Source organism: Cryptomeria japonica, chromosome 3, assembly GCF_030272615.1.
Source record: "Cryptomeria japonica chromosome 3, Sugi_1.0, whole genome shotgun sequence".
Classification (NCBI taxonomy): domain Eukaryota; kingdom Viridiplantae; phylum Streptophyta; class Pinopsida; order Cupressales; family Cupressaceae; genus Cryptomeria; species Cryptomeria japonica.
In genome coordinates this window covers 84,063,255-84,135,343 of record NC_081407.1, presented here as the reverse complement: position 1 = coordinate 84,135,343, position 72,089 = coordinate 84,063,255, and positions in this window count along the sequence as shown.

Genomic DNA, 72,089 nt, shown 5'->3' with positions numbered 1-72,089 from the left:
CTCATATGATGTTGGGAGAATGTCGAGCCTTCCATCTTTGGGTGCCTCAGAGAGGTTTTCACCCTCAGATACATCCTTTCTTTTTACTTTTTTGGGGTCAGACAGCGCCATAGTGTGGTTTTCGCCATAAGACCCTTGGTTTGTTTTTATTTTTATATTTTTGTGACTGGAAGGTCTGACACCCTCACCAAAATATGCCATGCTATTGAGCTCTATAGTGTATCTCACTTTATGGTCCCCAGGGGGAAGATCATCTCAGATGCCAAGATAGTCAATAAAAGCTTCATCATTTTGGAATGTGTCAAGCTGTGCAGGTCCTTCATAATCCCAGTCAATGAGTTGGTGGTGGACAAGGGGAAGGCCTTTGATGTCTTCGAAGTTAGCGAGGCTAAGAGTGAAGATGTAGTTATATTCCGGTATGTCGAGGTAGTTATCGCGGTCATCTTTGGCACTCTCCTCATCAGTATCGATCATGAATGAATCCAAATTATCAACACTAATAGCACATTCTAGAATAGGTGTTCTCATTCTATGTGATTTCAACCTAGGACCTAGAGACAAGGACTGTGTGGAATCCTATGGAGTTGTTTCTTGACCAACTTTGAATTTCCTATTAAATTCCTCTTCCTCTGTTGGCTCACTTGGTTCTCTGAATGCCTCGGTGAGCTCATAGTCACAAGAGGATTTGTCTGAACCCCATTCCCATTCATTGGAGTCTGTGGAATAGCGATTTTCTTGTTGAATTTTGGCAGCTTTGATTTGTAATGCTTCTTTTGTCTTTTGAGTATGAACCTTGGTAGTCATGAAACCACGTCCTTTGGAGCATTCCTTTTTGAATGTCAATTCAGGTTGTAAAGGTTCAATGATGCCTTCCTTTCTTAACCCAAGAGGAATTTTTCCATCATACCCAAATTTTTGTAGAATCTTGAACCCTTTGCCATACTTCTCACAGGGTAAACTGATGTGATCTTGTGTATCATTTGCAAGGTCTTTGTAAAGCATTTTGTATAAGTCTTCCTCTTCTAGTTCACCCCTTTTTTGGAATATTGTAGGATCCCATTCAAGTGTAATGATAGATACCCACTTAGTAGGATGTGGTCATCCATATTCTTTTGGTGAATTCATGACTTGTTGTAAGTACATGGTCTGATTCAAAGTGTATTCACCCATGCCTTTGTCCTGGAATTTTCCCTTAAGTTCACCTTGTTTTGATGTCGAAGGTTTTAATGACTCAGGATCAATGTACACAGAAGAAGGAACAACTTCACGATTACTTGGAATGATCATCTCAGTTTTTGATCTCAAGTTATTGCAATATATGAATGGATTAGGATCACCATTAACTGTTATTGCAACTCTATTGTGAGGAAACTTAATGCATTGGCGATATATAGATGGGACTGCCTTCATTTCATGAATTCAAGGACGTCCTAGCAATATGTTGTATGTGAGATCTAGTTCTAGGACTTGACAAACCACATCCTTCGTAACTAGCCCAACTCTGAGAGGCAAGGTGACTGTGCCTTTGGATGAACACTCTTCATCATCATATGCCTTGATGGTGATTTTGTTTGTATAATTCACAGCTTTATCAGAATATCCCAATTGTTTAATAGTGCTCAATGTACAAATTTTTAGACCTACTCCTCCATCTATCAGGACTCGTTTTATGCGATGTTTGTGTATGAAGGCTTCAATGTGTAGTGGTGCATTATGTGGTTAGCTCACAAAGGTGTCATCGGCTTCTGTGAATGTAAGAGAGTGTGGGATGGAAAGGTATCCCACCATGGCTTGAAACTGGTCCATGTTCAGATCAGTAGGAACAACAGTGTCTCTCAAGATTTTGTCAAGAATAGCTTTATGTGCGGGGGATATGCGTAAAAGCTCAAGGATGGAAATAAGCGCAGGTGTTTTCCTTAACTGTTCTACAAGGTCATGCTCAGGCTTGGTTGATGAAGAAGTAGTGTTTTTAGCTAGAGCACCTTGCAAAGTGAATTTACCTCAACGAGTTGTGACATTACATTCAGAGGTAGGTTTGGAAGAAGATCCAACGCCTTTTAGGACAATCTTGGGTCTTTGGGTAGAATTCTCAGAGGTTTTGTCCTTGATGATAATGGTAGAGACATAATTGTCCATTGAAATGTGATTGATGGTTGAATCATAGTTATAAGATGCTCTGGTATAGTTGGTTTGGTCATCTGTGGCTTTAGCTTTTCCCTTGTCATGCTTTGGGAATGGTTCCTTAAACATTTCATGTTCTTGATTGGATGAGTGTCCTTCAATTTCAACGTCACCTCTATCAATGAGATCTTGTATGTTGTTCTTCAGTCGATGACAATTTCCTATCTTATGACCCTTTCTCTTATGAAATTCACAACATTCATCATCATTCCACCAATTTGGTTTCACCTTTGGCTCATATGGAGGAAAATCTGGAATTGTGATTACCTTGTTTGCCACTAGCTTTTTGAAAATTGACTCAAGTGGTTCTCCCAATGGAGTGTACTTCCTCCATGATTTGGAAGTTGTTTGAGTATTCACTTGATTGTTTGTAGAACTTGATCCCGAAAAAATGAATTTGGGTCGCACTATATTGGCATCTACAACACCATCTTTGACTGTGTTCTTGTTTTTATTCCAAAATCTTGGCTTATCTTTTCCTTTAAAGTCATCTTTGTTTTCCTTGAATATCTTAATGACTCCTTGTTCAATTAGGACCTTCTCTGTTGCTAAGCCTTTTTCAATGACGTCCTTGAAGGTAGACAAACAAGCTTTCCTTAGATCATAGCTAATGTCTTTGTTAACATTTTGGGTGAACATCTCTACCATTTGTTTTTGTGGAATTTCGCAAGAGCATCTGCTGGCTAGATTCCTCCATCTTTGTAAAAATTATGCAAAAGACTCTCCCTCTTTTTGCTTGGTGTTGCACAAAGTAGTGACTGATATGTCTATCTCTATGTTGTAGGAGAAATGTTGGATAAATGCCTCTGCTAAGTCACCCCATGACTTAATTCCAGGTGGAAGCTGGGAGAACCATTCCATAGCTTGATCGCCTAGGCTCTGTGGGAATAATCTCATCAAATATGTCTCTTCTGCTGCTACCTCAATGCAGGCTGTGAAAAATTGTCTTATGTGTGCCTTAAGATCCCCTTTTCCTGTATACTTATCAAACTTAGGCATCACAAAGTGTGTAGGAAAAGGAGGCATTGGAATGCTCTTGTCAAATGGATAAGGACATATGTCTCTCATTGTGTATGTTGGCTTCGGTGTATTTATGTCCTCCATTTTCTTTTGTAAGTCCCTGATTTGTTGCTCCAAATTGCTCTTAGGTGGAGATCAACTTCTTGGACCATATCCCATGATTGAGGCACCAATTGGAGGAGGAGCATGTTGCATATATGGATGATATTGATCATACACATGTTCATATGGAGGAGGTCTATAATGATGCTACGCATATAGACCACTTTGTATAGATTCATGTTGAGGAATGAAATATCTGCTTTGTCCATGTATACCATACTCTACAGGCATGTCATGTTCTAATGTGTCGCCCCCAAATTTTACATGGGGTTTCCTTGTGTCCAAATTTTGAGCATGCCTTTGAATATCCAATTGCTTTGGTGGTTGATCCTTAGCATTGGTATGTGATTGAGCATATTTTTCTGCATAAGACTTCCATAATGGTCTGCGAAGGTGAGTATCATATGCTTGGCCATGTGTGTATGGGACCTCTGGTTTTTGAAACAAAGATGATGGTGATTCAGGCACCATATGTGGTCCTCTATTGCCTCCACTATTAGGCCTCCTTTGATCCATGTTGGAGTGAGTTTGTTGCAAAGGTCGATTTTCCATTATTTGAGACATGTCAAAATCATGAGGTATCTTAGCTCCACTTTGTGCCATCACTTGTAGGAAGTATTGTCTATCCCTCCTCATTATTTCCTCCACCAATCGATTAAAATGAGGATTCATAATGCTGTCTTCCACTTCTGCTGAATGTACAAAAAAGTTGTCCATATTGTCATTGTGTGTATCATTGTTGTTTGTAGTGTCCATATTCTCAACATTTGGAATGTTTCTATAGGCATCCATGTCAGGTAATGTAGTATGATCAGAATTGAAAAAGATATCATTGTCATACTCATAGGAGCTCATGTTTGCAGATGCTTGAGCCTCTTTAGCTTCTCTCCTAGATTTTTGGGAACGAGTTTCAACCATGAACTAGGTATTGACAAAGATGTGTGAGACTAGATAAAAATGGAAAAGAGTATGGAAGACCAAGAGTTGGATGGAATGTAAATGAATTTGAGGTGTACTTACAATGTCCAAAATGTAAGACTAAGTATGTATGTAGTAGAGTGGGTGTGGCTTCCAAAGAGATTATAGTTTCTCTTGATGAGGTAAGTTGACCTTGACTCTAAGTAAGACCAAATGAGACCCAAAGATGATGGACCTTGATGAGGGACCACTTAGCAAAATGTTGTTGTATGTAGTGTGTTGACAAAGAAAGATGAGGACAAGCAAGTGACCTTTTGACTCAAGTTTAGACAAATGTGAATGTAATGTAAGGTGTAAAGCAATGATGGACTGTGTGAGACCCAAAGATAGGTTGAATGCTAAATGAAACCCTAGAGAAATAACCTAGGAAGCTCAAGAATTTTGAAACTAATTGTGTTTGTTTGCTGGACTGTAAAAGTTTTTCAATACTGAACACAAACGTGCCTATATATTGCATAGACACGATTTCCTGATGCGGACGTGGTTCTGTTTAACATAGATGCGTTTTTGAGATTTCGTCAATGCAATGTTGATTTTGAGAACACAGACACGTTTCTGCCCTTCACAGATGCGGTTATACGACACAAACGCTATTATGTTAGACATAGACGCATTTCTACAAAATTTGTGCAATTTTTTCCAATCTGTGAAGTTGTTTTGTTGTGACTAAATTTGACTATTTGATTATTTTTCGTGACAAGAGGACACAATGTTGATGAGGACTCAATGTTCGCAAGTGTCTAGACTCAAAAATATGACTCAAAGAAAGTGTGTTGTTTGATGTAAAAATGTTTTGCATACACTTGAAGACACAAAAGACACAATGTTTTGTTGTTTGGTCTTGAATGTTTGATTGTTCAAAATAAGTCAAGCACAATTCTTATGGCTGGCCAAGACAATAGTTGTTGATCCCACATGGGGTTTTACCCCCGAGGCCACGCTATTCAGAGCGAATACTTAGATGCTTGACCTCACTGGCTCCATCCTCGGCACTCACTTCTCAGGTCAGCCAAGCATCAGTCCCCATGAAAACTCCTCGTGGCAAACTTTGTATCTCTACTAAGAACTGTATGTGTGTGGGTCGCTACCAGAGGTCCGACCTCTTACCTCAACAACTAGAAGGATTTGGGATTCTAAAAAAAAAAGGTGCTAGTAAGGGCATCCGCTTGTGTGGCCATACATGTAGCACTTTCAGCTGTGTAAATACAGAAGGCTCCCAGTCGGTAGGGGTTACGCCCTACAAATGATCAAATAAATTTGATCAAATGGGTTTATGGGGAGACATAGTGTCAGTATGAACTAATCAGCACACATTATCCATAGTTTTCACCATGAGTACAGTTATTTATAGTGGTTCGAAAGAAGATGGCTTTTCTTTTGCTACCACTTGGGTCATTCTCTCCTCACTAGTAGTCCTAATGACCACACGGGGAGACAGGCCCTCTAAAGATTAAACAAAAAGAACCTATTGCTCAAGACACAAAAGACAATGGTTCAATTTTAGTGCACCAATTGAAGTGTTTGCTAATCTATGAAAACAAGACACACAATGAAAGATCAAAAACCATTGCCAGGGTCCTGCAACAAAGAGTTGTTAGTAATTTGGATTGTTTCAAATGATCACCCCTTCCTGCAAGCACACGAGTTAGGTAAATTTTAGATCCAGAAGACTTTGTAAACTAGGGGCCTTCAACAAAATGATTTTGCTTTCAAGACAAGCTGCACCAATTTTGTTAGCTAGATCTGAAGATGTTAGCTCAAAATAAACCAGATCTGAAAAACTGAATGACTAAAACTTGAATCAATAAAAATCCAAAATGCAAAATAAGTGTACACAAACGCGGTTACCATAAACACAAATGCAACTTCTGGACGTAGACGCTCCTGAAAAATCACATAGACGCGGGTTGGGAATGCAAACGCACGTTGTGGACACAGATGCGCTTGAAAAATCCCACAGACACGATTTTTGGAATCTGCAAAAAAAAAAAAAAAACTGTCAAGGGTGCAGACGCGATCCCAAATGTCGTAGACGTGGCAGAAAACCAAAAACGTGTTCTGAAAGTACGTAGATGTGAAAATATCGAAATGTTATCGGAAATGTTAGATCTGCAATTTCAAAACACCAAATCTGCAACAAGGAGGTTAAATGCAAAAGGGACAAGAGTCCCATCGGGCGTGCCAAAGTGTATATGGTGAAAATGGATAACAACAATGATAATATTGAAAGACTAAATGGATTCAACCACAAAACCCTAGCCTAACAACAGCAAAGATCCACCATAACATATGAAGATTACCTAAGACAATGCAAATCAAATGAAATCACAAAGATTATACCATCACATGTCCGATAGGGTTTGAATCTCCATTCTTCCTATCTCCATTGATCTTGCTTGATACATTTGCTCTTAGATTTTATGTGCACAAGAGCTCAACAAAGAATAGAATGTGGTTGCAAGTAGGATCGCATATGAAAAGTGTAGTGTAGTCAAGTGCATAATTGAATTTGTTAGGTAGTTAGGGTTTGATAATGAAGGAAGCATCTCCTTATATAGAAGACACTATATGAAAATGGCAGGATAAGATTGAGAGGTGTAAAAGGAGGTCGGCTATGATTAGAGGGTAGGTAAAGAAAATAATAAAATAATGAAAGGGGTAGGTAGTGTATGAATTAAGAGATGAATGACATGTGTCATGGGTAGAAAAAGGCTAATGACTTAATTAAATAAATAAAGATTTATTTAATTAATAGAAGAAGTGGGATCAATTAAATAAATAATATATTTATTTAATTTAGGAAAAGGATAATTTAAATAAATAAATAAATTTATTTAAATGAGAAATAAGGCTAGAAGAGGATAAATGAATTAATTAAATAAATAAAGATTTATTTAATTAATAGAAGAATTAGGCTAACGTAATTAAATAAATAAAATATTTATTTAAATAGACATAACAATTTTAGGTGTCTACACTATCAAATATAACTTTTTCAAAGAGAAGGTGGACGAAAATGAAATCAGACTTGTTTATGTGAAAACTAAAGAGAAGATTGCAAATATCTTCACTAAACCTTTGCCTAAGAAATCATTTGAGTACTTTATAGACAAATTGGGGGTTTTTGTCCCTCCGGTAGAGACCCGAGTGATGCTAATTGACATCAGTCCGGTATGCATTTATCAGAGCTATCATTCATTCTGGATTGATGTGTTGGTGCTACTACTCAGAGGGAGTAGTTAGCTGTGTGGTTTAGAGGATTTATGATTTTTCTTTTATGTTTATGTCAAATTTTTGGCATTGAAGTCAAAGGGGAGAGATATATGTGAAAAGCAGAGCTTAGTTGTAACATAAGTCAAAGGGGAGAGATCATAGCTTAATCAAGATATCTTTCATAGTGGGGGTATGGTCTATTGGTTCAGAACTTCATTGTCATAGAATTTTGGGGAGTTTGTTGGCTATCTTCCGTTAGGGGAGACTTGTTTGGCATTTCTTGGCACTTGGATTTTTTTCACATCTAGTGTTGCCATCAATGCCAAAGGGGGGATTGTTGCAAATTGGAGGAATTGATTATGTGTTACATTGATGTTTTGTCATTGATGGCAACACTGACTATTTTGGTTGTTTACCAGCTTCTGGTAGGTCCTGGTAGAGCGGTTGGATTATGATATTGATCCGGTATGCTTTGGTATGCCTTGGTTTGTGGAATTGGTTTGGATTTATCATTCATGCTCTTCAAATGCATATCACGATCAGTTGGTTCAGGATTTGTTGACTCAGAAGCTATCATTTTCTCTAGTAAGTGTTTTGGTCACCGATAAGGGTTTTATCGACAGAGCTTTGTTGAATATCTTTTGATGCATTTGATAAGTGTCTTTGATGTGGCTTCTAGATGGTTTTCAGGATGCTATTGGTTATCTTGTTTGTGTTCTTGATAATTGGTGGTGTTGGATTTGGTTTATGGTGACCTATTTTAGGTCCAGTCTTATTCTGCTAGGTTATGGATCGATTTATGTAATGTGTTCGTGGATGATCCCAATGCATTACCGGTTGAATTTACTGATTGGATTATATTATTTCATTCTTAGGCCAACTTGGTTTATCATTGGATTATAGGTTTATGTTATTGACTTATTGTATTATCTTTTAGGTGGCCGACCTAATTGTTTAGGTCCCAGGTTTATATAAATATGATGTAAGATCTCTTTGTAGATTATGGGTTATGGGTTATGGGATTATCCGATTATTTGTGTGAGAATATGGTAGTAATCATATGTGAGGCCCTACCCTGACCCATCCTAGCATTTCAGTGATTTTCATGTTGGAACTATTATTGATGCTTTATTTTTATGCATTATGGATATAGAACTTTATATGATCCCACGAATTGGGTAACATTGATATATTGATGCCTCATTTCTATGCATCGTGGATATAGAATTTTATATGATTCTAGAATAGGATAACATTGAGATGGTGTAGGTCATTATTTGATTTTCAGGACTTTATTATGATGATAGAAATATGATGCATATCTTATGAATGGATTAATTTTATGAGGATTATGATAACTACTTATGTGGAATTGCTTTGATATATGGTAAATTTATTTGTATGATGTCAATTATATGCAGAGTGATTGATTTGTATTCTTATTTATGTGTTTAATATTATATGAGGCTATTGGAAAGTACTAATGTGTAATAGAGATGCGCAAGAAAATTATCCATGTGACCATGGAAACATTATGGAGAATCAAGCCTAGGCCTATGTACATTCGTAAAACCAGGGGTTGTCTATTTGGAGAGACAACACCCCGTATGTATCGTATTTTATTCGTAAATATAAATGTTTGCATGTGTGTAAGTTGTATTTATTAAATTGTTTAAATCATTCAAGAGACAATTGCCATGTGTGTATTTGTGATGTGGAATTATTTTTGTAGTGTCATTTGACACATATGTTGTATGTTGTGTTGGCAATTGTCATGTCACCTTTTGAGAGATCTATTTTTGTTTAATTGATTTATTTCCAAATTATCCTTGAAGGTTCCAAGAAATCTAGGATAGTGAGCCATAAGGAGGGTCAACTCAAAAGTTGACCCATAGGTAAACTTTAGTTGGACTTTCTAAGGGTTAAACCAACTCCTAGAATCAGTTCTAGAGCATTTTTATTGGGCCTCATGGGGTACCTATGGGTGAAGGCCAGATTTGGTCATGTGTCTTTCCCCTAGGGCTTGTTTAACCACCCAAAAAAGTGGGTTTTCCTAGATGGCCGAATTTCATCTTCCCCATTCCATTCCTCTTCTTGAGGTGCCTTGGTTAGGGAGTGTGTAAGACCTAGGGAAGACCAACCAATGAGGGCCTCTCACTCTATCCAAGAGGTTGGAAAGAGTGGGAGAAGCCTTCTTAGGCAAGAGATTGAGACTTAGTGAGTAATCACCCACTCTCCATCTTTGGAGATCTTGCAATTTTGAAAGAAAACCAATTTTGGAATAGAATTTTTGGCTATGTGTTGTAGAAAAGATTTGTGGAATTGGGCTGCTCTTCTCCAAGCTATCCCTAGAATACCCTTGGCAGATTCAAGGTTAGTGTATTTTCTTACTTATATGTTTGTAAATTTGTTTGTAGGATTGCTTGAATGTAAATCTGGCTTTCTTTGTATTTCCTTTGTGAAAGTATTATGTGATCTTTCTCTTATTTGCTTTTATGCATTTTCTTATGTTTTGGGAGTATCCAAGGCCTTCTTACCCTTGAGAGGGTAGAATGCTCTTGGGGGTGGAAGGATTTTGACAACCTTAGAGTGAGAGGCTCTCATTATGAGAGTGATCTCAAGGGTTTGTTTATGTGACCCTTGCTGCATAGTTTTGTTTATTCATTCGGGGTCATAAGGGGAGAAAGTATGGCATGTATGCCTTGGGGGTCATAAGGATGTTGGGTTAAGATGATTTTTGTTGTGTTCTTGGTTGCCATGAGTTGGTTGTGATCTACTATCTTGCAGTTCTCCTCAAAGGTATTTGGTCCACTTCCACCCTTGTAAACATCATATTATGTGATGAAGTTTCAACCTAGGGATGGGAATGTGTTTGTTGAGTTTTTCCCATGCTTGTTTGTGTTTGCTTGAGTGTAACCCATCTAGGACTTGGTTCTCCAAGATTGGGGGTGGCTTCTAGTAAGCCTAGGCTGGGAGGTGAGCACCCCATGGTCACAACCTTAAGATTTGTATGCAGGTTGCTTGGAAAAGAAGAAAAAAAAAGAAAGCTAGGAGTTGCTAGATTTACTTTAGTTGCAGAAAGAAAGAAAAAAGAATAGAAAATGTAATATTATATTTTAGTTGCAAAAATGTGTTTATTTATTTAAGTCCTCATTTATTAGGAATGAGAGACTAGTTGGGTATTTCACCTATTTGTAGAGGATGACAAATTGTATTCAAAATATTCTTATGAGAAAAGTGTTTTGAATGAAATTTTGTAATGTATTATGCTACTATCTTTTAACTGAATTCTGTCATTTATCTGAAATCTATCTTTTATTTAAATTTGTCTTTTAACTGAATTTTGCCATCTATTTATCTCTGTAAATTATATAAAGGAAAAAAAAGAAATGCAGAAAGTGAAATGATAATGTTTTAAGTGTTTTTCTGTACTATTTAAATGCTGATGTTATTGTATATATTACTGTCATTTTTCTACTTCAAAAAAATGCAGAAAACTAAAGTAGACAAATGTAAATTTACTTTTCCCTATAGTTAACTATTAGAAGTTAAAAAGAAAAGAAATATTGTAGATAAACCTGTTAGTTTCAAAAGTCTGTTGTCATGTGTTTTAAAAGAAAATTTATATATGCACAGATTTAGAAAACTAGAAATTACAAATAGTTTTATGTCTAATTTTAATGCAGAAATGAACTTTTGAAATATTTAACAAGCTGTTAAATCTCACAGTCACAATATTATCAATGCTGCATAATAAAAATCTATTTAATCCAACTAGATGAATATTTGTATATATGTATAACTAGATCACATTTTGTATAAAGAAAAGAAAAGGAGAAATGAATGTGTATCTATTTTATGCTGTCATTAATTTTCTATTTCCTGCATGTTTCTTTTAAAAAAAAAGAGAGAAGAGATTCTAACCCTAGAGAATGAAAGATATATATATATATATTATTAAAAAAATAAAAAATAAAAAAACTTGTTTTGGGAGGGCCGAAGCCCTTACCCCTCCCCGGAAGGCATCGCAAGCCGCATCTACCATTGTGGGCATCCGCAGTGGGTGGCGTCAGCGCCACCACTGTGGGTACCCACAGTGGGCGGAGCCGCATCCACCGTTGTGGGCAACCACAGTGGGTGGCGTCGGTGCCACCACTGTGGGTGACCATAGTGGGGGGCATAGGGACCACCACTGTGGGTATCCATAGTGGATCCTCGTGGTCTCCTTCGCCCCCATGTAGACCCTAAAACCTCTGTCGCCCTACCTCCATTCGGCCACCGCCTCCATGGTCGACACCTCATGGTCGTCGTACTCTGAAACATACACAAAACACACACACACAAAAAAAAATAAAAAAAATAATAAACCCTAACCCAATTTTGGGTTAGGGTAAAAGCAATAAAGAATAGAGAGAATTTTTAGATAATAAAAAAAAATGCAACCCTAACCCAATTTCGGGTTAGGGTTAGCATTTAAATAATAAAAGTAAATCAGAAATGCAACCCTAGCCCATATTCGAGTTAGGGAAAAGAGAGAGATTTGAACTATAGTTTTTATTATAACTTTTAAATAAGGGTTTTTGGGTTATATATATATAAGAGGTTAAGCTGAAACCAAATTGATTTGATTTTATTAATAATATTAATGAACGGTTAAGTAGTAATTAAACCCCTTTCATTTTTAGCTGAAATTAAATTGGGGGGTTAATTTTATATAGTTCTGATATCGCAATTATTGATGTAATTTTATCAAGGATTATTAATAAGGATATTTCATAGATAATTTTTGTATTTAATTAAATGTGGACATCAAGACAAATTTAATTTGGGGGAAATTTGTAAATTAAAATTATTAATTATTTTATACGAATTTTTAGCCTATGAGGCCAATATTGACCAAATTATTAAATAGACAAAATTTGAAGGTTTAGGGGAAATTAAAATTGACTACAGTGTAAATTATATTTATTTGGCAAATAACATTTTTGAATTTGTAACCTTATTGGTTAGATTTAAATAATGAATTTGAATGCACCCAATTAATTCATTTTAAATTTAAGATAGCATTATCATTATTTTGGCCTGGATTGTTTTAATGCAATCAAGATGTTTAAATATCTCTCGACTATGATTTGCGGTAAATTAATCAGGCTGATTAAATTAATTAAATTGCGATGATCCTCTTAGGAAATAATTAGTCTTCCTTAAGTATTGTAGCCCTATTGATTGAGTTAATTATTCCAATCCTAGTAAACAATACTATCTACATCTTAGTTAAGACAAAACTTAATTGATTTCTTTATAAATGTAGATTATTGTATGAGTTTATGATGTTCAAAAAAAATTGTTGTTTTGGTTTTTGCCCAAAAGTTTGGGCATGACATCATATGCAGAGGTTTCTGTCGATCATAGGTGATCGAATTGGGTTTGTAAAAGAGGTTTAAGACCTCCGGTATTGAGCTTAACCATAATTGTACTCAAGCATAGGAGATGTTATTCTTCCAGTTCACTCTTCTTTCTAGATTGTAGTCTAAATTTCATTATATTCAGTGACGCTCCTTTAGTGATGAGCAGTGCTCTCTAGGTTGTTGGCCTGCTTGCATGTGCAGGCCCCTCTTTTTGTAATTACATACTTACTGCAGAAGTATTATTGGACTATGTGTAGGTTTGCCACCGTGATTTTTTTGTTTACCAAGTTTTCCATGTACAAATCTTGGTGTTATCTTTTGTTGTGGATGGTTGGTAAATGTTTTGTGGCATATATTTTTTCTTAACTGATATATTTGTTATTCTGCTCTTTGGTTTATATATTATTGTAATAAGGTTTTAATGCTTAAAGTTCTATAATCTTTTGACAACTGATTCACCCCCCCCTCAGTTGTCCACCGGTTATCTAAGTTGTCTAACAAATACTTTGCTTAGTAGTCACTAGGATTCTTTGAATAAGAGTGTTCCTTTAGATCTTAGAGGAGCATAGATACATGCCTATTTGTTTAATGCTCTTATGAACATTTTGGAGAACATTAAGAAAGGTTGGGATGATCATCTGCAATCCCTAAAGACCATTTTTATAAACAATTTTTAATTTATGTAGGTTATTGAGTATACCCTTGTACATAAATTTTGGCAGATACCTACCTTTGCATTGGGGTAAGTGCACAAAGATGGTGTGCAAAAAGGGGGGTATAAGTGCACATTTTTTTTTGAAATCAGGTGAACCTGACTGAAGATATGAAGATAATCAAAGAATAAATATTATAGTACTCTAAATCTAGTTTCAAAACTACTTAACTTTTTAAAAATTGGATAAGATTAAGGGGGTCAAATCCTTCATGCACGCAAAACAAACCCTAATTTTTTCTGAAAAACATAATATAGTGTTTGACATGCACATCAAAAAAGTCATAGTGATATTAATTATTTTGAAAAATACTTTGGCACAAAGATAGTTAAGAGTTAGCACTAGAATTTGTGTTTTTTTTTGTAATTTTTTGTTGAGTATTTTTTTTTATGATTTTTCAAATCGAGCACATCCTAAAAATTAGGTACCTGTTCATGCGCGAAGCATAACTTGCACTAAAATAATCGAAAATAATTTTTTTTTTTATTGTAAAGAATAAAGTGCATTACAATAATGTATAAAGTTTTTTAAATTTGGATAAGTAGATCAAAAGTTATTAAAAAAATGGTACACGTATGTCTTTGAGAACTATGGAGACACTGATAAAAGAAATTCAATGATACTATGTTATTATTTTTCAAATTTAAAAAAAAAAAATGGTTAGAAAGCTCAATAGATGGGTGAAAATGTGGTAGAAATTTTAGAAATACCCACTTGATGAAGTGTAAACCCGATGATGCCAAAGTTGAGAAACCAAGTTGATAAAAAAAAAGACGTCAAAAAGGAGGGAAATGGAGGGAAATCAAATTTCCAACCCGCAACTTTGTCATCCAGGCCTATTCACAAGCCTAAATATTCAAAAGCCCATATGGGCTCCCTGTACTATAAATAGCACATGCGGGGTGTCTTTCAAATAAGCAATGCATATGCAGTGTTAAAGCTAAAACAACGTGTATGTGCTTTTGCCTGTGTTTGAAATCTGGGTGTGTGCATACATATATATGTATATGTATAATATGTAAAATATGATAATTTGTGTGTATATATATATATAATATATACAATATATATAATATATACACACACATATGTGTGTATGTATGTGTATTTCCTTTTAATATATTATGTGTATTATATGTATGTGTATGTACGTATATTGATATATATATATATATTGTCTTTTGATATCTTACTGTATTGTATTGTATTGTATTCCTCTCTCTCCCACTCTCTCTCAGGACCCCACATAACACCTAATGACCTTTTCAGACCATGTATGATATATAAAGGGGTCCAATGGTGTCTTAAGGGGTCATATGGTGTTGTAACACATGTGTGGCTCAATTAGGACCCCACATGACCCCTAATGACATCATGTGACATGTCTTCCTTTCCCCCCATCTCCCTCCCTCCCTTTTCTCTCTCTCTCTCTCTCTCTCTCTCACTCTCTCTCTCTCTCTCTCTCTCTCTCTCTCTCTCCCTTCAGACCCCACATAACACAACATGACCCTTTAGGAGCATATGATGTCCTAAGGGGTCATATGGTGTCTCGAGGTGGCAAGATTAACAATTATTACAATATAAAAACAAGTGCCAATACTGCTTACAAAATTTGACACCTAAGGGGTCATACGGTGTCCTAAGGGGTTATAGGACACCATATGGCTCCTTAGAACACCATATGACCCATAACGACACCATATGGTGTCTTAAGGGGTAATATGGTGTCTTAAAGGGTGGTAGGACAAAATATGACCCCTAAGGACACATTACATGACCCATAATGACATCTAAGGGGTCATATGATGTCCTAAGGGGTCATAGGACACTGTATGACCCCACATAACACCACATGACCCTCTAGGAGCATATGACATCCTAATCGGTCATACGGTATCCTAAGGTGGCAAGATGAACCATTATTACAATATAAAAAGTAGTACCAATACTGTTTAAAAAAATAATAAACCAACATGCTCCCCCTCTCTCCATTCCTCCATACCCCTTCCCTCCCTCTCTTCTTCTCTCCCTCCCCACTCTTTCTCTCTCCCTACCCCCTTTATCTCCCTTACTTTATATTGTTGTATTACAATTAGGTCTACCATGTAGTTGTCACCATTTGGATGGATAGTAGACCTAATTATCCCAAGGTCCACAATTTGAGCAGTAGAGGCTATTCTTTCCTTTATATTCTCATCATTTGAATCAATGTACAAAACCCATTGTGCATCATCCCTCAACCAAACTCCTCCCATTGTTGGGATTTGGGAAATCTTTGGTAATGCACATTTTTTCTTTCCAATTTGTTCCACTTCAATTCTCAGAATACTAAGACCCACATGACAAAGTTGTTTCCAAGCTGATGGTCTAGCTAAGAGTCTCAAATAAATATTCTCACATTTTTACAGTCATGTCAAATTAATACTCACATTTTGCAGTCATGTCAAATAAATAAGTTTTTTAAATGATGCGTGTATAGATATTTTATTAATGATAATTAAAAATTAATCTCTCTCCCTCTCTCCCCCTTTTCCATCCTCTCTCTCTCTCCCTCTCTCCATTTTCCATCCTCTCTCTCACTCTCCCTCTTTCCCTTTTCCATCCTCTCTCTCGCACTCCCTCTCTCCCTTTTTCATCATCATCTCTCTCCCTTTTTCATCATCATCTCTCTCTCTCTCTCTCTCTCTCTCTCTCTCTCTCTCTCTCTCTCTCTCTCTCTCTCTCTCTCTCTCCCTCCCTCTCTCTCTCCCTCTCTCCTCCTCTCCCTCGATCTCCCTCTATCCCTCTCTCTCTCCCTCCCTCTCACTCTCTCCCTCTCTCCCCCACTCCCTCGCTCTCCCTCTCTCCCTTTTCCATCCTCTCTCACTCTCCCTCTCTCTCTTTTCCATCTTATCTCTCTCTCTCTCTCTCTCTCTCTCTCTCTCTCTCTCTCTCTCTCTCTCTCTCTCTTCCATTCTCTCTCTCCCTCTCTCCCTTTTCCATTCTCTCTCTCCCTCCCTCCCTCTCCTTTTCCATCTCTCTATCTCCCTCTCTCCCACTCTCCCTCACTCTCTCTCTCTCTCTCTCTCCCTCTCTCCCCCTCTCCCTCACTCTCCCTCCCTCTCCCTCTCTCTCTCTCTCCTTTTCTCCCCCTCTCCTTCCCTCCCTTTCTCCCCCAATCCCTCCCTCCCTTTTCTGCCCTCTCTCTCTCCCTCCCTCTCCCTCTCTCTCCCTCTCCCCCCCTCACCCTCCTTCTCTCTCTCTCTCTCCCTCTCCCCCTCTCCCTCTCCCTCTCCCTCCCTCCCTTTTCCTTCACATTTTTTTTACTACAAAAAGCACATATGGGGTACTAGGACTATTAGTTCGCTGGTCTGCTAAACATTTTTAATGCCTAATAGTGTGTACGAGGTCTTTATACGTTAAAAGTATGTACAAGGTGCCAGGAATATTAACGTTGGTCTAGAAGCATTTTTAGGGCCTAACAACGCCTATGGGGTTACTAAAAAGACTGTGTACGTGGTACTGGGACATATACTTTTAGTTGCCCAACCTCCTCAATGACCTTGAAAGAAGTTTTTGAGGTTGTTGAAGGCCCCATTGCAACTGTGTCTGCACTTCTATGATTGTTTTATACATAGAAGTAAGTGATTTTTTTATTATTTCATGATTTGAAATGATTGAATTGTTGTTCTTATTAGTTTTGTCAATCTTATTGTAATTGTTTAATAGTTTTGATTCAAAAAAATAATGATAATGCTCAAATTTATGGTTATTTGATTGTTTATGAAGTTTTGTTTACATATATGTAATATGATTGTTTATGAAGTTTTGTTTACATATATGTAATTATGTGACATAAGAACAATGGGACAAGAAGGTATGTCACCCTCAACATCTCAATTCGATTTACCGAACAAACATGATGCACCTAATGCAATTGAAGAAGAGACATTTGATTTACCATATGAACCTAATGCAGTTGAAGAAGAGACCACATTGAATAATTAATTAAATGATTAACATACACTTGCTCTATTTGATGAATTGAATGTACCCAATGCATAGAATGCACCGATGTTAACACCTCCTGGAACCATTCGTAGGAAACCAAAGTATCTAATTGACATTGATGAGAATATATTGAATCCAATGCCCGATAAAATGAATGAATGAACTTGTAGGGTGGGTGCAAGAAGTTAGGTCCCAATTTCATGGAATTGTGCGAGCAAAAGAGTTTTCCTCTATAAATGAGCACCCATTTTTTAAGAAATGAACAACCATTTAGCTCCGTGGCCCCGACCCATAAAAATAAAATGGGTGCTCGTGTAGGATCGGACCACCATAGAGAAATGGGTGCACGATTTTTAGAAATGGGCACACATTTCTAAAAATGGGTACACTTTTCAAAAAATGTGTACCCATTTCTTAAAATGGGTACACAATACTAAAAATGAGCATAAGTTTCTTAAAATGCTACAAATTTCAAAATGGGTGCCCGTTTTTTGAATTTTAAATAACGGGCACTTGTTTCATAAAAGATAGAGCGGGAAACACACCTATGCCTTAGTTTTGGCTTTGGGTTAGGCTTGGTGGGACCAAGCCTATTCTTGGACCTCGAAAACAATGGCTAAGGCACTGGAATACCAGATTTCTACCTTGCTGTAATTTTTTGAGCGTCTTCCTGATTATATTTTTTGATGAAATGAAAACCCATTAGATTTCTCACTCTCTTGATTTAAAAAATATAAATTTCATAGTGATATGACTATTTTTACTATTTTTGGATTATTTATTATTCAAAAGTGGTACCTAAATGTAAAATAGTGAGGTTCAGTAAAGCTTTAATAACTTTTGTTTTCAGTTTTTTTAAAAAATAAATTATATGACATCAATCTAAATACATTTATTTTGAATATTTAAATAAAAAAAATTAAAATATAAAATTTTCATCAAATTATGGTGGTCGTACACCAGATGTTTTGAAAATGTACTATATAGTCAATTAAAAATTAAAATAAATAAATATATTCAATAAAAAAAAAGAAAAATTATTCTCATCAATATTTGGTGTCATAGGTATCTTTTCCCAGAAGGATTTGTGAAAATTCATTTATTTATGTCAAAATATGGTGGCCGTACATGTGTGGTATGGTCCTGAAACAAACGTTTTGAAAAAGTGGTTTTTAAACATGCCTACTAAAAGGCAATTTCTACCATGTGGCTATTTAAATAAATTAAATATTTGAAAATTAGACTCTAAGCACTACATTTTCTATTATTGAAGTTTTTCAGATTCAATCTCTAAATGCCTCAAATTTTGACATCAATTGACAAAAAAATTGAAAAATAGGGAAAACAATTCCACTTTTTTCCCAAAAGTGGGGCTCAACTTCTTACAGCCACCCTATAGGAAAATGGTTAAAATAATATGGTAAAACTATTTTGAAAACTTAAATCAAACTACAAGATGTCAATTAATTGTTCAAATGATTAAAAATTTGAGTTTTAGAGAGAATGAAAATTCTAGGCCTAAGATCATTCGAAAGTAACAATGAAAGAACTATTGTGAGAAATCTATTTGATGTATATCAAGCTATTGGTTCAAAATCACGTACTAAATATTCTAATGTTACTCGACGTGTCATTAGATCAACCATAATGAGCAAGAAAATAAAAAAAGATCGTTTGATAAGAAAAACAAGTAAGTCAATAAATGTTAGTAGAACAACATTAAGTAAAGCATTACAAAGGTGAGAAAAAATAGAGGAACCTAACAATAATTCTCTTTAGGCATTCTTAGGTAGACTACCACACAAACACACAGTTGTTGTTGATGCACTAAGAACATTAATTAATTTTTTTTGGCATGACAACACAAGAGTTTTTCCCAACCAAAGAGATATTGTTAGAAGGTGAATCAGATATACAAATCGTGAGCCACATGCCAAACACTATTTGGATGTGAAAAGCGAAATTTTATGAAAGATTCCTTGAAAATTTTCCTCATAAGAATTTGTCAAAGATTTTTTGAAATGGAAAAACCTTTTTATATTAAGATTAATCATGTATGCACCACGTGTTGTTGTAGGATGCATATTGAATTTTCCATGCACTATGATATTTTTTGTACTTTGCACACTAATGATGTTTTGAAGGAATGCAATATACAAGCACCTCCTAAGTCAGAAATATATTTTATTTCAAGTGTGCTATGTAATAGACATGATGGTTGCATTTATTATAAGATGCCTTGTTTGGAAGGTTCTTGTGCTATATGTGGTGGTTTGCTACATTTACCAAGATGTGTACATTTGGAGAGCACACGTGAAATTGGTAGGAAACTAGTTTCTTTTGGAAAATACAAGATAGTCGCATATGGAGTTTTATTAGAAGAGATGTGAGTTGGTGAAAAATGATATATGTGTAGCTGAATTTATGAAAATGTTTCAAGAGAAACTAGTTTATGAGTACATAATGTATACACACAGATCGATGGTTAGATGATAAAATCAAGTTATGTAAGGACACATTTCCTCTTTGCACCATTGTCTATATTGTTGATTTTGCTGAAAATTATACACTACAACTTCAAAATGAAGTGCAATCTATGTATTATCATTCTACACAAGTTTCTATTTTTTTACACATAACATTCATGCATATAGATGATAGAACAGAGGAGGATATAAAGGTTGTAAGATAGTATCACTTCTACATAAGTGATGATCGTACTCATTCATAGGATTTTTTACATGGATTCTTTAAAGTTTTCTATGATAATTTAAAGGAAAGAAACATACAATACAATCGACACTTAATATGGTCAGATAACTACATCACACAATTCAAGAATGCAAGGATTTTTAATTAGTTGACAAGGATGCATATGACAAGTGGTGTACAACATTTTTGGAATTTCAGTGAGGTTGGACATGGTAAGGGAGATCACGATGGTGCAAGAGCATGTGTAAAAATAGCCCTAGCTAGAGAAGAATTGAAGTATGAAGGTGCTGTTGAGTTGATAGATGCAGAAACAATTGTGTGATGTTGTAACTCTATGATGGGTCTAGGTAATCCAAGCACGTCAATGGTTTGTAGATATTTTTGATTGATAACTGAATCTAACATTCAAAACTATCTATATTGTTGTATAGTTGTAGGATCGAGTGACATGCACTCATTTATGAGTTCAAATGCAAGTTCACTAGTAATTTATACAAGACAGATGGTATGTTTTTGCTCTTCATGCATGTATTTTTTGTGGGAAGAATGTGAATCAAAAGAGTGGGTTGACAAATGGTCTTGCAGATAGTTGTTCCCATTGATACATATCAAATTCCCAAAGCACTATAATTGAGTTAGATGGAGACATCAGTGGATTCAGGTGATTTTTTGAGTTAATTTTTTTGCAAGTAATCCTTTTGGTTCACTTTGTTGTATATCACACTTTATTTTTTGTATTAATTATCACTTTATAAAATGTAGGTCATGTGTATGCAGTTGTTGTAGAAAAGAACAATGAAGAAGGAACTGATTACTTTTTGTGTCGTCGTGTTGAGCCTAAAAGAAAATTGACAACCATAATCATTGATGGAGAGGGTATTGAGTACCCAATAGGGTTTGTTGTCATGACAAGAACATGGCTTAGGAGATACCCTATCAAGAATTTTGATGTTTGCTTGTTCGAGGACTTTGAAACACATAGACATATTCTTCATTTTTCTATCCTTGTTGTAGCAACAAATTTTCTTTTTGTGAAGTATCGTGGTAGACCTCATAACAAGATTTTATGGAAAGTTCACGAATCTGACCACGGGGCAATACTTGACACAATATGGGTTAGAGTTGATCCTGAAGGCTCACTTGATTGATTCTACAGTTCAGAGTAGAATGATTTTGATAATTTTGTATATCTCATCAGAAAATTGTTCTATATTTGTTTTTTGTATATATAAATACCCATGAGCTGATTTATACATGTTTAGGGGCATAATTTTCTATATTTAAATGGCCATGAGTTGATTTGTACATATTTAGATGCCAAATTTTATATATTAAAATGGCGATGAGCTGAACCAAACATATTTAAATGACAAATTTTGAATAAAAGCCCATGAGATGATTTGTAAGATATTTTTTGGTATATATAAATAGCCAAGAGCTGATTTATCCATATTTAAAGGCAAATTTTTGAATAATATGTGACAATGTTTTGTGACTATTTTTTGTGACTATGTTTTATGACTATTTTTTGAGTTTGTGTGATGTGATAAGGTCAATCATGAGCATTCTTGATTCTTGTATAATCATGGAGAATTATTTGAGTCATTATTGGGTCATGGGAGTCATAGATTGAGTCTAGATACAATTTGAGCAAAAATTGTCATTATTGTCAAAAAAGTTGTCAAGCAACTTCTACATCACGTCGGTAGGGTATCACTTGATGGACTTGTAAAGAATTGAGAGGGGGGGGGGGGTGAATCAGTGACACCAAAAACAATACTACTTTAAACACTGACCGATAGATATACTTAACAATTTTGCTAAACAATATGCATGTAATCCAAAATGATATAACATCACCCACAATAACTAAAACATCCACCATAACATGAGTTTGTACGTGGAAAACCCAAATAGGTAAAACCCATGGTGAGATGGGACTCACAAGTTAACTATATGGAGTAATAGATAACTGACCGTTAATGTCTACAAAAGGTTTCTTTGCTAGGAGTGGAACCTATTAAAGATCCCAAAGCTTAGTTAAAAGTTATACCCTGTAAAAGGTAGTACCGTGTAAGGAGTAACCTCAGTAGAGGATTTATGAATCCAAACTAATGGATCACCTGACTAGAGGATTTATACAATTAAGCTTGTTAGAGATTACTTGGTTAGGCGATTTGACTATTGCAGTGATTAGAAAACAACAGGTGGTGTGATCTAGTAGTAGCACAACTTTCTTGTATAGATCCTCTTCTACACACTCAACACTTCATTACCAACATACTCTGAAACTTAACACTTATTCCTTCACATCAAATCATCACATAACATATCTCCTTCACTCATATGAAATAATTCATTGTGATGTCAATATATAGACATTTAGAATTCATGTTAGCCTCTAGAAATCATATCACAATTTTCTAAGTGCAGTGTATCTGGTCAAACAATCATAACTCATCACAAATATACCACCAAACATTGTCAATAAGGATAACTCATCACGACTAGTGATAACTTGTCACATAATCAATGAATACCAGTTGGAACAAATAATACCGATCGGAGTTAAATATATAAACTATTTATCCTTTGATGCTTCTTTGATAATCTTTGTTCGATCTTCAGGTTGATGTTGAGTTATGTATATCCACTGGTTGTCTCCATGTATATACCGATTGTCACCATGTACCAGTTAGACATAAACCTCTAGTATACTAGATGTAATATAAACAACTTTGAATTCACACTGATAGACAATGTGAATATATGTGTATGTATGTGTTTCATTAATGACAACATATGATGAAGTTAATCATTAAAATCATCATCAAGACAACAATCTCCCCCTTTTTCATTGATGGCAACACTTAGAAAATTTTACAGTAATACCGCTAAGTGTGCTTACAAATTTTTTTTATACACATATACATATATTCCCCCTTACTACATACAACATACAAAATTTTCACAACACACATACATATTTCTACTCCCCCTTTGACAACAATGCCAAATTGAAAAGAAAAATACACACACATATATAGAGAGAGAAAAGTTTGTATCAAAATGTTTTACATATACAAAAACTTGGAAAATTGAATCAAGATTCATGCATTGCTAGCCTCAAAAAAATGTCACTAAAGTTTCTCTTCAATTGAGAAAAAGTATGTTCCCATGTCTCTAGCAAGTTCTCAGTGAACTCAAGTGTAGACATAATCTGAATATGGAACTCTTCCATTGAATCAAGTGTACATGTCTCTGGAATAGCCAAAATAGCTTATGCATTCTTGTAGGCTCTTTGGAGTATGTGCACTTGGGGTTTGAGTTGATTCTTCAATTCCTTCAGTGAACAGAGTCTTTTTGCCTTTTCAAGATCATAGGTATCTAACCTATTTTGTAAACCATCCACACATTTTCAAAAAGAAAAAATAGAATCTTAAAGTGGTACATATGCATTGTATATCTTCTCTAACTCTTGCTCTGTTTCAATTCGACTGTTATTGATATTAGAATAAAAGAATGAAACATTAGAAGTAGATGCAAGTAATATCCCTCCTATTTCTGTATCTTTTATTAATAAATCTTTATTAAGTGATAGAGCAATTTTTCCTGTATCAATCCCTTTCATAAGTTGCTCTCCATGTTTCTTCTTGTAACTCTTCTCAGCATAAGTTTGCACTGCTTCTTCTAGGGACTTAAGTTGGTCAGATGCATCAGCAACCAATTGACCAAGTTTGCTAATAGGAGTTGTCAGATTACTTGTAGCAGTTTTCGGTAGTAGACTTATCAAAATATCCACAACATTCTGAATGGTTTCTGCTTCAATTCTCTGTTCTTTAAGTCTCTTCTTCTGTTCCCTAGATTGCATGATAGTTGCAATCTTCATCATTTCAGATGCACTCATATTATCAACAATTATAGGCCCTGAGATGCCTAATGAATCATCATCATCTTCATCAGTCTATTGTATGACTAATGATTTTACTGATTTAGGAGATGTTACCTTAATAATCTTCTCTTTCTCTTGTTCCTTCTCCATTTCCTATTCAGAAATCTATGTATCAACTTTTTCATCGGATTCCTTCTGAGTGACCCATGAAACTGTAGCATCGTAAATTGTACGCACTTGCTAGGGTAGTACAATTTTACACCTAGTTTAGCACCCACCTTGGCGCATTTTGCATTTTGCATTGCATTTCACCTTTAGCACTTAATTAATCAAATTAATTAGGTCTAAGGTTCTATTTCATCATCTCCCACACCATAAAGCTGGGCCCTTTCATTAAAGTGTGCCCCTTTCATTTTATTCCTCCAATACATCATTTAATCAAAAACCCTAATTAGGTCCTATTTTGAACTTGGGGGCTTGATTTCGGGGGTCAAAACATCTTGAAATCAGCTGTAACTTTGGGATTCACTCTAAAATCATCATATCCGACGACCCTGAAAATTTGGTGAAAAGTTGTCAGGACCATGGCGCCCGACGTGCACACGGTCCCGGACATTTTTCTCGAAATTTTAGGAGCGCAATCCAATCATAAAATAAAGCTTAACCCCAAGAAATTGGTGGGAGATTCAATCTCTAAGTCGGCCTAAAGTTGAAATTAAGACCTAGGGTTTCATATATAAGAGCTCTCTTTCTTCACTTGAAAGGATCGGAATTTTGGTTTAAGGGACCTTCTATGCAGCGAAAGAGTAGATCTTTGAAGACTTCAACAACATTCAACATCCATCCATCAAGCATTCATCAATTTCATTCATCCATTTAGGGCTTTGAAGACATTGAAGAGCAATAGGGGATCACCGACTAAAGATTGGCTTGTACCCCTCCCTTGGGGTTGGGTATGATTTCATGTTGTTTTCATGTCTTTGCATAAGCCTCATTATATCATTTGTATTCATGCTTTAGATCACTTTGCATCTTGATTTGGAGCATTTACATTATCATTTACAAGCAATTAGGGTTTACTTTCTAGGTTGCTCTAGTTTGCTTACTTGCATTTTAGGATCTTGCACACACACAAGGTCTGCACACACACATTACTTTTACAATACAACTTGGCTATTCGTGGAGGTGGAAATCACCAAAGCGGGGGTTTGACTAAGGCAAAACCCTATATAGCTGCCCACCATCCCTTTTCAGATATAAGTGCAGATTTCTGGATTTGAAGGATGCCGCAAGTTGCAGATCCGACGGAAGCAGACTGAGACGGGACAACACGCCAAATTGCAGAGCATAAACCTAAGATAGGGGCATGGGGCACCCTAGTCCTAATAGGACAGGGGCATTGGGTGCCCTGGTCCCGCAGACAATAGTAGTTTTCAACACTTTTCGACAGCTTTCAGGTTGCCAAAAGGAGCAGTTTCAGGTGTAGAATCAGGTCAGTGGCGCATGCGCCCCCGTCCTGAACATTTCCACTCAGATTTTAACCCCAGGTACACATCTGCATTCTCCTTTTATCCTCGTGTCTACAAGTTTTCATCACTTAATCTCAATCTTGCAATTTTGTTACTAGTTCATACTTGCACTCTAGGGCTAGTAGTTGAACTTGCATCATTTTATCTATCATTTGCAACAAAGGAATAGAAATCCTAATAGGTAGCCCATGGCTCTCTCTTCCACAAAAAGAAGAAGCCAATTATGTGATACCTCTAGGCTCTTTCGTATTCCACAAGTGTGTGATTGAAAGTGAGATTAGGGCATGTTTGCTTAGTGTCACTTTTTCCCCTACACAGAAACCAGTGGGAGTTGAGGTTTCACTAGTTGTTCCTTTGCTCGTGGAATATCCACTCCTGGTTGAGTTGCCAGTTTCTCAACTTTAGTAACCTGTGAATCTGAAATTGCCAGTGGCTGCATATCTGGTGTAGTAATGTCTCTAGATAGATCTCTTGCATCCTAAATATCATCAAGAAGTATGACTCATTGGACAATAGTGTCATCCTTATTCTTGACAAGATAGACAACATCAGCTTGCATAATTTCTTCCTCATCCATTTCATGTCAATCAACAGTATCTTTCTCATCCTTAGAGGAATGAATAAGTCCTTTCATCCATTGGATATCCACTAATTAGCTTCAATCTTCTTGTCTTGAAAGAAAAATGGACTTTGTACTTATCAACCAATTCATTCAACTCATCCTTTGACAAATAAGAAAAATATTGCACAAATACATCATCTATGATTTCTTTTTCTTTCTTTATTGCTTCCTCCCATTTATTCAAAGGAATAGTATATAAGGAATTAGAGATATCCTTTTCAAGATCATGAGGTAATCTATTATAATGGCACAAATAATTGATTACTTGTTGAATAATTTGTTCCTTTTCATATTCATTGAATGAATCAAAATGATCTTTGACATTATCAAATCTGTTTCTTCCTAGAATGTCTTCATTGTTCTCTCAAAGTTAGTCTTAGGCTTGTAAGTTAAGACATCAAAAGGCACAATTTCCTTTGGCACTTCCTTCACTTGTTTGGCTACTTTACCCGTTGCTTTCATTTTCTTGGGTTTCTCCTTAGTATCAGTACCTTCAGATTCTGCTTGGAGAATCAGTTTCTGACCTCTTTTCTTTGATGGAGTCTCCTTCTTTGCATATACTCTAGGTTCTGGTCCTTTTTGGTTTGGACACTTCATGTCACTCTTGTACTTTTTATCACCGGAGGTGCTTGCTCAACCTTCTTCTTCTTACCTTTACCACTTATGGTTGGAACACTACTGGTTTTAGCTTTTACAGTTTGAACTTCAACTGCATCCAATTTTACCTTCTTTTTGTTCACTGGAGATGCCAATAGGTTATTGGCATAACCGATCAATAAGTCATAGTTGACCGCATAGCTCATGTCTTCCATTTCGTCTTCTCTAGGCTCATAGCCTCCATCAAATAGAAATCAGTGGTAAGTATGAAAATAATGTCCTTAGCGAAGTGTTTCACCATATCCTCAAGAAATCTTACTCTCTCATTTTCTTCTAAAATTCATTGAAATATTTATTCATGGCAGAAGAGAAGGTGTTCCTCACATCCTTGATGTTGTTCTTAAGCTTGGCAGATACCGGTAGATCCTTAGACCATTCAAGATCACCAATTCCTGGTAGGAAATTCTGAAATAAAAGAATAGACCGATCAACAACTGTCCAAATTTAAACTTTTGACTGCTATCCTTCTTGATAGACTTAAGATTGAACAATAATTGGCTCCTTATGGCCTCACATAAGTCATAATTACCATTTTCAGCTATCATCTTCTAAGCAGTATGCACTGTTGCATATGGAACACTATTCAATCTACTAGAATAGAATATTCGGTATCATGTAACCATAGCTTTCAATTTAATTGCTAGCTCCTTGATGTTATTAACAAAAAATGCATGCCCATTGGAGGTTGATCCAGTTAGAGTGTTTACTATCTCTTTTGAAATCTGCCTTAGCTTAGGTACTTCATCGGTTGAGTAAAAACTAGTTACAACTTGAATGGCTTCCTTGGTTATAGTATGATTCCTTTCTAAATACATGATTTCCCCATGAACATGACTCAGAATAATTCGGATATGTTCCTCTTCAATGTCTTTAAGAAAATATGTTGCATTATGAAAACCTTTCTCATAAACCCTAATATATTCTGGTTGAATCTTTCCATTTTCATTGCAAAGGGATTTCAACTAAGAATATATCGACAATGATCCTAAATCCTCTATTTTGCAATCAATGTTGCTAGACAAATATCCTTTCACTATGACACCACTAGGAACTTGTGATAAAGCATTACAAGACACAATTCATTCCACCTTTACAACTTCCATAGGTTCACATATGATCATCAATTTATCTATTGGTTTAGAAGATGATGTCGTTTTAGATAGAATAGATTCAAAGCGAGATTTTTCAAAGAAATACCATTTTCCATGCGCTGCCTCGTTTGTTGGTTGAATACTTAAGTGCACACCAGTTCAATCTTCACTAACCTTTAAATCAGCTTGATTACTCAAATCACGATACAAATTCGACTAAAATTAGCTAACAATCCTTTCTTTTCTCTGTAAGTGCTCAATTTTTTTTTCTTGAATGCATTAGGGTAAAAATAAAAAAGTGAAACTCGCTTTTATCCTTTTTACCTACTGCATTAAAATGCTCACCCGTTAGGGTTACAAACCCTAACTACACCACTTAATGATACATACAACATTGATAGATGTAAAACCGGTTGATAACTGATTGACAAAATGTTATCAAAATTTCATACATTCAAATTCTCTTACCACTCATTCATCTGAAGGGATCCAGAAGTAAATTTACCGTTATGCTCCCCTTAGTCATATTGAAAAGGATTAGTTCACCAATGCAGGATTCTCCACACTAGGTGAAGGATTAGTTTCTTCTCTAGGTAAATCCTCACTCTTCTTCTTCCATATTCGATTAATTTCTTCTATGGTTTCTTCAATATTGACCTTCTGCTTGCCTTTCTAATCTTTAGAAGGATTAACCAATTTTCTCTTTCTGGATTTTCAAAACTTTGCCATGTGTCCTAGTGTTTGACAATGATAGCAGGCCATTCTAGATGATCTCTAAGGTCTTGCATTACCTCTCCTAGTTCTTCTTTAGTAATTCATAGCCACATGACCAAAGTTGTTATAGATGGTGCAAATGACATTTGTTACCTTTTCCATCTCAAATGGACTAAACCGGTTGTCGTAGGGTCTTTTCCAGTTTATGTTACCCCAGTTAACATAATTTCTCATCCAATTACCATTTGGTCTTGGATGCATATGCAGTACTAGATTATTTTCTCTAAATCTGCATTCAACTGATCTATGTCCATACATTTTGCATGTGAAGCAATGAACATCAAATTTGTTGGACACATACCTAGCATTTGTATTATAGCTTGCATTTCCATTAGGTTTGTTTTTATAAACATTTGTAGTGTGATGAGATTTATGGCAAACAAAACAAATAGCTTTAAAGACCTTCTTACAGATAGACTTTTTAGCCTTAGGAGTAGATTTGTTCTTATGAGTGTTGCTCTTGGTACCAGAGGATTCTCCTTTTTCAGATGTTTGAAAACCAAGTCCAGAAGTATCACCATTCATCCTTTGTGATTGAATTTGTTCTTCTAGCAAGGTAGAACTTCTATTGAACTTTTTCAATTTCCCATTTCCTTCAGTGAGTTGTTTGGTGAGATCTTCATTATGATTTGATAGGTTCTCTCTCAGAGATGATGCTAATTCAAGATCTAGCTGTAAGTTCTCTTTTTCTTCTTTCTCTACATTCAAATGCTCATGCAAAGTAGCATTCTCTTGCTTGATCTTGACAATCTCATGATCTCTTTCCTTGATGAAATATTTAGCAGTTCTCCTAGCTTCCAGTTCCTGACTCGTGTGGATAGTAAGACCTTCTAGCTCTCTCCTCAGATTTAGCTTTTCATTGTTTAGTTTTTCAACTTCCTCGGCTAAAGAATCAATATTGGCCTCATCTGAAGAACTATTATTGGATATTTCTAACAATTGTTCAGTTAGCTCTCTCCTTTTGACTTGAGAAGCTTTTAGTTTGACCCTTAGGGTTTCAAGCTCATTTCTACTAGCCTCAAGCTCTCTAGCCATCTCAAAGTAGCTTATATCTCCCATGGTAGCTTTAGGGTTTCCTTTCAATTGATTAAGCTTTAAATAATTTAGGCTCTGATACCAATTGCTGGACTTGTAAAGAACTAAAAGGGGGGCATGAATTAGTGACACCAAATACAATACTACTTTAAACACTGACCAGTAGATATACTTAACAAGTTTGTTAAACAATATGCATGTAATCCAAAATGATATAACAACATCCACAATAAGTAAAAAACCCACCATAACACAAGTGTTTGTACATGGAAAACCCAAATAGGTAAAAACCACAGTGAGATGGGACTCACAAGTTTAGTATCTACAGTAATAGATAACTGACTGGTTAAGGTCTATACAAGGTTGGTCTTCTAGGAGTGAGTCTTGTTAAAGATCCCAAAGCTTAGTTAAAAGATATACCCTATAAAAGGTAGTACCCTATAAGGAGTAACCTCAGTAGAGGTTTTTGAATCCAAACTAATGGATCACTTGGTTATAGGATTTGTACAATGAAGCTTGTTAGAGATTACCCAGTTAGGGGATTTGACTGCTGTAGTGATTAGAAAACATTAGGTGGTGTGATCTAGTAGTAGCACAACTTGCTTGTATAGATCCTCTTCTACGCACTCAACACTTCATTACCAACATACTCTGCAACTTAACACTTCTTCCTTCGCATCAAATCATCACATAACATATTTCCTTCACTCGTACAAAATAATTCATTGTGATGTCAATATATAGACATTTAGATTTCATGTCAGCCTCTAGAAATCATATCATAATTTCCTAGGTGTAGTGTATCTGATCAAACAACCATAACTCATCACAAAAATACCACTAAATATTGTCAGTAAGGATAACTCATCATGACTAGTGATAACTCATCACATAATCAATGAATACTGATTGGAGTTAAACATATAAACCATTAATCCTTTGATGATCCTTTGATAATCTCTGCTAGATCTTTAGGTTGATACCGAGATGTATATCTACTGGTTGTCTCCATGTATATACCAGTTGTCACCATGTATCGGTTAGACATAAACCTCTAGTATACCGATTGTAATATAAACAACTTTGAATTCACATCGGTAGACAATGTGAACATATGTGTATGTATGTGTTTCATCAATGACAACATATGATGAAGCTAATCATTACAATTATCATCAAGCCAACACGGCTCTTAACATTTTGGTGCTTTTGGAGGCATGACAGGAGCATGCCTAGTGTAAACGTGTGCACCTAGATGCACTCGTGACGTTGGTTTGTGCACATAAAAGACAGAATCAATTCTAGCCTATCTTGCAACTTTGCATTGCATGCAACTGACATTTTTTGTAATAGGCAAAAAAATGCTACCAATTGAAAATGCCTTTGAGTCATTAGAAACTAAGATTGGCCATTGTAGATGAACCTCACATGACACTACAGGTTCAAACAGATCGATCATATGTATCCTGGATTGGGAGAAACAGTATGTCAAAGTTTAATAATTTTAAGAACTCATGGCACTTGAGAGATTGCGCTGGTAGGGTATGGCTCTCGATGATCTAGCACTTTGGGAGGCACGAAAGGAGAATTCCTAGCATAAACCTGCCCACCCAAATGTGCGTGTGATGTTGGTTTGTGCAGACGATGAATGAAATCAATTCTAGCCTATCTTGCAACTTTGCATTGCATGTAACTAACAATTTTCACAGTAGGCGAAAAAATGCTACCAATTGAAAATGGCTCCAAGTCGTCAGAAACTGAGATAGGACATTGTAGATGAGCCACATGTGACCCTACAGGTTCAAACAGATCAAACATATGTGTCTTGTATTGGGAGAAATAGTGCGTGAAAGTTTGACAACTTTTTGGACTCAAGGCATTTCAGAGATCGTGCCAGTAGGGTATGTCTCTCAACGTTTTGGCACTTTGGAAGGCATGACAGGAGTATGCCTTGAATAAACCTACCCACCTAGATGTACTCGTGATGTTGGTTTGTGCACACAATGAACATAATCAATTCTAGCCTATATTGCAACTTTGAAAACTTTGACAACTTTGACAACTCTAACAACTTTGACAACAACTAAGCAACTTTTACATATTTTATCCAAATGAGCCCAAACTTTTACAACTTTGACAACTTTGATAATAACTAAGCAACTTTGACAACAATTGAGCAACGTTTACATCTTTTATCCAAATGACCCCAAACATTCACAAATGGCTTCAAATGATCATTAATGGTCCTAGATTACCTTATTTAGATAAAGCAATGGTAAAACAAGATGACAACCAAAAATTGACCATTGCAAGCATGAGGGTGCTCTCGCACCACACACATTGACAAATATAAGTAAAATAAATCAAAAGAATCCACTGATCATTACAATGGATCAAATATGACCATTACCATTGAATTTCATTTTCATTGAAACAAAGAGTTTTGTAGGGCTAATTGAACATTTTAGAAAGTTCATCAAATCATATTCTACAATTGCAATGTTTTATATCATATATTTGTGTTGTTTATATTCATATTGTTGATTACTGTAAAGCAGAAAAATCGAACCCTAGTTGTTCTCCCCTCCCCAACTCCAAGGAGAGAGAAGGGAGGTCACTAGGGTTGATGGTTTTCACTTAGGAGGGACTTTACATTCAAAAGAGGGGTTGAAACCCACAAGATCCAATCCCACACAACGCAGGATTGGATTCTAAATGAGTTTCAAGGGTTAAGACATCAAGGATACCCTCTTTTGTAAAGAATATAGATAGGATGATTGAACTAGGAATGTATGTAGAAGCAAGAAAGATTCGCTTGTAAATAGAGATAGGGATATGGGATGAAGCTGCGGACCTCGAATTAGCAGTAAAATGTTGAGATGATGCTGTTTTGCAAATTTGAGCGAAAGTTGACAGGACGATGGCGCCCGGCGTGCACATGGTCCTCCGAAAAATCCGCGAAATGAAGGTGGATATGTTCGTCTCTGCACAAGGATTCTAGATCTTCAATTACAGCCACGTACCTGCAACCTACACATAGAAAAGAGAGGACGATTGGGGGGTTAGGGATTAGGGGTTTTCCTTTAGGTCAAACCCCGGTTTTGGAATTAACCAAGAAATGAGAATGCTGTAAATGTAAATGTTCGTAATGTAAACGAGTACTGATACCTTATTGTAAGAATGTTTGTATTCTTACATGCGAAGGTGTAATGTATGTAGTATGTTGTATGTTGTAAGTGATCTCCTCTTCAATGGTTGAATCCTTGTCTTGAATGCAACACTTAGCCTTGAATGGAGACTTAGAATGCTCAATTGCTTGAAGGAATGCTTGAATGCTTGAATGTTTGAATGTTTGAATGTTTGCCTAGCGCTTCTACCTCTTGCACTTGCTTATTTTCTTCCTTCCTTTCTAGGAGAGGAAAAGTAGTTTATATACTTGTCAATTAGGGTTGATAGACTGATTTTCCCGACCTTAGGCCGACTAGGAAACATTATTTCCCGAATTGCAAACTTCAAGACCCAATGCCCAAAAGGAGACCGGGCCCAAAATAGGGCCAGGGACCAGGGGGCTAGGCACCATGGTCCTAGGGGACTAGGGCGCTGGGTGCCATGGTCCCACCTCCCGGGATAGCAGGGTGCAAGGAGGGATCATGCCAAGGTGCAGAAAAATGCAGTTTTTGGTGTCACAAGCAGGTTTCGGGGTCTCGATTCAAGTTCAACATTGCGCCGCCATCGTGAAGACCCAAATGCAGTCAAAATTGCAAGTGTCACAATTTTAGGATGCTACATTTAGCCCCCACTTTAGCAGGAGTATAAGCGTACGCTGATACTTCCAGTAAAGTACAACGAAACAACATTGAAAAAAACTTTCACCACGTCAAGGAGGCAAGATACACCAAGCCCCCAATGGACTAAGGATCTTACGACTTCGATTGACAAAGTAAAAGGGAAGATCACGAGGGAGAACCATGACTATCAATAGTAAGGTTCACTCACTATGAGTCATGCAAGAAAGATCTCAAAAATTTTCAAGGCAAAGCTAAATTTGTCAAGAAATTTTCAAGTATCTTGAAAAGATATGAACGGGATGTATGCCCCCCTACGTTAAAGCGATCGCACATGCCTCACCGGGGGTGATTGCTTTAAAGTAGTGATACATATAAGAAATGAGAAAGGAGCACGTTATCACAAGGATTTAGCCCCCAAGTGTGAGATAAGCCCAAGGATAATAGACACAAAACACAAAGCACAAGGTGACTTCGCTTTCCTTGGGGTCAGTATGTTGTATGATAATTCATGTATATCATATGTATGTATGCATAATTGTTCTTCATTCCCCAATCAAGGAAAGTCACCTAGAAGAAGGGAACACATGTGTCTTTTGAGTCAACATGAGAGAGACCAAAAGAGATCTCAATGCTTTGCATCATCCTCAAGTAGACAAAACTAAGGACAACAAATAGAAGAATGAGAATAACACATAGAAGAAGTAACAAAAGAGATCAAGAGAGGAGGAGAGAGTCTGCTATGCTAATGAAACTAGTCTAGCACGTCATCTACCCCCTGATCTTGCTGATCAATATTTCGGGAAGGTAGGAAACACGCTAGAGGAGGAACATCCAACACAGCAGATGGAGCTATCACAAGATCCAAACAAGGGCTATGTTCATGTTCCGAGCCACGTTGTTCTTGTCTAGGAGCTAGGATAAGTGCTTAAGAAAATTCGTTAGATAAATGGTTATCAACATCAACATATTCATATTCACTATCAGAATGAACAAGAGTAACATTTTCATCATGAATAACATTTTCATCTATATCATCATCAAGATTTATAAAAATAGGATCTTTAACTCACACAGGATCAAGACCATCATGCATCTTATATTTAGGAGATTTCGGCTCAATCTTCGGCTGAGGAGAAAATGGAATAATACTAGCTGAAGGTGTTTTTGGGGATTGCAAAGTTTGAGAAGCAGCTGCCTAAGCTCTAAGATGATGCTTTCATCGACGTTCACGTGCAGAATGATTTCGTCTAGTCTTAGTAGGAAGTTGAGAAGATTGAGAAGGAGGAATGTTCTCATCCTTTTCACTTGGGTGTTTAGGTTGTGGTCTCTTAGGTTGAATAATAGGAGAAGAGGAAGGTCTCTTCTCTCCATAAGAGGAAGGAGGAGGAACTGCTCCATATAAGGGAGGAATATTTGGTTTAGGAAGGAGACCAAGTCCATCATGACGAGGAGGTATAGGTCTACTTTTAGGAAGTTTATTAGTCATAGGCATAGTCACATTCATAGGGATGGGTTGGGAATCTTCTTGAGGAAAGACATTAGTTTTATCTTTCAAAGGAAGAACTTCCTTCTCAAGAATGATAGGAATATCAAGTTTGGGTGTTCTAGGTTCACTTAGAGATAGGATCATGTCTTTTTTCCACTTTTGATAAGATTTTAACAGATGATCACTCCGCGGTGGAAGAGATTGGAATTGTTTAGGCCAAAAGTAATCAATAGGAACACTAGAAGTTCTTTCAGCTGGTTTAAAGAGGCTATGATTGACAATAACAACTTCACCATTATGGGGAAATTTCAAACACTTGTGAATAGGAGAAGCAATAGCTTTCATGGAAGATAGCCAAGGATAGCCTAGCTTCACACGAAATTGTTCGGATGATGGAATAATAGCAAAGCTCATATCAAGGGATTTGTTATGGACCTCAATAGGTAATGTAATAGAACCAATTGCAGGAGAAGAAAATGCATCAAATAACTTTACAACCACATATGTTTTGTCATAGATCACTTGATTCAATTACAAAGTAAAAATAAATTCTTTAGTAATGACATTAACCATACAAGAAGGATCAATAAGCACTCCATGGCAAGGTGTATTCTTGACTTTTGCAACTATATATAAAGGACCATCAGGTGCCCTGATAGTTTCACTGGAATCAAATGTGATGGAAGGTTCTTTAGGGATTTTCTACTGCTCTACAAAGTTAATCACATTTGGAGTCATGGACACAAGATCATCAGGTGAGATAGAGGAATCAGTAGTATCAATCACATTAGAGGTATGAGAAGGCAATGGATTAGTAAAAATCTTAGGATTTTGGTTAGGAGGAGCTACAGATGTGTTGCCTTTATCATTCACACCAGAAACAAAGATAGTATTATTATCAATCAAATCCTGAATTTTACCCTTTAAAGCAAAACATTTTTCAGTATCATGCCCAGGATGATGATGAAATTGACAAAAAGATTTGTTATCAAAATAGGGTGAATTAATCTTTGCAGGATCTATTTGTCTTATAGGAGGAAGAGTAAGCACATTTTGTTCCAATAACTTATTCATAATACTATGCAATGATTCATTCAAAGGAGTAACATTTCTTTCTTTCTTGAAAAACTTAGAAATAGGAGGCACACCTGATGCTGCATTCACATTGTTTTTGATGATGTTTTCATTGAATTTAATGGACTCTCTGTTTGGTTTAAACTTCCCAAATGGTTGTTGACTACTATCACCCTTATCACTCAGAGCCATAGGATTTGCTTGTTCCATTTGACTCACAGTGAGTTGATAATTGTGAAGAGTTGCGCACAACTGTTGGAAAGAAGTAAACTCAGAAAATAGAAGTTTTTCTCTAATATCTTTTTGTAAATTAGAAATAAAGATTCTTTGAATATCATTGTCAGGTACTGGAAAAGAAATTTGAGCATACAAACGCTTATATCTACCAATGAAATCAGTCACTTTTTCTTTAACACCTTGTTTACAATGCATTAAATCAATCAAAGTAACTTTAGGACTTATATTGTTTTGAAATTGTTGAATAAAAGCATTTGCAAGTTGTTCGAAAGAAGTAATAGAATAAGAAGGCAACGAGCAATACCATTGTAGGGCTTTATCTCTTAATGTTCTAGTAAACAGTTTTGCAAGCAACCTTTGGTCATAAGCAAAATCAGTACATATTGTTTGAAAGGTCTTAACATGTGTTAGAGGGTCACCCTTACCATTATAATGCTCCAAATGCGGAATTTCAACATGTTTAGGGGGGATAGCTCGAACAATGACAAGAGAAAGTGGGCTCACAACATCAAATGTGGGCACACTAAACTTAGATTGATTCATAGAGGCAATTTGTTGCTGCAAAGAAGAGACAGTTTGTGCAAGATTGTTAATGGTCACTTCAGTCGAAGAGTTCATATTAGACGTGTTAGATTGTGATTGAGGTATTATGTTATTGAAAGAAGGTATTGATTGAGAGTAAGGTGGTGGGACACTATGATAGTTAGTCATAGGAGATGATTGGAAAGGAGGAACACTACAAGGAGGAATGGAATGGTTAAATGAATTGCCCCCTTGCATCATGTTCATTTGCAGAGATATAATAGGAACACTTATTGAAGGAATGAATGAAGAAGTTGGATTGAATGAAGGAAGAGGGTTGATTGAAGAAGAGGGATTGCCCCCATGACTAGTGATCATAGGTGGAATGTCTTGTATTGAAGTAGTCATTATGTTTTATGTAAATGTAGGTATACTAGCAATAGAAGTTGTCAAAGGGGTAGAATGATTAACTTGAGTAGGAGGTTGTGTATAACCTAAAGTTTCAGCACAACTCTTCATAGGCATCACATTTGAATGCACAATGTGTGCAATACCACGCAAAATATCAATTCCATTCTTGTCACTTTGAACCATACGTTTTAGAACCTCAATTAATGAAAGAGCTTTGCTATCGGGGTATTCTTGAGACATCCATTGTCGAAAATCATCAAATTGGTTATCCAATTTCGAAAGTTGTTCTACAGAAACCTCATGGAGAGCTTCTTCATCATTAAGAGGATTAGAGGAATTACCTATGTCCTCGTTAAAAAGGCCATTCAAATTAGGTTCCATCTCCTTAGTAATTAAACCTTGGAAGGACTTAATTCTAAGGCTTCGTCTAACGGGAATAGTGTAAGTAGGGCTTATTGTTGTAAAACTCATGCACTAAAGAGAGAGAAGATTTTGAATTTTAGAGGTAGAAAATTTCAATAAAATCAGCCAATCTCCTAGATTTAAGCTGTTAAATATAATCAGGACAATCTCCCAAAATTTCGGAAAAAATGGCTGGGACCGTGGCGAACAGAGTGCACACGGTCCTCGCAACTTTTTTCAAAATTTTCAGGGATGAAAGTTATGATGATTTTAAAGCTAATCTGAAAAAATTGAGTGATTTTACGATCTGTAGATAGGCCAAATTAAAGTTGCAATCTCAAAATTGAACCCTACCAAGGTTGTTGAAAAATGTAAAATTTGAATTTTGAAAAAGAGAGGGAAACTGAAATTTTGAATTTTATGATTTTAGAGGGAATGCTGAAAGCAATGCCGGCTTTGAAATTTAAAATTGACTCAATTTCATGCAAAATTCAAATTTGAAAGCGGAAATCAAAGTTGTTGCAATTAAACACTTAATTTTAGAAGTCACAAATTGTAAAAATTTGAATAAAGCACTGAAATTTCAAATGAATTCCAACACACTTTTCAGATTTAGGATAGTAAGGAACACAATTTTGATACAAATTTCAATTTCAACAATTTTTGAATGATTATAAGCCTTTATCCAAGCAATCACTAGACCAATTTTGACTTTAATTTTGAAAGTGTTAGAACTAATAAAATCAGCCAAAATTCTGGATTTTAGCAGAAAAATACAGTAAGATCTGGCTCTCGAAATTTCGAAAAAAATGTCGGGGACGATGGTGCTCGGGGTGCACATGGTCCTCGCAACTTTTTTCCAAATTTTTAGGGATGAAGATATTGTGATTTTGTTGCGTAATCCAAAGTTACAGCCGATTTGGAGGTGTTTTGATCAATGAAATTATCTGTCAAAAGTTGAATCAAGAAGGTTTTAAAAATTAGGGTTTTGACACTTAACCACTTAATTTTCAAAATTAAAGTACAAATATAATTTGACAATTTGGAATAGAATAATAGATCTGAAACAAGCATTAACAATTACACATTTCACAAGCTCAATTACTAAATAGAAAATTTAGGGTTTTTATGCAATTAACCTCTAAAATTTGCAAAAGATCAAACATGGAAATGTAATTAAGGAAGCAAATTTTTTTGATCTAACCATGAATAATCAGAATTAGGATGTTCACGTCGGGTTCACCAAAATGTAAAGCGGAAAAATTGAACCCTAGTTGTTCTCCCCTCCCCAACTCCAAGGAGAGAGAAGGGAGGTCACTAGGGTTGATGGTTTTCACTTAGGAGGGACTTTACATTCAAAAGAGGGGTTGAAACCCACAAGATCCAATCCCACACAATGAAAGATTGGATTCTAAATGAGTTTCAAGGGTTAAGACATCAAGGATACCCTCTTTTGTAAAGAATATAGATAGGATGATTGAACTAGGAATGTATGTAGAAGCAAGAAAGATTCGCTTGTAAGCAGAGATAGGGATATGGGATGAAGCTCTGGACCTGGAATTAGTAGAAAATGTTGAGATGATGCTGTTCTACAAATTTGAGCGAAAGTTGACAGGACGATGGCGCCCGACGTGCACATGGTCCTCCGAAAAATCAGCGAAACGAAGGTGGATCTGTTCGTCTCTGCACAAGGATTCCAGATCTTCAATTACAGCCGCGTACCTGCAACCTACACATAGAAAAGAGAGGATGATTGGGGGGTTAGGGATTAGGGGTTTGCCTTTAGGTCAAACCCCAGTTTTGGAATTAACCAAGAAATGAGAATGCTGTAAATGTAAATGTTCGTAATGTAAACGAGTACTAATACCTTGTTGTAAGAATGTTTGTATCTTACATGCGAAGGTGTAATGTATGTAGTATGTTGTATGTTGTAAGTGATCTCCTCTTCAATGGTTGAATCCTTGTCTTGAATGCAACACTTAGCCTTGAATGGAGACTTAGAATGCTCAATTGCTTGAAGGAATGCTTGAATGCTTGAATGTTTGAATGTTTGAATGTTTGCCTAGCACTTCTGCCTCTTGCACTTGCTTATTTTCTTCCTTCCTTTCTAGGAGAGGAAAAGTAGTTTATATACTTGTCAATTAGGGTTGATAGACTGATTTTCCCGACCTTAGGCCGACCAGGAAACATTATTTCCTGAATTGCAAACTTCAAGACCCGATGCCCAAAAGGAGACCGGGCCCAAAATAGGGCCAGGGACCAGGGCGCTAGGCGCCATGGTCCTGGGGGACCAGGGCACTAGGTGCCCTAGTCCTGAAGGACCAGGGCACTGGGCGCCATGGTCCCACCTCCCGGGACAGCAGGGTGCAAGGAGGGATCATGCCAAGGTGTAGAAAAATGCAGTTTTTGGTGTCACAAGAAGGTTTTGGGGTCTCCATTCAAGTTCAACGTTGCGCTGCCATCGTGAAGACCCAAATGCAGTCGAAATTGCAAGTGTCACAATTTTAGGACGCTACAATTACATAGGATAATATTCATTTAACTTTATAAAAGGTCAGCCACCAAATACAATGAATACACAATAATGAACTCAATACAAGGATTTTTGAAGGGTTAATTCAACATTTTATAAATTTTATCAAATCATATTCCATGATTGCAATGTTTTATATATCATGTATATTTTTGTTGTTTATATTCATATTGTTGATTACATAGGCAAATAATCATTTAATTATAAAAGGACAGCCACCAAATACAACGAATACACAATAATGAACTCAATAGACATTTATTGGATCAAATATCAATATTTATATATATCAAAAAAGGCATGTATGCCAGGTCAATACAAGTATTACAAAAATGTGGCATGTGCCATGTCCAAATTAATATACAATAAAAATGTAGAATACAGCTACATATATTGGTCATTCAATGACCACAACTAACACTATATGATCCTATACTTGTGGAGGATCATCAAAATCGAGCCTCTTCAATGTAGTACACGGCTCTGTACATGGCTTCCAAACCACAATTCAAAAGACAAGTAGAATCCTTTTGCAGAAAATAGTTCACAATTATCAACATAACTATGCATTTAACTATAATTTCTTTGTAATTGAAATGTAGATTACCTCATCAGCTGATCTCACTAATGTCTTCACTCTCTTCTCCTTGTCAGTTTTAAGAGTTTTCTTGAACACAAACTTCAAAGGATCCAAGTTATGGCCAAACCGCGAAGGGGGATATTGTAGATTAAATGTACAATTAATACAATGTACTAACATATATACATTAGAAACACTAATAATCTATAATATAGAGATCAAAAGTGTACTAGAACCTGAAATGCTTCTCCAATACACGAAGGAGGGCTCACCATTGATGAAGGAGCTATGAATATTTCCTATATGAAAAAATGATAAGATTATAATTTATCACAAGTTCAAATGTACATGTGCATATAATCATCAAATCAAGAAAATAAAGTAGAGATACATACCTCCACCCTCTCTCCATCCTCAAGCGTATTAGGTGCATTCGACATATCTACATAGCTCAATGGCCCCTGTACATATAAAATAGACAAAAAACACTAATCAATCTACAAATCCCAACTAATAAAATTTCAACCTTTTCAAACAATTGTACAACTAAAAATGTGTTCAATTACCTTCTTCCCATGTTTTGGCATTCTCGAGGATTTCTTTGGCTGAGGACGAGGCCTAGACACAGAGGGGGTACCCTTAAAAAACAAAATTAACATGAGATATTAGTATAGATAATATTAAACATAATTTAAAAAATCTAAAATGAAATGACTTGCATATTCTATAAAAAAAATACATAAAATAAGGTGTACAAAATATGATACCATATAGCCTTGTAGGTCAAAACTGACTGGATAGAGCATGACATCATCAATCTGGGACATTTGGTCCCCCAACAATGCCTACAAACAAAAAATTGTCAAGCATTAAAGAGAGTTAGTATATCTTGTAATATTTTTGAATTCAAAGTGTACAATTCTATTTTAACATGTTACAAATTCTATACCTCAGGCATCGAAGTTGTCGCTGCAGTAACTACGGGAGGAATATTAGATACCGCTGCTGCATCTTGAAATGTATATTATTTGTATGAATTTAAATTGATATATAAATGAAAATTCATTTACAATTACAAATTTTAAGTGACTGATAAATAAAATGCTATGAATTTAAATCAACACAACTGTGTCTACGATTGACTACCAAACATCATGTCCATTAACTCATTTGTCAGTGCCACATCCTCAGTCGTGCGAGTCTAACATCTAGTCCTACAAATCATGCACAAATGGGATGTGGATCCATCTATAGTTGCCTTGTCATCCGTCCCTGTGCATATCGCTAAGAAAGTGGCATGCACATGCTGAATGGGCTCACTAGCGCCACTTGCAGCAACTAATGGCTCATCATCCGGTACAAGAGGGTGTGCTAACTATGTCCCATGCTGGATGATCACATCAGTCAATGTTGTGGTTTTATGAAGATTCTTTAGCTCCATCGACTCTTTTAGGTCTACTGGAATAGTCAAATGCACCTTGGGTTTGGGTGCTAGGGGGCGAGGACTCTCCTAGGCTACTCGCCAATAGGCTCTAGGTCCAACTTGGGCAAAGCTGCCACCTCTACCATGGAACCCTCTCATGTCAAAATAATTAGGCAGCTCATTGAGGACAACTCACAGTATACTTTCCTCAAAATATACAATGGAACCTCAAAATTATTACAAGGTGCTTCGTCAAAGACCATCCACCACCTCTTTGAAAAAATATTCTTCATCTGCACATTGGTACACCAATGTATGGGAAACCTCTTGCATTAATAGGTAACGACTCACTAGTTCTAGGATCAACAAAAAAGGGCACATATTTGTTATTTACTAATGTTTTTATTTTTTACTCCCTCATATGATAATCCACTAGCATAATATCAATGACACCTATCCCTATAGTTTCCCCATTTTGTAATCTGAGTGGAAACTACAGTGGCACCACTAGCTAATGTTTCTAGGCTAGTAGTGAGGGATTTTATGATGCTCAAGCTCAGATGTTTTCAATTTATTAATCAATCTATTTATTTTAGATTTATTTTGCCATAACTTATCAAGCAATTTCTCCTGTGTATCAGGTGTATGGTCAAAAGGAGAAGTTGTAGGTGTATTTAATGGGTTTTGTTCAGGGTTTTGAGGAGGTGCATCTTGTTGTTGTTGTTGTGGATTTTTAGAATCTTGTTTGTGTAACAAATAATTAAAAAACCTAATCAAAATAAATGAATTAAAATTCAAAACATAAAAAAAATTAAATAAATGTGAAAGAAAAACAAAAATCAAGCAAAACCAAGCTTGATCCATGGCATTTGGGTGAGAAAAGAGGGAGCTCGTGCGTGGTTTAGTGAAAAAAAACCCTAATTATCAACTTGTGGCTGTGTGAAAAACAAGACATAGCGGGCAAATTTTTTTTTTGAATTGATAGGTACCACGTACCACGTACGATGTTCTAAGTCCTAAAGAACCACGTACACAATCATTTTTATAAAGGAACCACCGTACATGCTTTTGTCCCTTTAGGCTTAGGGACAACAAACCTTAGCGTGTATGAGGTGCTTTAAATTTTAAGTACCGTGAACTTAGTGCCCATTTTTTCAAGCTTTATAAGTGTGTGTCCACTTTTCTACACTCCATACTTATGCACTTACCCATTTATGTCAAAGGGACAGAGAGAGGAATGAAAATGATGTATATTTTCAAGGAGAGCTTGTTGAGTTGTTGATTTTGTTAGACACAATGCACCACTGAGAGGGGGGTGAATCAGTGGTTCTCAAACTTTTCCCTATAACTATCTTTTGTGAGTATACTGGTTCTTAGAGCTAACTCAATGCAGGCTTACCGGTTAGTGGGGAGACCAGCACAAATGCAATCACACACAAAGGGAAATCTCATAACGTTGACATATACGAGGAAAACCCAAGATGGGAAAAACCTCGATGAGCAAGGCTATTGGAGTCTACTACTCCAATCCAGCCTCACAATAAAATTTGTTACAAAGTTTAGGGCACCAACCCAAGGAGCTATAAAACCTGATTTAGGGCACCCACCCCTAATTTAGGGCACCCACCCCTAATTTAGGGCACCAACTAAAGGAGAACCAACCCCAACACCAAGATACAACTTAGTGATCAGAATGATAGTATCAAATACAAAAGTAGTTATACTATTACTGTTAGGACCCAAAGGCAACTGAGAGGGTGGGCTGAATCAGTTGTCTATTAATTTCAAGCCAAATATAACTTAATGAAAATTGATGCATAATACAGGTAAACCAAACTTAATGTCGGTTGACAGTTTAACAGTTAATAACAATACCGGTAAAGTTTAATGCATAAAACAGAAAGACATATAACATCCACAACACATAACAAAAATATTTGTACGTGGAAACCCTATAAAGGGAAAAACAATGGTGGGAAACCTTACCCACAATCAGATGATACTACTGTAGATAGTATGTGTGTACAAATGGGGTCTACACATGTAGATAGGCCAACTGCCTAGAGCTCACTGCTCAATCACAAAATGAGAGTCACACTGACTATAATTGGATGGTTAAATCCAATGATAATGTACTGCTCAAAATAGAATCTTCAGATGCTGAAGTCAGTACCAGTTAAGCTCTAATTGTCTTCTTCAAACCTTCCTTAAATCTTCAAATGATGTCTGCATGAGTAGCTCTTCTTATATTCACATATACCTTATTACCTTCCTTTTCCACTCTACATAATCTCACAAATGAGATCTTACATATATACCAAAACCTAAGACCAAATGTTTAGGTCGGATCACTAAGAATATTACAATTAAATCAATTACAAATGAATCAATATGTGATGCATCATGTCATCTTAATGTATTTACAATAGTAACCAATCAATAAATCATCTCCATAACGTGTTGTACTGATCTGGAATAGATAACGTTTGCCCGTCCATAACCTAGACCAATTTGTTGGTAATAACAAATATGCAAACTTGATTAGACCAATAACCAAATCTCCAAAATCAAGTGTCCAAACCATGTCTTCGACATAACTAAGTAATCTCCGGATGATAACAGATCATCCTCAGTGCCGGTGAACAATATAACCTATTAGTGAACCAAATACTGGTGACTCTGCATAAGTCACTGAACATGCTCATGAACATAACCAAAGATCTCTAGTGCTGATAAGTGTTGACAAGTGTTGACATCAATGACAAAACTAATACAACACATCCATAATACCAACAGTTACAAGTGAATCTTGTAACCATTGCATATACTTCACTCTACCGGTGAGACACCTTGTCTTCTACACCAGTTCACCTCTCTCCGCTGCTTCTTTATAGGTTTACACTCTATTGGTTACCTTGCTATGCATCTTCTTCACTGGATCTCTCCTTCATTGTGCTGCAATTCAGCACCCTCTGTTGTCTTCCTACCAGAAAAAAGCACCTTCTGGTTATCTTCTTTGATGCAATCTAGCTACTTTACCGGTTGCTACAACCATATCAGTTGAACCCTCTGTTAAACCCTATCACCAGTTTAACCTTCACTCACTGAATCACTATTATCTTATTTTATTTTCACTCTCACTAATCTAACTCTCTTATTCAACATCTATACTCTCTCCCATCGCACAACACTTAACAATATCTTTGGCTTGCATATTTATAGCCCAATCTTCCCACTAAAAGCCACATTCAAACTTGGCACCTTAAGGTTTTATCAACTAATCATAAGGCACATCTAATCCAATCAAATTCTGATCGGATCACAACTCAAAGATGTCTACCTGCACATATCCACCATTTTCGTGCCTTCCAGAACACAATTTCTATGTTTAGCGTTCTGGATTCAATCTGTCGGTTCATCCCTTGGTCAGGCATCATAAATGGCTTAGTTTTTTCCTTCACCAACCTAACGTGCACTATCAAACTATCTTGGATCTTGAGCCACAAACCTCTATCGTGAATCATCGAGATTGACAGTCACCATTAATGTTAGACCAACCACTAACTACCTTACCAACCTCACTTCACTATCCTATGCATGTTCTATCCACCAATTCATGTATGTTTGCCACTTCCTCTCCATGTGGCATCACTATTGGTATGCTCCTCTCCTCACGGAGTTAGTTCATGCTTAGTCACTGACCACACACTTAACCGGTATACACCTACTAGTCCACTAAACCTATTGGCACAAATTGCCTTCCCAGTTAACTTTCTTGCCAATGACTTCTTCATCTTCCCGGTGTATTACCTTTGCTTGGCCATCCAAACATGTTGGTTCATTGCATGCATCATGTGCATCATCGGCTGATGAGGGCCCTTTTCTTGTGCACTTCTTTGCATACCAGTAACCACCTAGATGACTCCATGTCATCATTCTCCAACATAATTCTCTGAGGCAACACCTTTTTCAATCTGCATCATGGTAACTCCATGTGTGTTACTGCAGAGCCTCAAGCATCATTTGACTGAGTCACATCTTCCCTGGTTTGTCAGAGTGACAAACTCATCAACTCAACTCTCCTTCCTTTGTCCCAGTAGCATGCCATGCCTACACTTTTTGATGTGGTGCATATCTTTGATTTCATGCACCAATGGTATCTTAGTGATTCACCAGTAGATCCGATATAAACTACCCCACACTTACCATCCACTACCGCCATTGCACAAGTGTGATCACCTTGTGTGAGCATATACATCTCCTATATAGAACGCAATAGACATCCCCTTTGTCTACCTCACTATCTTCGAGTAGTCCAAACTCCAACTTGTGATATCATCTTCTTTTGGTGGGAGTCATGTTGGATGACTTTACCCTTTATGCCGATATACCTCTCTTCAATGGCTAGCATTTTGCTAACATGCCAGACACTTGCTTGCCAGTTGGAAAGCGTACATCACCTCCAATGTTGATGTGATCTTTAGTAAAATTCTTCATCTTCATCACAAACAACAACTCAAGCACCTCGCTTATCCTGCTTGTACACTAGTCATAAGCTTGCCGATTGGCAACTGCTCACTATCAACACAACTCTTACAAGTTAACAACCTTTCCTTATCGGTGTTAGACTATAGCAATAACTTGTCCATTTCATCCACATAAGCCAAACAATGACTTGTGTAACTTAGCCATTTCATCCACACAAGTCAACACAAGTCAAACACCGACTTGTGTACTAGTGAGTCCAGTGGTCATTCCTCTGAATGACATTCACTTCTTTACCTATGACTTGCAACACTAGTTGACATCAATGGCTGCATGTCAACAATACTCCCATATAAATTCTCCTTCTCTACTAGTAACATGCTATACCTATTGACATCAATGACAATACAATGCCAACAATCTCCCCCTTTGGCATTGATGTCAACACTTGTAGTATTTGGGATACTACAACTTTCTTTCTCCCCCTTTAACAACAATGGCAAAGGGTCTATGACATCTGGTATGCTTCAACTTTCTTTCTCCCCCTTTTTACCAGGTGCATTTCCCCCTTTGAAGATTATGCACTACATCATCTCAATCATCAACACATGAGATGGAAAGCTCACGTACCAAACAACCCTTAACAACATACACCATCCTCTCTCCTTCTTTCGCTCAAAACATGTTGAGGAAATAATTTCTTTTCTTGTGCATGTGGTCCTACTAGTTTGCCAAACTTCTCTTTCTTTCAACTGATGACCCATAGTCAGATGAGCAATTTATTTTCCTGTTCAAATTCTCTCCTAAGCAGATGGATTGTGCATTTGATAGACAAATTGAATACTGACAACTCTAAAAACACAATCATACTAGTATTATCAAGCATCTACTTGATCTGCTTCTATTTTCAGTATATCTAATATTAATCTGAAAATATGGCTTTGAACTCTCCATGAAACACAGATGTCTGGTCTTCATTTTTCATCTGCCAGATCCTAAATCGGTGCCCAAAAATAGCACTTTATACCGGTGGAAGTGAGAATTTATAAATGCTGGCAGTCTTTCACTTCCAAGACATCCATCACACCTGTGACACCCTCTATCACGACCACAATGCCAACTACAGGTCACAACAATTTTTTGTCACATATCCAACCGATTGACCCACAAGGATTACATCTAGTCAACTACCAGACCACTACAATGTCAATCAGGACATTTCCAATACCACCTGAGCCATAATTTCATTTGTACATACCATAAGAGCCTCTAATGTCATCAAAAATCATTTACATACATGATTTGTAGTTTCAGCTAACACATTTACTGGTAAGACACTGCACATACCAGTTTACTCTACTGGTCCTCTATATCCAATGGGATACTTAATCCACTAATTTGCATTTACTAGTTCCTAATTCCTCTGCTATCATTCATTTCACATGTGGTAGTGATCCATCATGCTTGTCTAGATGTATATTCAAAACAATAGCCACACATTGCATTCTCATCTTTTCCTTTTTACCGACAATAGCTCGTCTTCTCCTTTGTCCTCATCAACCAAGGGGATGAATGATTTGGTTAGTATGAAGCTCCCCCTATAGTCTTTCATCTCATTTAATCCATAGGAGATATCACTTGTGCATTGAATGCACAATGTCGGTCCTGTTAGGAATCCCACAGATACTGAGAGGGGGGGGTGAATTAGTATCTGACCAGTATTTAATATTTCTTGAATTAAAACATGCAGAAAATATTATAATAGTGTACTGGTATGCAATAAATAATGCAATAAATAGAATTAAGAACATCCACATGAAAAGCACACCGTAACACAAGGTTTTAATGAGGAAACCCAGTCTGGGAAAAACCTCAATGGGATTTGTGACCCACAATATTCACTCACTGGCCAATAAGAGAATATTACTTACAATAGGGGCCTGCACATGCAGGAAGGCCAACTGCCTAGAGCTCACTGCTCAATGGGAAGTCTCACTGACTTACAATGAGGATTATACAAATCCAATATCTTGTACTACTTTACAATAGCATCTATAATGCTTGATCTAGTACCGATTGCTGCTCTGCTTCTTACATAAACCCTTATCCTATATTTCGCATAATAGGTCTGCCTAATATTTTTCCTCACTGGTTCCTTTCTCATTACCAAATGTCTACAATGATCTCTTTTATATATAAGAGTCATTTTACAATTTACCAAGTTGGCTTACAAAGGTTTTCAATAATAAACAAAATATAATATAACAAAATCCTGTCGGCCTCTATGTCAGTATACTTCTTTTCTTTATGCTGGTCCTGGTGTCCTAAGTGTCAGTGTAGAGTGTGATCTGGTGATGCCGGTATAATGCCTTTGCCAGTGCCATAGGATTGCAAGGTTGCCATCAATGACAAAACCTTCAATCACATACAATGTCTCATTGGAGTGTGCATATGCCAACAATCTCCCCCTTTGGCATTGATGGCAACACTCATGAGAAATTTCAAAATGTATCCAAAAATGTAAAGTCCAAAAATGTTACCAAAAATGTAAAGTCCAAAAATGTTACCAAAAATGTGTGTACTCCCCCTGAGCATATGATTCCTATGATATTGAATTTTCTCAGTTGAATTTTCTCATCCCACTACTCCCCCTTTGGCATCAATGACAAAGGTTGTCAGGATGTCAGTAGAGTTTGTAGTTTCAACCTTGTAATTGAGTGGTTACAATTTGAAAAAGATCTCCCGAAATCAAGTTCATACTGTCCATAAACTTCTTGCTATCCTTTATTGTTGTCTCTGTTCTCTTCACTATACCAGTGAGATGTTGCAAATGCTCTACCGGTGTTCTCTGTTCCTGTATTAGTGTTTCAAATACTTCCTTCCATAGTGATGCTAGATAGTCCAATCTTGGACTTAGTTTTTATCTCAAATGTTTTGCCTTATTCACTATTCTTTCTCTCTCTCTCTCTCTTTCCAATTTAAGTAAATCTTCTTCAAAATTTGTTATCTTCTCCTCAAAAACTGAGTGTATCAGGTGAGTTAACAAAATTATCTGCAAGTTTATTGATCTCATCTTGTACCTTGTTCATCTTTTTGTCTATATCTATAGTCAAAAATTTTGTCTTATAGGTGCCTTTGTATAGAGTTTTGTACTCTTTCAATAAGTTACATAATTCTGATAGAAGTGTGTCAAAATCTCTGTTACACTTCTTTATTTGCTCATCAAAGAATTTCTATTTTTCAATTTCTACTTTATCCTTCAATGACTCTTCCTTTATATTCTCAATGTTTTCTGTGATATATTTACACAGTGTATCAAGTTGTCCTAAAGAATCTTTATTGTCTATATTACAGTTGGGAGAAATTACCTTCAAAATTGGTATGGTATCATCAATTGCCTTCTAAGCTTGTGAGCTGCAATCTGTTATCTTTTTGATTGAATCTAATACTACCTCAGTCACATTAGTTGATTTAAAGCCTGATGATGAACCAATAATCTAAGTACTGGTGGAAATAACCAAGCTTGTATTGAGCTTTGGTAGGTCTATTTGTGTCTGCATTTATTTAAGCAATGGTTTTTCCAATTCTCCAATTGTTGGTGGCACTATTTCCTCATGTTCCTGATCTTGTTCTGGAGCCTTTTGCTCTGTTTGTTGCATTGTCTCAGTCTGAGTTTCTACCTTTTTCTCTTTGTCTTCTGTCGGTTTCTCCTGTGTGTTTTTAGTTTGCTCAACTACCGGAGGCTCACTAGCCATGTCAGTCTTATCAACTGTATCTTTGTCTACTACTATGTTGATCTTTTGAGTATCAACATCCATAGTATATAAGACTTCAGAATTAGTATTACCGTCCTCTACATCCATATTCTTAGTTGTCGGTTGATCTTCTATAGCTGTTGTTTTTACCGGTGGAGTAATCAAAGGAGGTGGGGGTAAGTTGTCTCTAACCTTGATACTAGGTGGTCCACCAACTTTACCTTTACCCTTGTCTCTATCTTTCTGATAAAAATTTATGGGTTTGGGGTTTTTGTATTCTTCTTGTTTTTCTTTTTCAACTAAGAATATATCCCATCCATTTTTTGTTTCCTCAGTCACCTCATTAATTCTTCCAACCATTAAGGCAATGTGTCGGTGTGCAGTAGAAAATACTGACCGGTTGGCTTGAGCAATTAGGTCATCAATTTCTTTGGGTGAGTTTATTGGATAAACAACAAGTAGCTTTTCAATCTTTATTTTCTTGTCTAGTTCTATTACTGCTTGTCTTCTTGCTTCCAATCTCTTAAATAGTTCATCTAGAATTTCATTTGCTGCTTCCATCAAAAACTTCTTATACATCTCCATATGCAATATAACACTATTTTCAATTTGTTATTTTTCATCAGCTGTTAAAGTGTCATATATTTTCTCTATATTTTTCAATTTACCTTCCTCTGTAATTTCATTTAGTAGTATATCAAGAGGGGCCAAGTCTTTGTTTGTCCTCTTCTTCTTTTTGGGTGTCAGATTCTTCTTCTTTGGTGTAGCCTTTCTTACCGGAGATCTCACTGCTTGTTGTTTTTGTCTTGTCCTCCTGGGTGAGGGTGTGATTGCTAGTGAGGGATCTCTTTTCCTTACAACTCCTTTGAAAGTTGCAGGCATGTCACTCCCTGAAGAAGTACCTACTGGTGATAGGTGAGTTTTAGGTTGTGGAGCTGCTAACTCATCCTCTGTTATACCAGTTTTCTTCAACACATCTTCTTTGATTGCCTTTAATGCTTGAAAGAAGTCATGAATATTGTTTTCCTTGTTTTCTCCCATGTTATTGAATAGTTCTGTTAACTATTTACCTATTGGTATATCATAACCAAGTTCTTTGTAGCCTATACCAGGAACCTATTTTGTTATATGTAGCATCAGACATACTAACAAATTTCCAAACCTGAAAGTTCCTTTCTTGTCCTTCTTAATCTTTCCAAGGTTGTCAATTAATTCATCTTTTAACCACTCACATATATCAATCTTTTCATTTTCTGTGACCATATCATAAGCACTCTTAATGCATAAACTTGAAACTGAATTGAGTCTATTTGCATGAGTAGATGTATACCCTAATATCATGCTGATAAATCTCACATTAATGTCTATTACATCATTAACTCTTAGGGACCTTTTGTCGAATGTTGCACCAGTTAGGTTTGTAACTAGGTCATTGTTCTCAACTCATTTATTGCAGTAACCTTCATTTTATATGCCGGTGGCAAACATCTAAAGATTTTTGAAACAATTTCATCCTCACTCAGGGTTCCTCCACAACATTTAATACCCAAAACAATTTCATTTACTCTTTCCATAAAAGCAGAAATTCTTTCATCTTCTTCCATTTTCAGATGTTCATACCTGACTCAGAAGCTTTCAAGTTTTGCAATCTTGACTATGGAATCTCCTTCATTTAGTGTTTCCAAATGATCCCAAATAGCTTTAGTAGTAGACCTATCTGATAATCCCATGATTTTTTGATCTGATAATGCACTCAAAAGTGCTTCTCTTGCTTTGCAATCATTCTCCTTATCTTTAGCTAAGGTAGTTGGAGCAGTCTGACCAGCTATAGCAGCAGTATAACCATTCTTTGTAACTTCCTAGATGTCTTTACCAATGCAATTCAGATGTGTCTCCATCCTTATCTTCCATATCCCATAGTTACTGATGTATTAGGCATTAATGTGAGATTTATTAGCATGATATTAGGGTATAAAGCTACTCATGCAAATAGACTCAATTCAGTTTCAAGTTTATGCATGAGTGTGCATATGCCAATAGGTCCATGGTTCTACTCTCTTCCTTCTTGCTCCAGACATTCTTGATCTTTTCTCTATTCTCATTTTCAGCACCTGGAGTAGGTTTCATCTTCCTCTTCTCATTAGATCTTGTTTTACTAGATTTTGCAACATGATCGGAAGCAATGTTGTAGTGGAAAACAACATCCATGCCAATCTCTTGATTGGGGAATCTCCTAACATATCGGTTTTCTCTTCCATTTCTTCTTATGTCATTATAGCTAGCTACCGGTCTCCATGGGTTCCTTGTATGTGTAGGAACACTCTTCTCCTTGTTTCATGTAGGTCTTTGCTACTCATTTCTTCTATAACTACCTCTACGTTGAGCATGATTGTCCCACTAGATGCCATAGACTTGTGAGTTCTTCTTCCTGCATTCATAACTTCTATGGACAGATCTACTATAGTTATAACATACATCATTTGTATAACCAAGAGAGGAGATATGCATGTTTCTACTTCTTGATACATTCAACTCATATGCATTATTATGAGATCCTATATAATTCCTTCTAGGTCTTTTTGTACATCCTTCTGTCCTATGACCATAGCCATTACATGGAAAACAATAACCAGGGAAGGAGTTCTTATTACTTACAAATTTATTTTTCCATGAATGGGGATATCTTACTGGTTTAGCATCTCCAATTCTAATTCTCTGGGAATGGATCTTGGGATGTCCATTCTGAGAAGTTCTTCCATCAGCTCCCTTCTTTTTCCATACCTGATTTGACTTGTAGATAACAACATCTCCTTGTCTTCTACCGTTAGGGGGTCTTCTAGGCTGGCTTCTCTTGCTCTTGTAGTTGGTAAAGCTATCTTCTCCTAGCTTCCCTTTTCCCTTAGGATCTGCATTGTTCCTCTTTCTTGCAACACTGATCTTCATTCTTTTCTACAAGTCTTCACCAATTGTGGTTAGATCAACCTTCTTCTGGGGAGTATTCTGAATAGTGAAGGTCTATCCCTTGTTATCTCCATTTGAGGAGACAAATATAATGTCAATGTGTGGGACATTCTTGTTGGTGGAGCAATCACCGACACCACTTCCTAATCCTTTTGTGTCCTTGGCATGCTTTTGCTTCTTCAACATCTTTTTCATGGCATCATTGCAACTATCAAACCAGATCCTTACCTTGAGCTCATCTTGACATTTCTCATGGTAATTTAAGAGAACCTCCATTTCTCCAACAAGCTTATGATATTCTTTATGTTTTAATTCTAGCACAGAGGCTAGATCACTGCACCGACACTCCTTGGTGTCTCCTTCTTGGGACTTCAACTATGAGATGCATTTCTCAGACTCTTCAAGGCATTTGGTCAACCAGTTCTTCTCTACAATAGAAACATTCTTGAATAGCTTGTATTCATTCCTTACTCTTCTGAGTTCTTCAAGTGTATTTAAAAGCTCTCCTTTGAGATCAACTTCTGCTTCTTCTTCTTCTTCACCTTCACTATCACTGCCAAACACATCTCCCCGGTAGGAGTGATCTGCATGATCATTCTTAGATGTGTGAATCTCATCTTCTGATTCTTGATCCATGAAGAGGTGGGTTCCTTCTTGATCAATGATGTGGTTACTAGTAGATATGCCTTCATCATTTGCAGATACATGAGATGCATTTCTCATCTTATCAGCGTAGGCCAGTTTTGCAGTAGTGGGCTCATTTCCATAGAGATTCTTCAATTTGTCCCATAATCTTTTTGTCAATCTGCATCGGTCCACTTGTGAAGGGACATCATCTATTAGCCCACAAAGTATAGTCTTCATAGCTACTTCATTGCACTAGTTTCTCCTTTCTGCATCCAAATCAATGGGAAGACTGACTTTACTAGGGAAACCATTTACAACAAACATCCACACATCAAACCCTAGAGAGGATAGGTACACTTCCATTCTATAACTCAAAATGGAATAGTTTGAACCATCAAAAACTGGAGCAATAATTGATGCTAAACAAACCATTGTTTCCTTAATCCAGAATCTACCCAAGTTGGAGAAATCTCATCTGACTGGGAACCTAGGATCTGAAACCAATTATTAGACACAGTGCACCACTGAGAGGGGGGAGAATCAATGGTTCTCAAACTTTTCCCTTTAACTATCCTATGTGAGTATACCGGTTCTTAGATCTAACTCAATGTAGGCTTACCGGTTAGTGGGGAGACCAACATAAATGCAATCACACACAAAGGGACATCTCATAACACCAGCGTATACGAGGAAAACCCAAGATGGGAAAAACCTCGGTGAGTAATGCTGTTGGAGTCTACTGCTTCAATCCACCCTCACAATAAAATCTATTACAAAGTTTAGGGCACCAACCCAAGGAGATACAACCCCTGATTTAGGGCACCAACCCGAGGAGCTACAACCCCTGATTTAGGGCACCAACCCAAGGAGCACCAACCACTGATTTAGGACACCAACCCAAGGAGCACCAACCCCTACACCAAGCTACAACTTAGTGATCACAATGATAGCATCAAATACAAAAGTAGTTATACTGTTGCAAGTGAATCTTGTAACCATTGCATATACTTCACTCTATCGGTGAGACACCTTCTCTACTACACTGGTTCACCTCCCTCTATTTCTTTATAGGTTTACACTCTACTGGTTACCTTGCTCTGCACTTGCTTCACTAGATCTATCATTCACTATGCTACACTTCAACACCCTCTGTTGTCTTCCTATCAGAACAAGCACCTTCGAGTTATCTTCTCTGATGCAATCTAGCTACTTTACTGGTTTCTCAAACCATACCGGTTGAACCCTCTATTAAACCCTATCACCGGTTAACCTCCACTCACTCAATCGATGTTATCTTCTACTCTTTTGACTCTCAGTGATCTAACTCTCTTATTGAGCACCAATACTCTCTCCCATCCAACAACACTTAACAATATCTTTGGCTTGCATATTTATAGGCCATTCTTCCCACCAAAAGCCACATTCAAACTTGTCGCATTAGAGTTTTCTCCACTGATCACAAGGTACATCAAATCCAATCAAATCTGGTCAGATCACAACTTACAGATGTCTACTTGTAGATATCCACCATTTTCAAGCCTTCCAGAACATGCTTTCTATGTTTCACATTCTACATTCAATTTGTTGATTCATCCCTTGGTCAACTACTATAAATGTCTTATCTATTTCCTTCGCCAACCTGACCTGCATAATCAATTTATCCTGGATTGCGAGTCGCAAACCTCTGTCGTGAATCCTCAAGCTTAACATTTACCATTAATTCTGGTCCAACCACCAACCTGTGCTTGTTCCATCTACTGACTCATGTATGTTTTCCACTTCATCTCCATGTGGAATCACTATCGGTATCCACCTCTGCTCACTGAGTTAGTTCATTCTTAGCCATTGACCACACAATTAACTGGTATACACCTACCGACACAAATCACCTTGTCGGTTAATCTTCTTGCCAATGACTCTTGGTCTTCCTGGTGTAGTACCTTTCCTTGGTCATCCAAACATGCCAGTTCACTACATGCATCATGTTCATCATCAGCTAATGAGGGCCTTTTTCTTATGTAATTCTTTTCATACCAGTAACCACCTAGATGACTCCATGTCATCATTCTCCAACATAATGCACTGAGGCAACACCTTTTTCAATCTATATCATGGTAACTCCATGTGTGTTACTGTAGAGCCTCAAGCATCATTTGACTGAGTCACATCTTCACCGATTTGTTAGAGTTACAAAGTCATCAGCTCAACTCTCCTTCCTTTGTTCTTGTAGCACAACCATGCCTACACTTTTTGATCTGTTGCATATCTTTGATTCCATGCACTTGTGGAATCATAGTGATTCACTAGTAGATCCGGTGTAAACTACCACACAATTACCATCCACTATCGGCATTGCACAAGTGTGATCACCTTCTGTAAGCATATACATCTCCTATACAGAACCCAGTAGACATCCCCTTTGTCTACCTCACTATCTTACAGCAGTCTAGACTCCAACCTATTATATCATCTTCTTCTGGTGAGAGTCCTATTGGATGACTTCACCCTTTATGCCGATATACCCTTCTTTAATGGCTAGCCTTTTGCTAACATGATAGGCATATGCTTGCCGGTTGATAGGTGTACATCATCTCCAATGTTGATGTGATATTTAGTAAAATTTTGCCTCTTCATCACAAACAACAACTCAAGCACCTTGCTCATCCTGCTTGTACACTAGTCATAAGCTTGTCGGTTGGCAACTGCTCACTGTCAACACAACTCTTACAAGTTGACATCCTTTCCTTACCGGTGTTAGACTATACCAATAACTTATCCATTTCATCCACATAAGTCAAATACTAACTTGTGTACCAATTCCATTTCATCCACACAAGTCAACACAAGTCAAACACTGACTTGTGTATGGGTGACTCCAATGGTCATTCCTCTTAATGACATTCTCTTCTTTACTAGTGACTTGCAACATTAGTTGACATCAATGGCTGCATGTCAACAATACTCCCATACCAGTTGTCCTACTCTACTGGTAACATGCTATACCTATTGACATCAATGGAAACACAATGCCAACATATTTGTTACAGTTTTGAATTTTTGTACTGTATGTCAGTTTTGGTCTAACAATGTTATTTTTCATCAAGTGTTGCCATCAATGCTAAAGGGGGAGATTGTTGGCAAGAGACACTATACTAGTAGAGCTTAGTGCATGAGAGATTTTTTGGGGTTGTCATTGATGGAAACTCAGATTAAAAATCACATCTGGTATATGTTGTTCTATCAGATGTTTGATATTCATGTTGCTTAAGTCTGGAAGGTGGAATACACTATGCGAAAGAGTATGGGTACATTGAACATAACTCAATTCTGGTTGCGATGGAAGAGTTGGGGTGCTAGATATTTGAGACAACTTTTAATTCATAATCCTAGCCTCCAATATTGATTCTCATGCAATAATGAAGATGCGGTATTCAGTATTTTAGGAAGAAGAAGGTTATTTTGGTGTAGCATGTTATGCAAAATTCTTGTGATGATTTCAGTGATTTGTTTTGAGTTTGAGGTGGTCGAGCCGATATGTGTGAAGAATATTATCAATCTATTTAGGTCTGTACATGGAATTGTAATCGGATTGAGTCGACTTATTGTTACACATTTCATGTTTTGCAAATATTTTGAAGCTGACATACTTGTGACATAATCAAGTAGTTCGGATATATAAGACCGATTTTTTTGAGAATTTTGGTGATAGATATAAGTGTGCAAAGATTTTATGAGTTTTGGTGCATATTTTCACATGCTCTATCTTTGATTTTATACTCTGGCATATGACAAAGCAACAGAACAGAGGAGGTTGTCACAATACTAGAACATAATAACTTTGCGCTTAATCAAGAACTACATTTTAGCATTTTTAGATGCCACTTTTTAGTTGAGAAATTCTTGTTATCATTTGTAGGATAGTGAGTCCTCCGAGGTTGTAGCCATCTTTTGTATTTGAGCAGTGAGTTCTAGGAAATGTGCCTGAATGCATGTGCATTCCCCTCTTGTAATATTATTATACTCTTGATCACAGTATTATAACATTGTGGGTCCCAATCCCATTGTGTTTTTTCCCTTTGTGACTTTACACGTATTTAAATTCTGGTTTTATGGTTTTGTGCTTGTTTGCATTTAATTTCTGTCCTTTTCTTTTATTCATTTGCATCTGGTGGTTTAAGAATTAGTTTAAGTGTTAGGTCCCGGAGACAACTGAGAGGAGGGGGGGGGGTTGAATCAGTTGTCAAATAAATTCAAACCAAAAACAACTTAACCAAGCTTAATGCTTAATACCAGTAAACCAAACTTTATGCTGGTAGATAGTTTGTCAATTAATTGTAGTACTGATAAAGATTAATGCATGAAATAGAAAGACAATAACATCCACAACACATAACACCAATATTTGTACGTGGAAACCCTATAAGGGGAAAAACCATGGTGGGAAACCTTACCAACAATCAGATGATACTACTGCAGATAGTATGTGTATACAAATGGGGTCTACACATGCAGAAAGGCCAAGCGCCTAGAGCTCACTACTCAAACACAAATAGGAGTCACATTGACTACAATTGGATGGTTAAATCCAATATTGATGTACTACTCAAAATAACATCTTAATATGCTGGATTCAGTACCGGTGTAGTTCTGATATGCCTTTACAAAAGCCTTGCTTCACCTTAAAATGATGTCTATGTGTATAGCTATGCTTATTCTCGCATATAACTTCTTACAATCCCTTTTCCCAAATGCATATCGATCTTCCAAATGAGATCTTACATATATACCGTAACCTAAGACCAATTTTAGTAGGTCGGCTCTAAAAGATATTACAAGTAAATCAATAACCGATGCAATATCCGATTCAACAAGTCACCTTAATGCATTTACAATAACAACAAAATCATTTCCAAAGCATGTCGTGCTGATCTAGAATAGATAAGCCTGTCGATGCTTATTTTGGACCTATTTGCCAATAACAGGAAATATGCAAATACGAATATACCAATGAAAAAATCTCCAAGACAAAGTGTCCAAATGATGTCTTCAACTTAACCAAATGTTTTCCATGTTATTCCAAGTGTCGATGAACAATATATCCTACCGGTGTACCAGATATCGATGACTGTGCATAAGTTACTTGCTTGTCGGTGAACATTACCAATTCTCCAAAGTGCCAAAGTTGATAAGTGTTAATAGGTGTTGACATCAATGACAAAACCATATAAAAATAACCAAAATACAAACAATCTCCCCCTTTGGCATTGATGGCAACATAAGATGGAAAAACCATCAAAGTGCCAAAACAGAAATGCCAAATAACAAAAACCAACAATCTCCCAAAAGAGATCATAACCAGAAATCAAAATTCTGATATAGAGAGTAATCAATCTCTCCCAAAGTAACCATCTCTCCCTCTGAGAGTAACATGTGTTTTCCTTGTGTTTTCCATATCAATCTCTCCCCCTTTGACATCAAATGCCAAAGCCAATACAAAAGCCAAGTTCAAATATACAATACCAACCAATTCAGTATACCAACTACTCCCCCTGAGAAGTAGCTCTCATCATCAAAGCCAGAGTAAAAGATTTCTCTGTTAATTCTGCTAGTTGATGAAAAACATCAACTATCTAAGTCTCTACCGGTGGGGGTATGACCCCAAGCTAATCTCTGAGATATTCAAAAGTCTCCTTAGGCAAAGGCTTAGTGAAAATATCTACAATCTACTCTTTAGTATTCACATAAACCAGTTTTACTTCTTTTGCTTCAACATTCTCTTTTAGAAAATTCAGTTTGATAGAAACATGTTTAGTTTCAGAATGTAGGACCAGATTCTTAGATATATCAATTGTTGCAGTGTTATCACAATAGATAGTTATAGGTTCCTTGCATTTTATCTTTATGTCCTTCAACATTTGCTTAAGCCATAATACCCGTGTACAGTTATTTGCTACTGCAACATATTCTGATTCTGCTGTTGATAAAGATGTACAACTTTGTTTCTTACTCAACCAAGAAATTAATCTACTTCCAAGAAAAAATGCTCTGCCGGTGGTGCTTTTTCTGTCATCCACATCTCCTGCCCAATTTGCATCTGTGTATGCACATAATTCCAAGTTTTCACCTCTAGGATACCATAAACCAAGATTTGTAGTGCCTTGTAAGTACCAGAAAATCCTTTTTACTGCCAATTCATAATTTTCTCTAGGATTACTCTGAAATCTTGAAACAATACATACTGCATTCATAATATCAGGTCTTGTTTGTGTCAAATACAGTAGGCCTCCTATCATAGATTTGTATCTAGTCAGATTAATAGGTGTAGATTCATCCCTTAGTGATAATTTGTCATTTGTAGTCATAGGTGTGCTTACCAGTTTAGAGTTCTCCATCCCAAATTTCTTTAGTAACTCCTTCAAGTACCTGGATTGACTCAAGAATATACTTTTACCAGTCTATGAAATCTGCAATCCTTAAAAGAATTTTATCTCTCCAATCATAGACATTTCAAATTCTTGCTGCATTTCAATAGAAAAGTCTTTACATAATCCATCTTCTCCTCCAAAGATTATATCATCAACAAAAACTTCTATAACCAAGATGTCATCATTAGTCACTTTACAGTATATGTTTATGTCAACATTACCTTTAGAAAAACCAATCTTCAAAAGATATTTATCCAATCTAGCATACCAAGCTTTCCTTAACCTACAAACCATATCTTTGTTATCTGTCAAAGAAAATCCATCAAGTTGCTCAATGTAAACTTCTTCTTCAAGATCTCCATTCAAAAATGCACATTTAATATCCATTTGATATACTTTTTAGTTCTTGTGTGTTGCAAAAGCCAAGAATAATCCGATTGCCTCAATTCTAGCTACCGGTGCAAAGGTTTTATTATAATCAATTCCTTCTTTCTGAGAATATCCCTTACACACTAGTCTTTCTTTATTTCTGATTACCTTACCATCTTCATTAAGTTTGTTTCTGAATACCCATTTTGTTCCAATCACATTTTTGTCTTTAGGTCGGGGAACTAATGTCCATGTGTTGTTCTTCTCAATTTGTTCTAGTTCCTCTTCCATAGCTTTAATCCAATGATTATGTTCACATGCCTCATTAATTGATGATGGTACAATTTGAGAAATAAGACATACCTCTTCATTTGCCAGCCTTCCTCTTATCATAACTCCTTGATACTTGTTTTCAATTATTTTCAATTATCTGATTTTCAGAGTGGTTCATTCTTACATACCAGGGTGTCTTCGTTTTCTATTGTTCCTCAGTTACAGTGGAATTTTAAGATGATATCAGGGTAACTGGATCTTCATCCTATACTGGTGGATTCAATGTAGGTTCATTTGTTAGTATTTCTGTTGCTGGTTCAAAGTATATATACCTTGAAGTTCCTCTAAACTGTTCATCAATCTTCACATTTGTACTCTCAACAAGTTTTTGCAATCTCTTGTTAAAACATCTATATGCCTTGCTCGTAGATGAATAACCAAGAAATATTCCTTCATCACTTCTAGGACCAAATTTGCCAATATACTCATCTCTCCTAATATAGCATTTACTTCCAAATATTCTGAAATATTTAAGAGAAGGAGTAATAACAAACCATAGTTCATGAGTGGTCTTACCGGTTTCACCTTTGATGTGAACTTTGTTGAATGTATAGACCGTTGTGCTTACTGCCTCTCTCCAATATACATGTGATAGATTTGCTTTTGATAACATACTTCTAGCTGCATCCAAGATAGTTCTGTTTTTCCTTTTTACAACTCCATTTTGTTGTGGTGTCCGAGGTGCTGATAATTCTCTTCTGATTCCATTTACTTCACACAATGCATTAAATTCTTTAGATGTAAATTCACCTCCTTGATCTGATCTCAAACATTTGATTTTCTTGTCGGTTTCATTTTCTACCATAACGTTGAATAGTTTGAACTTCCCAAGTGCTTCTGATTTTTCTCTGAGAAAAGTAACCCAGCACATTCTAGAATAGTCATCAATGATTAACATGAAATATCTATCACCTTGTAATCTTTTAGTTCTAGCTGGACCACATAAATCAGTGTGAATTAAGTCAAGAGCATTATTGGATTTTTTTGGAATACTTTTAAAAGATGCTCTAACTTGTTTTCCAGATTGACATTCCTTACATACTGGATTGTGAGGTTTAACAATCTTAGGTAAGTCTCTAATTGCCTTAGTAGTACTAATTTTTACCATGCAATCAAAATTTACATGACAGAGTCTCTTATGCCATAGCCAACTTTCATAAATATGTGCAATCAAGCATATCTTTTCACTGTTATTCAAATGAAACATGTTACCTCTAGTTTGATTACTCGTTGTGATTTCCAAACCACAGTTTTGCATTTTCCATTCTTGAATTGTAATTGAAATCCTATTTCAACTAATTGACCAAAACTCAAAAGATTATGCTTTAAACCTTCTACATAGTAAACATTGTCAATTTTATGCTTACCATCAAGAGATAAGTACCTTTTCCTTTGATCAAACAAGCTTTATCATCTCCAAATCTTACCAGAGCTCCATTATACTCCTAAAAGTTCAAGAATTTACCTTTATCACCAGTCATATGATGTGAACATCCTAAATCAATGATCCATTCATCCTTAATTTCAACTTTAGCTACCAGGGCCTGCTCTACCAATTGAACTGTAGGTGTCGATTAATCTTTTGTTATAGCAACAAAAACCCATCCATTGTCCGCCGGATCCTCATCGGAATCATCAGTGACTCCTTCATTAGCAAGATAACAAGATTTATCTTTATTCTTCTTAAATTTGTATCTCTGATATTCAGGATTAGGCTTGTATGTTCTTCTAGCTTCTTCTCTTAGTCTAGCATGTCTATGATAGTTCTGATACTTAATGTTAAGTATAGATGCCAAGCTGATAAGATGAGAGGGGGGGTGAATAATACAAACTTAATCTTCCATAAAAAACATCAGATTTAACCTCGGTAACATATACTTTAGTGATATAACCAAAACTGTTAAACATGCAAACTCAAAAGCATATAAACATCATAAACCTCATAACACCAGATTTAACGTGGAAACCCAAATAGGGAAAAACCACTATGAGATTTTAGACCCACTAAGAAATATACTCTTCTAGAGTGTGGTCGGTTAAAAGAAAATCCTATTAAAGATTACAAACACATTGCTAGATGTGACCCAGTTAAGGGATTTCCCTCAGATCTGTTAGGATCTTCACCTTGCTAGAAGTGACCATGTTAAATGATTTCAAACACTCAATCAGAATGTCACCTTGCTAGAGGGTTTTACAAATAAGACTATTAAGTCCACTCGGTTAAGATATTTTCTGTCACTTAACAAAATAACAGTAATAAAAATCTATCTGCAACTTCACATCTAAAATGCTAAAGTAGATTCTTATTTGCTCAATACAATCTAGACATAGAACTAATCTTGTCCATCTGCTGGGCTCTATACTCTGTCATACAAATAGTTCTTCAAGCTTTTGTGCTCGATAATTACTATGTAGCATCCCTGTGCATACACTTTCCCGCATACATTGTTTATCAATAGTTCCCTATTTATAAACAATTTCCAACCGCTTAATCTCCTTGATCACATTTCCCATGATCAATCATAGCCATAAGATCTTCAAACTTTGACTAGGTTCAATGTATTCTTCGATTTGAAAAATGTTTTACCCTGCCTTGGAACTTGCATACATTTCTTGGAACTTGTTCTAGGGTATGCGGTTCAATCTGCGCTATAGATCTTCATGCCGATTTTCCTTTTCCATAGATACTTTAACAAACTTTATGCATAACATACCAATCATTTAATCAGTTCGAGCTCATCAGCTCCCTTCATTAAATAATGCATGTAACCATTTGATGCATTCTGTTATAGCTTAGTTACAACTTGGTAAATACTAAACTTTACTCGATAGACACTCTGTCTTCATTAAACGATAGCGATAACCTTAGGGTTTACCGACTAGGTTCTTTGCTCGGTAACATAGTATAGTATTAACCTTACAATAAATAACATATGTATGATATCAAAACAATCTAAACATCATGATATCATCATTGTCTAACTTAGTAATAGTTTCCCATTGAATAACTTATTCATCCCCTTATTCATCATATTCTTTCTGTGTCTTTTACTAACAGCTTTTTACTCATCAAATCATACTTCTCAAGATATGGCAACATCATACTGATTTAGAAAATCAATATCTTGACATCAATGACAAAATAATAATATTAAGACAATAAATCATCCTTAATCAGTTATATCCATAATCATCAACAACCTTCTCAATATCCTTATTGAAATGCCAACAATCTCCCATTGTCTGTTATAATGCCAACAATCTCCCCCTTTGGCATTGATGGCAAAACCAATTGATTTGACCTAATTGATTCGAATTGCTATGATATTCTGAAATGCTTAAATGCTCTCCCCCTATCATCAGTCTTCTCCCCCATACATTATGCTTCTCCTCTTTTCTCAGTCTTGCTTTTCTTCAGTCTTCTCTAGTCATCTCCAGTCTTCTCCCCCTTTGACAACAATGCCAAAAAGTAAAGAACTAAAACATAATTTCTTCCTGTATGAAGTGATTTCCTATTGTGATGTATCAACTTAGTCTCGGTCAGAGCATTTTGTCTTCAATTCCTGTTTCCTATATTGTTTCCTGCACACCTTTAGAAAACCTCCTAAAGTGTGTAAATCAGCATCAATTCCTAAAAGATATTCTGTAGAGTCATCAAATTGATGCTTTCACCGAACTCGGTCAGTGAATGGAAGGTAGGGCAGGACCCCTAACTTACTTCTGAGATACTCAAAAGTGTCCCTCGGCAGTGGCTTGGTGAAGATATCTGCTATTTATTCCTTTGTGCTAACATACTCCAACACCACTTTCTTCTCTTGAGCTTCTTCTCTAAGATAATGATATTTGATAGAGATGTGTTTCATCTTAGAGTGCATAACAGGATTCTTTGAAATGTTAATGGCACTAGTATTATCACAGAATATAGTTACTAGCTCGGTAACTTTCTCATTTATACCATCCAACAGTTGTTTGATCCATGCTATGTTGGTACAATTTAATGCTGCAATAACATATTCAACTTCTGCTCTTGACTGTGAAACACATCCTTGTTTCTTGCTAAGCCAACTTACTAGTCTTTCTCCTAAAAAGAAATCTCCTCCACTTGTGCTTTTTCTATCATCAATGTTGCCTGCCCAATCAGCATCGGTATAAACTTTTAAATCAAAGTCATTTCCTTTCTGATATGCTAAGCCATAATCCTCAGTGCCTTTCAAGTATCTAAAAATTCTTTTGATTGCTGTCATGTGTGTTTCCTTGGGATCTACAGAGAATCTTGCAACTATACCTACTACATGTGCTATATCTGGCCTATTGTGAACAACATATTGTAGCTTTCCAATCATGGATCGGTAAAGTGTCTCATCAACAGATGCAGATTCATCATTCTTTGATAATTTATAGTTGGTAGTCATAGGAGTACTTACTGGTTTTGAATCCTCCATTCCAAATTTCTTCAAGATTTCCTTTATGTATTTGGATTGAGTAATGAAAATCTCATTTTTCATTTGCAGTATCTGTAAACCTATAAAATACTTTATCTCATCAATTAATGACATCTCAAATTCTTTTCTCATTTCATTTCCAAAGTTCTTGCAAAAAGAGTCATTTCCACAAAATATAATATCATCAACAAATATGGTTGAGATTAGTATTCCATTTTCATCATTCTTCATGTACATATTAATATTCTCACTTGTCCTTATAAAACCAATCTTAATGAAATAAGAGTGCAATCTTTCATACCATGCTCTAGGTGCTTCTTTCAAACCATATAATGCTTTGTTCAATTTACATACCTGATTTTTACTCTTGTCTTCAACAAATCCTTCAGGTTGTTCAATAAAAACTTCTTCTTCTAATATACCATTCAGAAATGCAGTTTTGACATCCATTTGAAATACCTTGAAATTTTTGTAAGCAGCGTATGCCAACAATGTTCTTACTCCTTCTAGTCTAGCCATAGGTGCAAAAGTTTCACAATAATCAATTCCTTCTTCTTGGGCACAACCTTTGCAAACTAGTCTTGCTTTATTTCGAATGACCTCTCCTTTTTCATTCAGCTCGTTTCTGAAAATCCACTTTGTACCAATTACATTTTTGTCCTTCGGTCTTGGGACCAGGTCCATGTGTCATTCTTCTTGATTTGATCAATCTCTTCTATCTTTCACTATTCTCGGCTCAAATTCAGATATTAGACATGTGTTATGTCTCAGTTTGTTCCTTGTCATAACTGGATCATCCTTATCTCCTATAATCTAACTTGACGCATGATGTCTTCTGACATATTTGGCTAATACAGGCTCGATAGGCTCTATATGATCTTCTTCATCACTTGGTAACTGGATATTCTCTTCATTTTCTTCAACAGTTTTCTCAGTAAGACTTGTTGGTTGAACATAGACAAATTCATCATAGTCTTCTGGTTCCTTGGAATTTCCTTCATCATTTCTTTCTGCAAATTCATCAATTTTCACATTTGCACTTTCTACTATTTTATTAGATGATTTGATCAGACATTTAAATGCTTTTCTTCTAGAAGAATAACCAAGAAATGTTCCTTCTTCACTTTTCTGATCAAACTTGCCATTTCTATCATCTTTGTGTACATAGCATCTACTTCCAAAGATTTTGAAATTACTTACATTAGGTTTCTTGTCATACCAGATTTCATATGGTGTCTTCATAGTTCCTTTCTTCAGTTGTACTTGGTCCAGGGTGTAAACTGCTGTGCTTATTGATTCTCTCCAAAATGTTTGTGGCACTTTCTTTTTAATCATCAGGGTTCTGGCAGAATTGACAATAGATCTATTTCTTCTCTCAAATATTCCATTTTGCTGTGGAGTTCTTGGTGTAGAGACTTGTCTTTTAATACCATGATCATTGTAGAATAAGTTGAACTCATCAAATGTGAACTCTCCTCCTCTATCTGATCTAAGACATTTCAGTTGTCTTCCTGTTTCATTTTCAACTCTTGCCTTGTACCATTTAAACATTTGAAAAGCTTCTGATTTTTATTTTAAAAACATAACTGACATCATCCTTGAGTAATCATCCACAAATAATATAAAATATTTATCACCATAATAACTTTGAAATTTCATAGGACCACAAAGATCGGTGTGCACAAGATCTAAAATTCCCTTAGAAGTCTAAGAATTACTTGTAAAGCTTGATCTTGTCATCTTACCCATCTAGCATCCTTGGCACATAGCATTCTCAGGTTTTTCCAAACTTGGTAGACCTCTTACTCGGTGCTTCTTACTTATTTTGATCAGATTATCAAAATTTACATGACAAAACCTCTTATGCCATAACCAAGTATCATCTATCTTTGCATACAGACACTTATTTCTAGTTGAGTCAAGGTGAAATGTGTTACCTTTTGTTTGTGTCCTGGTAGTAGCTAACTTTCCATTCTTGTCATGAACTTTGACAATTCCTTTCTGAAATTCTATTCAGTATCCTATATTGTTTAGCTGTGCTACACTCAACAAATTGTATTTCAAACATTCAACCCAATAAATATCATTGTATCTTGCATTGTCAAGAAGTGTTATAGATCCTTTACCTTTTACTGGACATGGTGCATCATTACCAAATCATACATAGCCTCCATCATAATCTTCTAACATAACAAACTTGTGTTTATCACCAGTTATGTGATGTGAGCATCCACTATCTATGATCCAAGAATTATTAGTATTTATGTGAGATATTAGGGCTTTTTCTTCATACCTTTCTTCATCTGATCCATCTTTGATAGCCACATAAACTACTTCCTCTATATCCATTTTATCTGATTTATCATCATTGGATTCCTCATCAGCTATTAAGCATGTCTTTCTATCTCTTCTTCTGAAGTCTCGGTGTCCTCTGTAATGATTGTCTTTCTGTCTATTATCTCTGTAATCTCTCTTTTCAGTAGAATCTTTGTCAGGATAGTTAGAAGCCATGTGTCCTATCTTATCACAATTGAAACATTTCAAAGGTAGTTTTCCTTTATACTTACCTTTGCCTCTCGGTAACCTTCTGGCTAATAGTGCTTCAATTTCTTCTTGCTTTCTGATTTCCTCATACAGTTTGTGTACTTCCTCCTTGTTCTTATGAAATCTTTCACTTGCTCCACTGTGATCTCCTTTAGAGTACTTATACTTTCTTTCATTGTAATTATTATATTCATCAAGATGAAAAGAACTAAATGCAAATTCAACTTTATTTACCGAAGACCCACTATTATCAAAATTACTTAACTCAAATGCATGTAGCTTACCAATAGTAGCATCTAAAGAAACTGGCATATTGGGTACAAACATTAATTCATTGATTGCAGAGACTCTGATTGCATAAGCTGGTAGAAGGGTTCTTAACAACTTACTTGTTATATCCTTTTCTTCAATGGTTCCACCTACTCCTTTGATTTGATTGACAATCTCCTTTAGTCTTGTACTATACTAAGTTATGTTCTCACCTTCATTCATCCTCATAGATTCAAGTTTCCCTCTTAGTCTATCCACTTTTTCTCTTTGAACATGTTCATCACTGCCATATACAGATATGAGCTTGTCCCACATAGCCTTCACATCATTGCAGCCTTCTAGATCATTAAACTCTAAGTCGGTCAATGCAGATGTTATTTCAATCATTGCTTGGATATGTTCTTGCTTTGCTCTTATCTCTTCCATTGTCAATGGATAGGTTCTCGGTGTAATGAAATCATTCTCCAGATAATATACAACATATTCTCCAACTCCTGATAGGTGCAGCTTCATTTTTTTCTGCCATGTAGAGAAACTTGACTTGTTCAGCTTCGGTGCATCCCTCTTATACATCTTTGGATCTTTGCCTCAAGTACCTTTAAACTTTTCTTCTGGAGTCCAAAGCTCTGATACCAATTGATAGTTCTTATACCTAATGTTAAGTATAGATGCCAAGCTGATAAGATGAGAGGGGGGGGGTGAATCATACAAACTTAATCTTCCATAAAAACATCAGATTCAACCTCGGTAACATATACTTTAGTGATATAACCAAAAATTTTAAACATGCAAACTCAAAAGCATATAAACATCATAAACCTCATAACACCAGATTTAACATGGAAACCCAAATAGGGAAAAACCACTATGGGATTTCAGACCCACTAAGAAATATACTCTTCTAGAGTATGCTCGGTTAAAAGCAAATCCTGTTAAAGATTACAAACACATTGCTAGTTGTGACCCGGTTAAGGGATTTCCCTCAGATCTGTTAGGATCTTCACCTTGCTAGAAGTGACCTTGTTAAAGGATTTCAAACACTCAATCAGAATGTCACCTTGCTAGAGGGTTTTACAAATAAGACTGTTAAGTCCACTCAGTTAAGAGATTTTTTGTCACTTCACAAAATAACAGTAATAAAAATCTATCTGCAACTTCACATCTAAAATGCTAAAGAAGATTCTTATTTGCTCAATACAATCTAGACATAGAACTAATCTTGTCCATCTACTGGGCTCTATACTCTATTATACAAACAGTTCTTCAAGCTTTTGTGCTCGGTAATTACTATGTAGAATCCCTGTGCATACACTTTACCGCATACATTGTTTATCAATAGTTCCCTATTTATAAACAATTTCCAACCACTTAATCTCCTTGATCACATTTCCCATGATCAATCATAGCCATCAGATCTTCAAACTTTGACCAGGTTCAATGTATTCTTCGATCTGAAAAACATTTTACCCCACCTTGGAACTTGCATTCATTTCTTGGAACTTGTGCTAGCGTATGCGGTTCAATCTGCATTGTAGATCTTCATGCCAATTTTCCTTTGCCATAGATTCTTTAACAAAGTTTATGCATGGTATACCAATCATTTAATCAATTCTAGCTCATCAGCTCCCTTCATTAAATAATGCATGTAACCATTTGATGCATTCTATTACAACTTGCTTACAACTCGGTAAATACTAAACTTTACTCGGTAGACACTCTGTCTTCATTAACCGATAGTGATAACCGTAGGGTTTACCGACTAGGTTCTTTAGGGTTTACCTACTAGGTTCTTTGCTTAGTAAGATAGTATAGTATTAACCTTACAATAAATAACATATGTATGATATTAAAACAATCTAAACATCATGATCTCATCATTGTCTAACTCGGTAATAGATGCCCATTGAATAACTTATTCATCCCCTTATTCATCATATTCTTTTTGTATCTTTTACCGACACCTTTATACTCATCAAATCATACTTCTCAGGATATGGCAACATCATACTGATTTAGAAAATCAATATCTTGACATCAATGACAAAATAATAATATTAAGAAAGTAAATCATCCTTAATCAGTTATATCCATAATCATCAACAACCTTCTCAATATCCTTATTGAAATGCTAACAATCTCCCATTATCTATTATAATGCCAACAGTCTATCAGGGCATCTTGAAGCCATATGACCAATCTTATTACAGTCAAAAAATTTAAAGGGTGCTTTACCTTCATATTTACTTCCAACTCGACCTTTAGGCACTTTTCTTGCAAATAGTGCTTCAAGTTCTTCAAGTTCTTCATTTTCTCTCCTACTTTCCTCAAGTTCTCTTGCATAAAAGGCTTTCCAATCAGATTTGTCAAATGATGGTGCAGATGATGTTGATGCCTTAAAAGCTAAATCTGTCTTTATAGTAGCAATAGGACCAAATTCCTCAATTTCAAAAGCTGAAAGTTTTCCATCAATGTGTCCCTAGTTATTGATGTATTAGGCATTGTTCTTAACTCATTTATAGCAGTAAATTTCATTTTATATGCCAGTGGCAATCCTCTTAAAAGTTTTGAAAAAATTTCATCTTCACTTAAGATTCATCCACAACATTTAATACCCAAAACAATTTCATTTACTCTTTCCATAAAAGCAGAAATCCTTTCATCTTCTTCCATTTTCATATTTTCATACCTGACCCAGAAGCTTTCAAGTTTTGTAATTTTGACTGTGGAATCTCCTTCATTCAGTGTTTCCAAATGATCCCAAATATCTTTAACAGTAGATCTATCTGATAATCGCATGATTTTCTGATCTGATAATACGCTCAAAAGTGCTTCTCTTGCTTTGCAATCATTTTCCTCATCTTTTCCTAAGGTAGGTGGATTAGGCTGACCGGGAGTAGGAGCAATATAGCCATTCTTTGTAACATCCCAGATGTCCTTTCTAATGCAATTCATATTTGTCTCCATTTTGATCTTCCATATGCCATAGTTGGTTCCATCAAGTTTAGGATTGTCCTTCCTAAAATAGTTAGTAGACATTGGATCCCCTCAAGCTATTAAACTTCTACAAAAAGAGAACTAAGCTCTGATAAAAATTGTTTGGTCTCGGAGACAACTGAGAGGGGGGGGGGGGGGGGTGAATCAGTTGTCAAATAAATTCAAACCAAAAAAAACTTAACCAACCTTAATGCTTAATACCGGTAAACCAAACTTTATTCAGGTAGATAGTTTATCAGTTAATTGTAGTACCGGTAAAGATTAATGCATGAAACATAAAGACAATAACATCCACAAGACATAACACCAATATTTGTATGTGGAAACCCTGTAAGGGGAAAAACCATGGTGGGAAACCTTAACCACAGTCAGATGATACTACTATAGATAGTATGTGTATACAAATGGGGTCTGCACATGCAGAAAGGCCAAGCACCTAGAGCTCACTGCTCAAACACAAATAGGAGTCACACTGACTACAATTGGATGGTTAAATCCAATATTGATGTAC